Here is a 72,089-nt window from a genome sequence, read left to right as displayed (position 1 = left end):
TGTATGACCAAACAACTCAATCTTGGTTTCATCAGTCCACAGGACCTTCTTCCAAAAAGAAATTGTCTTCTCCAAATGTGCTTTTGCATACCTCAGCCGACTCTGTATGTGGCGTGCTTTCAGAAATGGCTTCTTTCGCATCACTCTCCCATACAGCTTCTCCTTGTGCAAAGTGCGTTGTATAGTTGACCGATGCACATTGACACCATCTGCAGCAAGTTGATGCTGCAGCTCTCTGGAGGTGGTCTGAGGATTGTCCTTGACTGATCTCACCATTCTTCTTCTCTGCCTTTCTGATGTTTTTCTTGGCCTGCCACTTCTGGCATTAACAAGAACTGTCCCTGTATTCTTCCATTTCCTTACTATGTTCCTCACAGTGGAAACTGACAGGTTAAATCTCTGAGACAGCTTTTTGTTGAATAATCTTTGTTTTCAGATCCTTTGACAGTTGTTTTGAGGAGCCCATGATGCCACTCTTCAGAGGAGATTCAAACAGGAGATCAACTTGCAAGTGGCCACTTTAAGTAGCTTTTCTCATGATTGGATACACCTGGCTATGAAGTTCAAACCTCAATGAGGTTACAAAACCAAAAAAAGTGCTTTAGTACATCAGTAAAAAGTGGGTAGGAGTATTTAAAACAAGAAAATGATAAGGGTGCCCATATTTATGCACCTGTCAAATTTTGTTTGAATGCAGATTGCACATTTTCTGTTAGTACAATAAACCTCATTTCAAGGCAGAAACATTACTGTGTCCAACAGTTATTACATATATCAAACTGAAATAGCTATTGCAAAAACACCAATTTTTATAAAACATTAAGCTTAAGATTAATAGGGGTGCCCAAACTTTTTCATATAACTGTATGTTCATGAATTTTATTGATTATTTTCATTTCTTGTTTATTTTCATCTTTATAGGCTGAAGAAAAATCCCAAAGTGGAGAATTGGCCTTTTTCAAACAGCTGGCCCAAAATGTCCTGCTTGTACTGGAGTATCCGGCCTACTCACTGGAGCGTCTGGTAAGGATCCATCATCTTCTACATCTCATGTCCTTGTTGTCTGATCTTCTCCAGATTACCAGTCATATAGCAGAAGGTCAGATTTATGATGGTAGAGGCCTTCCTCTCTCCGCTCCAGGCAGACACAGGATATTTTATGGCAGCCTGTCTCTGCGGCTCCATCCTCTGTGGTGACAGTCTGTACTCAGCGGTGCGGAGCTTGTATTTCTACCTCTGTCTCACTCCATCATCACAATCTTCCTCCTTGTAAATGCTGCAGTTCTGATAGAAGTTATTAGAGAACAGTTGTAGATACAAGTCGCTTAAATATTAATGTAAATTTACTTGATAGAGCGGCCGTGAATTGTCCGTCCAATACTGAACTTGTCAAGTAAATCCAGGTTTAATCCTTCCTGCTTTATATATATGGTAATCTAGTGTTTGAGAAATGTTATATTAATTGTATATCTTATATCCATCAGGAAACATCAAAAGGCGACTCCGCAGAGGGGCAAAACCTAAATGTTGCTGACCCTGATAATAGTCAGCCAGGGCCAAACTCCGATCTGATAGAAGGTAAGACGATCATCTAATATTTTACATTCAAATATTTCGTTATTGAGAACGGCAAAGAATATGTTGATTTATTCTTCATCCTCTGTATAAATAAATAAACAAATAAATAGGAGAAACCTGCATGGTCTGGGAGGGTGGGGAGTGAGCCCCTGATGCGCGTTTCATGTAGGCTTCTTACACACCCGCTGGAAGAAGCCTACGCAAAACTTCTTCAATACCCCTTGGAAGAAGCCTATGCGAAACACATGTCGGGGTCTTGCTTCCCACCCTCCCAGACTGGGCAGGTTTCTCTTTTTTATTTGTCTTATTAATTTTGAGGACTACAGATTGTTCCTATATCTTCTACATTCTAAACAGACACAAACTTGTATGAATACCATTATGAATAGGTTTTGAAGTGATTTTGATCAGTTGTTCTTGGTTTGAAAGAGAGAGCGTTCTCTGTGTCTGACATTCTCTTATTATTTTTTTTATCATGAATTGTTCTGATTAATCAATAAAATTTGTTATGTTTTTTGATATTTGACTTTTTTACTTCCTTTTCTTTTGGTTATTAAGTGCTGATATAGACATTTAATAAATAACGTTTCTTCATTATTTTAGGAATAACTGTGCCGGCAAATACTGATGGTGGAATATGTGAGACACCAGAAATCATCCAGGAATCTGCCAGTGTAAGTATCAGAGGGACGTCTGTATATCATTAGATGACGGGTGTGAATTATACATCCCATATTATATCCCATATGACAATGGGATATCACTGTTCGTCATGTAGATCAGACATATTATGTGTGATAATGGCGTTATTCTTCCTGCCCCCTCTGTGTGATGTCCCTTATCCTTCCCTGCAGTATTGATTTATGTGTATGGGGGATTTCCCTTTATAATATAATGGGGTCTGTGGTGGGTCCGGCTTGTATTACGTTCTCTACAGTGTAATCAGTGGGGACATAATATAGAAGGGAGACGTTCCTGCATCTTGAGCTTTTATTCTCCTGCATTTTCTGTCTTAATGTCATTTCTTATTCCTTTTTAGGCCTTGATCGGATCATTGAACCCAGAGAGAAATCCTTGTAAGAGCGACTATAAACAGATCAAACTGATCAGCAGTGGAGCCTTTGGGTGAGCTTTACTTTGGTATAATATTTATTTCCCAGGGCTCCTTATGATGATGCCTCGGTGTCCTGCCCATGTAATATTCCCATAGAGAAATTAGGAGACCACATCACTGTCCACATCTATCTGTCAGGTCAGTTAGGATGTGACGTGGATGTGGACCCTCCATTGATAATCATTTATGGAGTATTATTTTATGCATTTCTAGACATGGATTTATAGTGATGGCCTCACATCTAGTATTAACCATTAGTACAGGAGATCATTTGATGAGGTCTATAGATGGACTGTTAATAAGAATTTGTAATAAATCATGGATTTTCTTCCTCTCCAGGGCCGTCCACTTAGTGCGCCATAAAGACACAAACCAGATTTGTGCTATGAAGACAATGGACAAGGAGAACCTGAAAAAGCCAAAGAGACTTGAATTGGCCTTTCTGGAGAGGGACATCTCAGCATTCGCTGATTGTCCCTTTGTGGCCTCCATGTTCTGCTCTTTCCCTACTAAACTTCATCTGTGTATGGTCATGGAGTATGTACCAGGTAGGACACATCCATTGTATCTATATCCAGCCCACGTCTGTTTAGTCCTAGCACCTATATATGACCATAATGTGCCCACATGGATGGCAACATATAGTATACAGTATACGCTCTACATTACACAGTATATCTCTATATAGGCCATCTTGTCCCAATATTTCCACTTATTTCATATTCACCCTCATCATGTGTAATTTACATTGAAACAAACCCTCACCTCTCATATTTGCTTTCTCCGATAGGAGGAGACTGTGCCAGTCTTATAAAGCGCAGGGGTCCTTTACCAGTCCCCCTGGCCCGTATGTACATTGCGGAAACGGTACTTGCTGTGGAATACCTGCACAGTTATGGTGTGGTGCACAGAGACCTGAAGCCTGGCAAGTAAGTGACCCCAGTAGTATAATAAAGGGGAAAAAAAATTATAGTTTTTATACAGTCTATGGGTAATTACTTGGGTCTGACACCATTTCTTTCTTTCACAGCCTCCTGATATCATCAACAGGACATATTAAGGTCACCGATTTTGGGGTTTCAAAACTCGGCCTCATGAGACCAAGCTCAGATATCTACAAGGCTTCAACTGAGGACATCACCAGCGAGTTCCTTGATGAAGAGGTAGGCTTTACTTACAAGGTCTTGTACTTTACAGATTTCATCTCTTTCTCTTTCTCTGACAATTTCTCTATAAAACGTTTGCACTGATGTTATTTGACGCAATTATATTTATTGATTATCATCTCATTCTTCTGTTGGTTTCCAGACTTTTGGCACCCCTAGTTACATGGCCCCAGAAATTATCCAAAGGAAAGGCTATGGAAGGCCCGTTGATTGGTGGTCAGTAGGGATCACTCTACATAAATTTCTTTATGGATGTACACCATTTAAAGGGGCTTTAAAAAGAGATATTTTACGCAGTGTCCTTGAGGGTAAGTAAAATAATCTGAATGCTTGTGATGTCACTGTTATTTGGTTTCATTGGTTTTCTGGTTTAATTTCTAGCCTTATTAAGGACATTTTTTATAAAAATAAATGAAAACATTTCATTTCCTGTAATATTTGTTTCTATATAACAGATAAATTAATTTTGACATATCATAAATACTCTACTCCACCTGATGCTCGGGACATCATCACTCAGCTGCTCAGAAAAGATCCAGCAGATAGACTTGGGACAGGTAATATTATAATAGTATTATGACTTATTACACGTCTGTGACCAGACAAATGGTTGTGTCCATGAGGTTCAGTAATCTACCTACTTATCCACTCCCCATTTTTCCTGCTGTGACTTTCAGTACATTTCCTTCATGTCTGCTGTTACATCTTCAGTTCAGGTTAACATAAACTGTACCGATATGGAGCAGTTTCTCTAAAAATGACTCTATCACATTCTTTCTTGTCTTCCTTTTCCAGGAGGAGCAAATGAGATCAAAATGCATCCATTTCTGCATCACTTAGACTTTGACAACCTTCTAAGTCAGAAGCCCCTGTTCGTTCCTGAGCTAAAGTCAGATGAGGACACCCGCTACTTTATCAGTAAGTAAAATGAGACGTCATCTGCAAAAAACTGCTGTGTGTCTTGTCTTTCATTTTATGTGAAGATAAGTTCTCATCATTATTAGTGATAACAGGGTGAATGTCTGACCGGGTCTTATACTAATTATCTCTGATAACACTTGTACTTTGTAGCTCGTTGTAGCAGACACATGAATTCAGATGAGGCGGACACAAGAGAGGACAATGACTGGCCAGAAATAAAAAACTTTGTATCATCTTATCAAAGGTTTTGTAAAGTAAGTATGTGGCTAATAGTATGTCTAAAACCTATAATTACAAAAATGCTTAAAAATAAATCAATTTATTTTTCTCTGTGTGTTTTAGCTAAATATCACCAATACCGGGATGATGACCAATGTAGAGCCTATGTCACCTCCACAGTGTTCCCAAGAGAACAGTGAAAAACACTCAGACATGTGAGTAGATTATTATTATTATGAGATTTAGTTTTGATGTATGTTCAGAACCAAATACAAGACACGAGTAACACAAATCTAAATCCAGCATCCACCACCCCATGATTGCTGATCTCTGTGCGTCTGGCTTGTGATAACACTGCAATAACAGCTGATCATTGTGACCAGCCATTCATTTGCAGCTCATGACAGGCCAATATTACTAGTTGAGGCCGTGGGCAGGGTATCCCCTCTATGTTGTCCTAATTGGCCTCACAAACAGGTGTTCTTCATTTTTTCTATTGTTTTTACTTTTAATTTACTGGTCTTTCTTCTACCAAACAGGCAGAAAGAGTCTTCCTCTTCCAAAACTAATGGAGACAATCAGTGTTTCACTGCTAAAAACAACGAGTCATCCTCGTCCTCATTGTCAGGTATGTACAGGTTTATAGGCCATCCAACTATAGCCTATAATCCAAAATTATAATGTGAATCAGCACATGAAGGCTTCAAAAATTACTTAATTTATTCACGTTGCTCCCCTGAGTATTCAGTTTTTTGAGTTATGGGTCTTATTTAGTGCTAATGTTTATGGTCTTTTCCAAGAGGGCGGTGCTCACAGGATCCTCTGGGGCGTGTCTTTAGGTTGCTTTGCAATATAAAATTGTGAGCCACACCCTCATGGAAAAAACCATAGGGTGGATTTTAGGAAAACAAATATCAGAATACTCAGGGGAGCAGCAGACATAAGATAAGAGTGAATATCAGAAACTTTTGATCTGGTGATGGGTGCTCTTGAAAGTTACACTGAAGTTTAATCTAACTGATTATATGATAACACAGTGGCTTGCTGCAAGTATGTCATGATAATAAGGGGACATATTTCCTTGGGGAGTCACCACATGGCGGCACACAGAAATGCTACAGGTGCATATTAATCAATTGCATAACTCTATATAGATACAAAGAAAATATTTTAGAAGTTTATAATTAATATTTTTTTCTGACTTTTTGATTAGAATCTCCAGTTCAGAAGAAAAGAAAATATTTTCTAAAACTGAGAAGACAAGAAAAAACAGAGAAAGTAGAAGAGGGGGAAAGTAGGCGAGGTAAGTGTGACAATAATCTCCCTGTTGTATGATGTCAGTGAGAAGAAGTCATGTGGAGCAGATGTTATCTGTCAGTGGTGGGATTGTCACATGTATGATGACTGACAATGATCCCTGCCCTCTGTGTGATGAGATTCCTCTAATGTTCTCCCACAGTAACACCACAGTAGTACCCTCTAATATGGAGTCCCATTACTTACATTAGTTTTACATCTTTTCTCATAGGTTCCATCTTCCGCCGGATGATATCATTCTGCCGGCGTGGATTATCCAGGGCTGCTCGCACTGTCAGAGGAAGCTGCATTTTTGCCTGCTGTCACCAGGGCACCTTAGACATCTCGAGGACAGAAAACCCCCACATCTAGCGCCCTGAAGAAACTACAGCATGTCCACCATCAATGCTGTACCTGTATGGAAGGATTTGAACCATCAACTCGTGGCCTCCTGACCAGCAAGAAACACCTGCTAAAGTTGAAGGCTTCTCCAAGAACACGTCTTCATCCTTCCATGCCAGATTTAATTAAACTAAATAAATACAAATTTTAAATTGATTAATGTCTTTTAGAATTTAATTGATTATTACTGATATTTTTGGTATATCAATACTATACATCATATACCATATATCTGAAGGGTTGGATTCCAAAGTGGAGAACAGCGGTTCTATGTCTCCGATTAATCCTCTAAATCTCAGCCAAAAGTGGAGGAGAGGACCAAAGCTTCTGTTATTCCTAAGAGCACATACACACATAGCCTTGTAGATGCCAGCAAACCATTGTGAGTTGCTGGCAGCTGAGCTTTAGGAAAGCTCCCTCTCCGGAGATGTCCACTGCCGACAGTGGTGAAAAAAACCATTATAATGAGGACAATATGGCCAAAGGACCCCCGGTGCCTTTGGCCCTAGGCGGTAGCCCAGATTGCCTCATTGTAATCTGCTAATGATTTCACAAGGAATGAAGCCCATAGTGAAGAAGGAAGTCCATGAAAGTGATACCCATTTCAGAACAGAGAGAACTTTCCACTGGCTACAACGGCTTCTGTATTGGCCACAAGTAAATCGAGTGGTGAAAGAAGATTACCGGAAATCCCATCAGGGTGAGATGACTAAACCCCCTAAACACAGAGCATCTATATAGGTAAAGAGGTTTTCTTTCCCTTTGGAAGTGCTGATGGTGGACTATCTCAAGATCAGCCACTCCGATAATGGTTGTCTGTACTGTCTGGTGATGATGGATCATTTTAATAAGTTAGCAGTCATGACTCCCACCGGGAATCAAAAAGCCGAGTCAGCAGCCTGTGCCATCTGTCATGACTTCATCTGCGTATACGGGTGTCCAAAAAGAATTCACTCTGAGATGGGAGCCTGTTTTCATGGAAAAGTCATGGATGAATTGCACCAACTGTACAACATTGAGAATTCCAGAACTACACCCTACCACCCATAGAGAAATGGGGACTGTGAACGTTTCAACAGAACTTTATCTACATTCTGAGAATTGTGGAGGACAACAGGAAGATGACAGGATGTCACACGCTGTCTAGCGCTGTGTGTCTGCGGTCTATTCTAGATGCCGCTGTAACTTAAACTGTGAAATTCCCTCTTGTACTGCATGGGTTCATGCCAATTCTATTGCCATGTCCTGGTGGATGTGAGTTTCTGTGTGTCTCCTCCCCTTAGCCTTTAAGTAGCCTCGCCTTCCACCAGGTGGTGCAGCTGATAGAGTTTCACTCTATACCTGGAAGCCGTGCTGTGCAGTGCTGTTCGTTTGTGCTGCTGAAGTCCTTTCCTTTGAGATTGCTGTACCTTTGTTCTGCGGAGGGAGGTTTGGGGAATTAGCGCAGGGCTTGTGGAGGAGTTAGGGCTTAGGGTGGAGACCCGAACCTTCTCACCATCAGAGATACTTTTGGGGTCAGGGCTATTCAGGGTTCCCAGTCTAGGGACAGATTAGTTTTCCCTGCTCAACCAGCCCGTATCTGCTATTTCCTCACCAGCATTCCCCTACACCGTGACACAGGAAAATGAAATGGCCTGAATTTGTACCAGAACTGGTCTGGGTGTACAGTAACCGGGTTCATGCTACGACAGGGTACACGCCTTACACGTTGCTGTTTGGACGTAACAGCCGTAAGGTTACTGAGCTAGAGCTTGATCCAGAGGAAGATAGTACGTAGATAAACACCACAACTTTGGTGTGGGAACACCAACATCGGTTAGAAACACTGAGACTTAAGATTGTACAGAAGCCCCAGGGGAAAAGGCATCCTGTAGTAACTCCTGTGCAGGAGGCACCATTACAGCTGGGGAATCGAGTTTTGGTTCAAGTGAAGCACCCTTGGGGAAAATTGGACTACGCATCGGAGGCTGTTCCTCATCGAGTGACAAGGAGAGTACACCCCAAAAGGAGAAGACGTCGCACCAGAGAGAGTGCGGCACCCTTACATGCTACCGATATGTGTGTCTGATGAAGAGAGAATGACCGGGGCTAGCTTAGAGGGTAGGGTAGAGGTCAAAATCACAGGAAGAGTGTTTCAGGGCCTCAGTGTCCCAGAAGAGACAGGTCATGAGGGACCTCACAGATCTGAATGTACCAACACTGGTGTTTCACCCAGGAGGTATGCGGAAGATGATTTCATATGGCAGTATGTAATACAGCAGACACAGGAGTGTGTTTGGATATTGGTGACTCTGAGACCACCGCCAAGGAGCATCTAGAGCATAAGTAACCTTTCTCATCCAAGTACTGATGAGCTTAAAGAGAGGAGGAATGTAAGGAGAGTGAGTGATTCATATAATAGAAATGAGCTGTAAGGTATTTGTGGGCAGATTCTGCCATGTAGTGATCAGGAATATAGGTGTAGGACCCTGAAAGGGTATTGGAACCAAAGGACAGAAGGCAGGCTGAATGAGAGGAAAGCAGAGCTAGGTACACAGGGGACATGTGATCTGCAGCAGAAAAATACAAAAGCCACAGGGGTCAGGCCAGGAAGTCAGTCGTCGCCCCGACTTGTAACAAGTCACCTGTGGTAGCTAGGCCTGACGTAGGTGATGAGTGTGTCCAGAAACACAAGATCAATATTGGATGTGGATTAAGCAAGGGGTGCAGAGTTCTTATGTGACGCCCAGCTGCGCTTGGTATCACAGATCCTGGAAGAGTGCATTGATGGAATCCTCCACAAGAGGCCCCCATAAACATTCACACATCTCCACCTTCCACCTCAGACCAGCAGAGGGAGCCCGTTACGGATATAAAAAGGGAAGGTGGAGCCAGGCAGTTCAGTTCCTCTGGAGAGTTCAGCAAGTACAGACCTGAATACAGAGTTGAGCTCAGCCTAGTCAAGTCTGTTGAGAGAGTTCCTGCAGTGGAGCACAGTCCAGACTCAGTTGTAGCTCTGAATAGTGAGCTTAGGTGTGCCGGCGCCATAAGATCGGTGAAGCGCGGCAAGCTGCCGTTAGTGTGTATAGCCTAGTGAGGGCCCGAGAAGGCAGAAGGCGAGTGGAGAAGTTAGTACATAGGGGGCAGAGGAGCTTAACTAGCTCACCCCGAAGCAAACATTGTTGGTAACTGTTTGGGAAAGGTTGTGTTCTTGCTCCAACAGATAGCTGACACTGCCAGACCAGGACAGAGGAGGGCGCTGCAGAAGGAGATCCGAGTCCTGATGTACCAACAGCAACTAAGGTTAGCGGAAGGTGAAATTGGTAATGTGCGTGTAACGGACCCCACACCCATTGTCGTCCCCCCAATGAGTGAAATGCTCATCTGGTGTAGAGCTGCTATAGGTCTTAGAGGACAGAGCTACCAGGCGGTAGTAGAACCCCTTTGCTCCGAGCACAGACCCACGCTCTTAACCACCAGAGGAGTGGTAGATGTACGCAATGGGAGGGTGCCCGTCCATCTTCTCAACTGTGGGGAAGATGAGGTCAGATTGCCACGTTATGCCACTGTTGCCAAATTACATGCTGTAAATAACAATTGTATTCACAAGGCGGAGTCCTTAGCCTCACCAGATGAAGTGGAGGATAATGACCCTGCAACCCAGGTGGAGGATTGGTGTCAACAGCTCCATGTTGGGACAGACACCACTTCTGCCCATCAAAAACAGGGTGTACACCGGGTGGTTCAAGAATACTCGCAGGTGTTCAGTAAACATCCACTTGACTTCGGGAGGATTAAGGGGGTTCAACATCATATCCCCACAGGCGACCATGCCCCAATCAATGAACGTTACAGGCCTATACCACCAGCTCACTACCAGAAGGCTAAGGAAATGTGGCACGACATGAGAAAGGCGGGGGTAATAAGGGATAGTTGTAGTCCCTGGGCAGCTCCCCTAGTGCTAGTTAGGAAAAAGGATGGGAGCATGAGAATGTGTGTAGATTACCGACAAGTAAATCGCATTACACATAAAGATGCATACCCTTTACCACACATAGAGGAGTCCCTAGCTGCCTTAAAGTCTGCAAATTACTTTTCCACCCTTGACCTCACTAGTGGGTACTGGCAAGTAGCTGTGGCTGAGGAGGATCGGGAGAAGACGGCCTTTACAACCCCGATGGGACTCTGCGAGTTCAACAGTATGCCGTTTGGATTCTGCAATGCCCCTGGAACGTTCCAGAGATTGATGGAATGCTGCCTGGGACACCGCAACTTCGAGACTGTGTTACTATACCTGGATGACGTGATAGTGTACTCCAGAACGTACGAGGACTACTTGAAACACCTGGCAGAGGTATTTGATTCACTGTCCCGGTATGGGATGAAGCTGAAGCCCTCAAAGTGCCACCTGCTCAAGAGAAAGGTACAGTACCTGGGGCACATTGTCAGTCCGGAAGGGGTAGCACCAGACCCGGAGAAGTTCGCTGCCATCCAGAAGTGGCCGGAGCCGAAGAACCTCAAGGAGGTGCATCAGTTCCTGGGACTAGTAGGATACTACCAGAGGTTTGTAAAAGACTATACTAAGAAAGCAGCCCCTCTGCAAGACCTCCTGGTAGGGCAGTCCCCCAAAGGCAGAAATCCCCCATTCCACTGGGGTAAGGAGCAAGTCGAGTCATTTCAGGAGATGAAGGAGATCCTGACAGGCGATGAGATCCTAGCCTACCCTGACTACAGCCAACCGTTCCTGCTGTATACAGATGCCAGCAACGAAGGGCTGGGAGCTGTCTTAAGTCAGAAGCAGAATGGCCAGGAGAAGTTAATCGCATACGCAAGCAGGAAGCTCCGCCCGACCGAGAGGAACCCAGAGAACTATAGCAGCTTCAATTTGGAGTTCCTGGCCTTGGTCTGGGCCATCACTGAAAGATTTAAGCACTACCTGGCCTCCAGCAAGTTCACTGCCTTCACTGATAACAACCCTTTGACCCATCTTGAAACAGCCAAGCTAGGAGCACTGGAACAACGATGGATGGCTCAGCTGCCAAATTACCAATTTACAATTAAATACCGGGCGGGCCGCAAGAAATGGTGTTGGAGGCCTACCACGATTAGGCGGGACACTTTGGCTGGAAAAAGCTAGAGACCCTGCAGAAGTGTTGATTCTACTGGGTAGTAATGCGCAGCTCCATTGAGCGGTGGTGCCAAGACTGTGGACCCTGTGGCCTCAGAAGAAAAGACTACAGCAGCCAGAAGGCACCCCTGCAACCCATCAAGACGATTCGACCCCTGGAGATCGTGGCCCTGGACCAGGTCAAGTTGTCACCCAGCAGGTCAGGGTACTCCTACGCCCTGACCATGGTGGATCACTACTCTAGGTTCCTGGTGGTCGCCCCCGTCAAGGACCTGACGGCGGAGACAGCAGCAAAGACCTTCCAGGCGTGTTTCTGCGGACTCCATGGATACCCTGAGCAGGTGCTGATGGACCAAGGCCCGGCCTTTGAGGCTGAATTGTTTAAGGAGTTGTGCCATCTGTACGGGTGTAAAAAGATAAGAACTACACCGTACCACCCACAAACCAACGGTTTCTGTGAAAAGATGAACAACATCATCATCGACCTGCTGAAGATCATACCACTTGAGGAGAGAAATCAGTGGCCAGACCTACTACCTGACCTAGTGGATCTGTACAACCACATACCCGTGAGTTCCACCAATTGTACTCCGGCATATCTTATGCGTGCAAGACCTGGGAAGTTGCCTATGGATCTGGAGCTTGGTGTAGTAGAACCAGAAGCGGATGTGACCACTGAGGACTGGGACATGACCAGACAAGAGCAGTACAGAAGGGTACAAGCCTGTGTCGAGGACAGTCTCACCTGGGTGAGGGATAAGCAAGAGGCCCACTACAATAAACGTGCACCCGCAGAGCCTTTCACACCTGGTGAAATAGTATTGAAAAGGAAAAGAAGGAACCACAAACTTGATGACCAGTGAGAGAAAGAACCCTACACTGTGCTGAAGTCAAGATTTGATAATAAGAAGACCTGCATAATTAGTCGAGATGGAGGAAGGACAACTGCCACAGTATCCAGGGACCATCTAAAGTTATGTCCAAATCTACTGAAACCCCAAGAAGAAGTGCCTTTCATTATCCAGGAGGAGCCTAAAGAAGCAGTAATCCATACTGACTTAGGAGACTTCCCAGCAGATTGGCCCCAACTAGGAGGAGCAGTAATCTTTCCAATACTCCAATTCTTTCAACAACCAGAAGACCCTCCACAGCAAGTTGAACCTGTAAGTGCTGCAGAAGAGCCTAGTGCCGCAGAAGAGCCAGCTCAAGAAGAATCCCCGGACGAAGGATCCCCGGCAGGAGTAGAGCAAGAAGGCCCAGCCAATGGTAGACTTACCAGTTCCAGAGAGAGGTTAAGGCAGTTTTACAACATAGTCACACGTAGAACTGGTAGGGTAATTGATAGTACAGACATTGATACCTCACAGACCACCGCACTACGCAGATCAACACGTAGCACGCGAGGTAAACCCCCTCTCAGGTACAAGCAGTAAGATAGCTAACCTCTGACAAATGTAGATAGTTACCCCTGGGGTATTAAATTGTAATGTACTGTACTAATGTATATTATTTTGTGCTTTGCTTTATTATTGAACAGTTCAAGTGACATGGACACTTTACCTGATTAATTCCTTTATTGTTTGCATAAAGAACTTCGTGGCTGAGGACTGTGTGCAGCCCAAAAACTATTTATTGTATACAATTGCGCTCCCAGGAGTGCCCCTTTAGGTGACCACCGAAGGAAAACCTGTCTGGAGTGGCTCTATTGGAGGTCCAACTCGGGATCTCCATGCCCTGCAGCCACCCCAGGGCCTATGTTGAGGGTTTGGGACAGGTCCCTCAAACCACCAAGTACTCTACTCTGTGAGATGGACATCCTGTTTGGGAACCTCACCACAAGAGACTTGAATTCTGAGGACACTTTGTATTTGTTGATATTATTATGCAACGTTTAAGCTTGGTGCCTCCCATAAAGGGAAGATTGTTAATGTTTCTTATTGTTATAAAATGTACCGGGAGTGCTAAGCTTTGCTAGGGGGGAATGTGACGCCCAGCTGCGCTTGGTATCACAGATCCTGGAAGAGTGCATTGATGGAATCCTCCACAAGAGGCCCCCATAAACATTCACACATCTCCACCTTCCACCTCAGACCAGCAGAGGGAGCCCGTTACGGATATAAAAAGGGAAGGTGGAGCCAGGCAGTTCAGTTCCTCTGGAGAGTTCAGCAAGCACAGACCTGAATACAGAGTTGAGCTCAGCCTAGTCAAGTCTGTTGAGAGAGTTCCTGCAGTGGAGCACAGTCCAGACTCAGTTGTAGCTCTGAATAGAGAGCTTAGGTGTGCCGGCGCCATAAGATCGGTGAAGCGTGGCAAGCTGCCGTTAGTGTGTATAGCCTAGTGAGGGCCCGAGAAGGCCGAAGGCGAGTGGAGAAGTTAGTACATAGGGGGCAAAGGAGCTTAACTAGCTCACCCCGAAGCATTACCGGACACCGGATCCGAGCTTACCGGGATCTCTATGACCCAGTAAGGTATAACCGGAATCCCTGGAGAACTACAGGTCCCAGGATCGCTAAAGTGCTGATACGTAACAGAGCCAGGAGACACATAGGCCCCGTAAGCTGGGAGCGTGTATTCCAAGAAAAGGCCCTACCACAAGGTCAGCCAGCGCAGGACAGAGACAAAGTTAGGCCTAGCTCCAGGCAGGTCAGAAACTTACTACGCAGAGGCAAGAAACAGGAGGCCCTACACCCGCTCATTGGGGAGGATTCTGATATGCACCCTTCACCCTACAGTGCTCTGGGATGTGTCTGAATTTCCACCAGTAAAAGGTACTGAAGTGACTATCGTGTCCGTCCCTGTTCTTGCTCTGACCTGGATTTGTCTCGCCTGCCCTGCATCCCCCCTCCTACGCTGCCCTGAGGCCCTGCTCCACCTGTGGGAAGCGATACCATCTAAGCTGCCTTATCACCGGCCTCAGTGGACTGCCGCAGCGCTGGTGAATCTCACCAGAAACCACAGGTGGCGTCACGAACTTTAATAAAACTAATAAACAAACCAATCCCTTTTTAAAAGCTGACCCCGTGACATCCCGAAGGTCAGGCGAAAGGCCCGGGTACCGAGTCATCCCCATCACCCTGGGCGAGTCACTTACAGAGGCTAGGAGATCCTGATTGTCGAGGCTAAAGATAGCAGATAGCACAGACCCGATTGCAGAAATGGAAATTCGGTCGTGTGAGCGTAGACCCAATTGGAAGGACAGAAATTCGGTTATGTGAGCAGAAGGGAGCATGAGTTGTCTCTCTCTGGAAATTGGAGGCAAGGACAGAAGGTCTGTGGTAGAAGAAATTGACTATGGCCCACAGTGTGAGACTTTCATCCTTGCAGGAAAGTGTAGTGTGGGCTCCTGTTAGGGTCTGGGGCGGCGACTGCCATGGGAAAATAGAGCAGGTTGACGGAGGCCCATACTGATTCGACCCAGACACCATTGGCTGACAGTCCAGTCTATCTTTAACTATTATAGATTAGTGTGCATTTATACCAATATTCATACGACAGGGTCGGTCTGGGCTGGCGGGATACCGGGAAATTTCCCGGTGGGCCCCGCCCCCTGCTGCAGAGTAGAGGGGGGAGAAGAGAACAAAAAAAAATCCTGCGGTTTTAAGGGGCACGGGCCCTTTAAAAGCGCAGGCACAGTGTATGCAGGGACGCGCGCACGCAGCGTTCATTACCTGAACCACCGCGGCGCACGTCCCAGTGAAGCAGCTGAAGCTGCGTGTCTCCCTTCGCCGGTAGGTGTATGACGTCATCGTCATGCGCCTGCTGTGAAGGAGGCGCGCAACTCAGGAGAAGGAGGACACCGCACGGGAGCTCAGGAAGGTAAGAGGTGTGTGTGTGTGTGTGTGTGTGTAATGGTCTGGACCCACTGGCTGGACACACAAGGCGGGGGGCCAGCTGGACACACAAGGGGGGGCCCAGCTGGACACACAAGGGGGGGCCCAGCTGGACAGACACACAAGGGGGGGCCCAGCTGGACAGACACACAAGGGGGGGCCCAGCTGGACAGACACACAAGGGGGTAGCCTGGCTGGACACACAGGGGGGGAACCCTCCCTGGACACACAAGGGGCAACCCTGGCTGGACACACAAGGCGAGCCCAGCTGGACATACAAGGGGGTAGGCTGGCTGGACACACAAGGGGGGAGCCAACTGGACACAAAAGCGGTGGTCCAGGATGGACACACAAGGGGGGAACCCTGGCTGGACACACAAGGGGGTAGCTGACTGGACACACAAGGGGGGAACCCTGGCTGGACACACAAGGGGGAACCCTGGCGGGACACACAAGGGGGGAACCCTGGCGGGACACACAAGGGGGGAACCCTGGCGGGACACAAGAGGGGGGAACCCTGGCTGGACACACGAGGGGGGGCCTTGGCTGGACACACAAGGGGGAACCCTGGCTGGACACACGAGGGGGGCCAAGCTGGACACATGAGGGGGGGGCCAAGCTGGACACAGGAGGGGGGAGCCCTGGCTGGATACGCAACGGGGTCCCTGGCTGGACACACAAGGGGGAACCCTGGCTGGACACGCAAGGGGGGGCCCGGCTGGACACACAAGGGGGGGAGCCCTGGCTGGACTCACAAGGGGGGGAGCCCTGGCTGGCCACACAAGGGGGATCCCTGGCTGGACACACAAGGGGGAGCCCTGGCTGGACACACAAGGGGGGGCCCTGGCTGGACACACAAGGGGGAACCCTGGCTGGACCCAGGCAAAGGGGGGTGGGCAGGCTGGACACATGGAGGCCAGGATGGATATATGGGGGGCAGGATGGATATATGGGGGGGCAGGCTGGACTCATGGAGGCCAGGAAGGATATATGGGGGGGGCAGGCTGGACTCATGGAGGCCAGGATGGATATATGGGGGGGCAGGCTGAAAACATGGAGGCCAGGATGGATTCATGGGGGGGGGACAGACTGGACACATGGGGGGCTAGGATGAATACGTGGGGGGGGGGCTCAATACACATGGGCTAGCATAAATATATGGAGGGGCACGCTGGATATATGGGGGGTGTCAGGATGGATATATGCAGGGGGTAAGGGCAGTATGGATTTATGAGGGGGGGAGGCTGGACACATGGAGGCCAGGATGTGTATGTAGAGGGCAGGCTGGACACATGGAGGATATATGGGTGGGATATATGGGGGCGCAGGCTGGAAACATGGAGGCAAGGATGGATATGTGGGGAGGGCAGACTGGCCACATGGGGGGGCTAGGATGGGTATATAGGAGGGGGCAGGCTCGATACACGTGTGCTAGGATAAATATATGGAGGGGTCACACTAGACAAATGGTGGCCAGAAGGGACATATGGGGGTGCCTGGCTAGACAAGGGACTTAATTACTGTTTGGGAGCCAGATTGAGGAACATACTTTATTAGTTTATGGTGACCAGTGGGGAACATTATTACTTTAGATTCCAATTATTATTATTACATTATTACTTCTGTAATATAATTTACTTTTTAGGAAATTGTTTTCCATGGGATGGGACAAAAGAGGGGTCCTGTTACTGTGCAGGACGGCACTATGTTGCTTTTTTCTTCAACTGGTGTAGTGTAGAAGTCGGGGGGAAAAGTGGGAATATTCTCTAGAAGAGATCAGTTATTGATAACTGTGTGTTATTTTCTGCAGAGATGATTCCTGGCTGGAAGAAGTGATGGCTGTCTGTGCCAGATGAAGAAGAAAAGCGAAGATGAAGGACTTCACCTAGAGACATCACTGGTGAGTCAGTGTATTACATGTACACTTACACTACACACGTGGTCAAAATTGTTGGTACCCCTCGTTTAATGAAAGAAAAACCCACAATGGTCACAGAAATAACTTGAATCTGATAAATTACTAATTTTTGAAAATGAACAAATCAAAGTCAGACATTGCTTTTCTGCTTCCACAGAATTTAAAAAAAAATTAACCTCATGAAATAGGCCTGGACAGAAATGATGGTTCTTCTTAACTTAATATTTTGTTGAACAACCTTTTGAGGCAATCACTGCAATCAAACGATTCCTGTAACTGTCAATGAGACTTCTGTACCTCTCGACAGGTATTTTGGCCCACTCCTCATGAGCAAACTGCTCCAGTTGTCTCGTGTTTGAAGGTTGCCTTTTCCAGACGGCGTGTTTCAGCTCTTTCCAAAGATGCTCAATAGGATTTAGGTCAGGGCTCATAGAAGGCCACTTCAGAATAGTCCAATGTTTTCCTCTTAGCCATTCTTGGGTGTTTTTAGCTGTGTGTTTTGGGTCATTATCCTGTTGTAAGACCCATGACCTGCGACTGAGACCAAGCTTTCTGACACAGCAGCAAATTTCTCTCTAGAATCCCTTGATAGTCTTGAGATTTCATTGTACCCTGCACAGATTCAAGACACCCTGTGCCAAATGCAGCAAACCATCCCCAGAACATAACAGAGCCTCCTCCATGTTTCACAGTAGGGACAGTGTTCTTTTCTTGATATGCTTCATTTTTCCGTCTGTGAACATGGCTGATGTGCCTTGCCAGAAACTTCCATTTTTGTCTCATCATTCCATAGGACATTCTCCCAGAGGCTTTGTGGCTTGACAACATGTAGTTTGGGAAATTCCAGTCTGGCTTTTTTATGACTTTTTTTCAACAATGGTGTTCTCCTTGGTCGTCTCCCATGAAGTCCACTTTGGATCAAACAACGACGGATGGTGCGATCTGACACTGATGTTCCTTGAGCTTGAAGTTCACCTTTAATCTCTTTAGAAGTTATCCTGGGCTCTTTTGTTACCATTCGTATTATCCGTCTCTTTGATTTGTCATCAATTTTCCTCCTGTGGCTATGTCCAGGGAGGTTGGCTACACTCCCATGGATCTTACATTTCTGAATAATATGTGCAACTGTAGTCACAGGAACATCAAGCTGCTTGGAGATGGTCTTATAACCTTTACCCTTAACATGCTTGTCTCTAATTTTGTTTCTAATCTCCCGAGACAACTCTTTCCTTTGCTTCCTCTGGTCCATGTTGAGTGTGGTACACACCATGTCACCAAACAGCACAGTGAGTATCTGTAGCCCTATATACAGGCCCACTAACTGATTACAAGATTGTAGACACATGTGATGCTAATTAGTGGACACAACTTGATTTATCATGTCCCTTTTGTCACATTATTTTCAGGGGTACCATCATTTCTGTCCAGGTCTATTTCATGAGTTTCATTTTTTTTAAAATTCTGTGGAAGCAGGGTTAAAATGCAATGACTGACTTTCATTTTGTTCATTTTCATAGATTTTTAATTTATTATTATTTTTGTCAGATTCAAGTTATTTCTGTGACCATTGTGGGTTTTTCTTTCATTAAATGAGGAGTATCAACAATTTTGACCACGTGTGTATGTACTGAATTCTCGTGTACATTATCTGCAAACTAAAATATTAACATTGTGCAAACATAATCAGGCAGCTGCTGGCTCTGCTACATCTTAAAGGCATATAGACTACGACTTTGGGGCACTAAATACATATTTAGGAACAGCCGTACACAACTCAGTGCACATCCAATTCATTTTAACCAACAAAAGTTTACTGGACAGTTCAAGGACATCCGATTGGCACACGCAGTATCAGGCACAGCACCCTCCGTTTCTAGCTTCAGTAATACAGTAGATTTGCCACTTTATTTTCCTTTCCGCCTGGACTATCCCTACACTTACTGGCAAAGAACAGAGACCACCGGGCCTGACGCGGATTGAGTCTCTGGGCGTTTTGTAAAGAGGCCAGGTTTTTGTGATCTGTGTAGATGATCACCGGGTGCAGAGCCCCTTCCAGCAGGTAGCGCCACTCCTCCAGCGCCAATTTGATGGCAAGCAGCTCACGATCTCCTATGGAGTAGTTGCGCTCGATGAGGAGAAGAGCTTGGAGAAGAAGCCACAGGTTACCATTCTCCCGGATGGGGATTTCTGGGTGAGCACCGCTCCGGCTCCGGAGGAGGAACCATCAACCTCCAGGAAGAACTGCTTGTTGCAATCCGGACGGTGCAGCACAGGGGTGGAGGAGAAAGCTTGTTTTAGGGAGACGAAGGCCTCCTCCGCTTCGGAAGTCCATTCCTTGGGATTTGCTCCCTTACGGGTGAGCGTGGAGATGGGAGCAGTCCGAAAGGAGAAATGAGGGATGAAGAGGCGGTAATAATTTGCGAAGCCCAGGAATCGCTGAATCGCCTTCAACGCCTCCGGTCGGGGCCATTTTAAGACGGCAGAAAACTTCTCGGGGTCCATCCGAAGACCAGTCTCGGAGATAATATATCCCAGGAACGGAAGGGAAGTCTGTTCGAAGAGACATTTCTCAAGTCTTGCGTAGAGACGATTCTGCCGGAGCCTTAGCAGAACCTGACGAACATTCCTCCGGTGTGTGGGCAGATCCGGAGAGAAGACCAAGATATCATCCAGGTACACCACTACGCAAGAATACAAGAGATCACGGAAGATGTCGTTAACCAGCTCCTGGAAGACGGCTGGGGCATTACAGAGACCAAAGGGCATCACGCGGTATTCATAGTGACCGTCCCGGGTGTTGAATGCCGTCTTCCACTCGTCTTCCTGGCGGATCCGGACCAAATTGTATGCCCCACGAAGATCGAGCCTGGTGATGACCCTTGCGCCTTTAAGGCACTCGAACAGCTCCGAGATTAGAGGCAGGGGGTACATATTCTTGATGTTAATCTGGTTAAGACCCCTGTATTCAATATACGGCCGAAGCGAGCCGTCTTTCTTTTTAATGAAGAAGAATCCTGCTCCAGCCGGGGAAGTAGATTTCTGGATGAATCCCCTAGCAAGATTCTCCTCGATGTACTCAGTCATGGCCCGGGTCGCAGCCAGCGACAAGGGGTAGATACGCCCGCGGGGAGGAGAAGCAACGGGTACCAGGTCGATAGGGCAATCATACAGCCTATGAGGTGGTAGTGTCTCAGCTTCCTTCTTGTCGAAGACGTCCGCATAGGACCAGTAGTGTGCCGGCAGACCAGGTAGATTAGCCGGAGTAGACGGAGGTCGAGCCAGACGAACCGGAACCAGGCAAGTCTCATGACAATCCTGCCCCCAACGGAGCACCTCACCAGATCACCAATTCAGGATGGGTTCATGTCTCTGTAGCCAGGCAAGACCTAGCAAAAGGGAGTGAGAGAGTCCGGATAGCACATGAAAGGAGATCCTCTCCGAGTGCAGCATTCCCACCTGAAGGGTTACAGCCTGACTCTGGAAAAACGGAAATTTTGGCGGATTGTCTCGAAAATCGGTACGCCGGGCCCTGGGGCGACGCCCCGGAGGGCAGCATCTCCGCTTTTGCGGATTTTTTTTCCCCCTCGCCGTGGCGCTTCTTTGGGCCGCTGCGGCCGTTCCGTCGCCCCGGCGGTCGCGAGACCGGTGCGTGCCCCACCGCCGAGACCGGCCGAACGATATGCCGCCTCTCCCGCGCCTCTGCGACTACGCCCTATTTGCACGAAAAAGATCACCCCAAAATCACAAAGTGCACAAATTAACCGGATTAGGGCCATGCGATCTGCCGACCCCAGGCAGGTGGTGCAGCAGACCACGGAACCCTCAAACACCATTATCTGGGTTAGGAGATGCAATGCGGTGAACGAGCAGCAGGTGGCGGGCTGTCCATGGACAGTTTCGCCTTTAGCTAGCCCAATAGGGTGGAAAAAAAAGTGCGCCCAAAAAAAGAGAAAGTTTACATTTTTTTTCCGTAATTCATGCGATGAGCGTGATAACGGACGCTGCGCTGAACGGAGGCGCGTCCGCACGTACGCTTATTGTTATTTTGCGAATTTCATGTGAAAAACGGGGTCAGTGACTTTTTTGCTGCAGATTGAATTTTAAGTGCGTGTGGTATCATCAGCCCCTCCCCCGGATGATGGCCGCCGCAAAAAAAATACTTCAAAAGACCCTCAAATCGCGTAAAACGGGGATGTTGCACGGCGGGGGCGGAGTCAGGGTGTTTGACTCGGAGCCGGCTGGCTTGTCACTCATTGTGCAATGTACAATGTTAACGGCCGGTAGGGGACGCGCACGGGCTGCGGGCTCAATGTGGGGGGCAGTGTACAGTGTGGCATCAGAGGCAGGGACAGGGTGATCTGCTTGTGGCCCCGTCCGGAGCACAATGTAGAATGGCCGTGGGGGGAGGGGGAGAGGGAGGCGCGGGCTCAATGTTCCAGCCTGCTCTGTTTCCTCCTTTCCCCGTCCCTGTGTGAATGGCTGGGGGGCGGGGGGACGTGACGCTGCTGGGAAGCCAGCTGTCTGTCTGAGGCCGAAGCCGCACAGCATGCTGGGAGATGTAGTCCACGCCCAGGCCAGAAGAGGCAGTGACAGCGCCTGGAGAACTACAACTCCCAAGAGCCTCCGCGGGAGAACAGAACTCTCCCTTCCCGGAGAGGCGGAGGCTGTCTCTAGTGCCGTGTCTGCCATTTTCTTCAAAGAGCAGAGGATGCCCGCCGGCTGCTGTCATCCTTAACTGAGGTACACTCAACGATCCTATGTCCCAACAGGACTGGGGCAAAGGACCAGAACAGGGGGACACAGGGCCACACAGGACAGGAGCAGAGGACAGGGGGTGGTGCCTGCAGCAGAGCCACAGGGGGACACACAGGGGGACAGCCAGAGACAGGGGGACATCGGAGACAGCCAGAGACAGGGGGACATGGGGGACAGCCAGAGACACAGGGGGACATGGGGGACAGCCAGAGACACAGGGGGACATGGGGGACAGCCAGAGACACAGGGGGACATGGGGGACAGCCAGACACAGGGGGACATGGGGGACAGCCAGAGACACAGGGACATGGGAGACAGCCAGAGACAGGGGGACATGGGGGACAGCCAGAGACACGGGGGACATGGGGGACAGCCAGAGACACAGGGGGACATGGGGGACAGCCAGAGACACAGGGGGACATGGGGGACAGCCAGAGACACAGGGGGACATGGGGGACAGCCAGAGACACAGGGGGACATGGGGGACAGCCAGAGACACAGGGGGAAATGGGAGACAGCCAGAGACACAGGGGGACATGGGGGACAGCCAGAGACAGGGGGACATGGGGGACAGCCAGAGACAGGGGGACATGGGGGACAGCCAGAGACAGGGGGACAGCCAGAGACAGGGGGACATGGGGGACAGCCAGAGACACAGGGGGACATGGAGGACAGCCAGAGACACAGGGGGACATGGGAGACAGCCAGAGACACAGGGGGACATGGGGGACAGCCAGAGACACAGGGGGACATGGGAGACAGCCAGAGACACAGGGGGACATGGGGGACAGAAAGAGACAGGGGGACATGGGGGACAGCCAGACACAGGGGGACATGGAGGACAGCCAGACACAGGGGGACATGGGGGACAGCCAGAGACAGGGGGACAGCCAGAGACAGGGGGATATGGGGGACAGCCAGACACTGGGGGATATGGGGGACAGCCAGAGACAGGGGGACATGGGGGACAGCCAGAGACACAGGGGGACATGGGGGACAGCCAGAGACACGGGGGGACATGGGGGACAGCCAGAGACAGAGGGACATGGGGGACAGCCAGAGACAGGGGGACATGGGGGACAGCCAGAGACAGGGGGACATGGGGGACAGCCAGAGACAGGGGGACATGGGGGACAGCCAGAGACAGGGGGACATGGGGGACAGCCAGAGACAGGGGGACATGGGGGACAGCCAGACACTGGGGGACATGGGGGACAGCCAGAGACAGGGGGACATGGGGGACAGCCAGAGACAGGGGGACAGCCAGATACAGGGGGACAGCCAGATACACAGGGGGACATGGGGGACAGCCAGAGACAAGGGGACATGGGGGACAGCCAGAGACAGGGGGACAGCCAGAGACAGGGGGACAGGCACAGACAGAGAGCGCACACGGGGGAGACAGCCAGAGACAGAAGGACATAGCTACAGGAGTACAAAGCCACAAGGTGACACAGCCACAGGGTGACACAGCCATCGGGGCACACAGCCACCGCTCATACACACCACTGCACACCTACACTGCCGCACGCCCGCCCGCATGTATTGCATTATTCCTAAATCTTCATAAATAAAATCTAATATATATAATTGTCTTTCCAGGAAATCCCGCGTCGCTGATTGGTCCGGCTGCAGCCAATAAGCGACGCGGGATTTCAGAAAAAAGATGGCGGCCGTTAGCGGCTCATCTGCCGCACGGAGGTCAGCGGCTATGCAGCCGGGAGATGACCGGCTGATCGCAGCAGAACTACCCCGACCGGCGGCGCCGCTGACCTCCATGCGGCTACCGTTGGGAGATCAGCGGCTAGGACCGCTGATCTCCCGACTGTAAGAGTGAAGGGAGGACCGGGCAGCGGCGCCACCATTCGGGATGCTTCTGCTGCGAGCAGCCGGTCATCTCCCAGCTGCTCGCAGCGGAAGTACCCGCACAAGCAGCGCCGCGGCCGTCGGCAGCGACCAGTCAGCTATATTGGCGCCAAATTTAAAAACCTCTGTGCTGATTGGTCGCGGCCGGGAGCAATCAGCGATATTGGCGCCAAATGTAAAAACTGCTGTGCTGATTGCGCCCGGTGTACCGCATACATATTCTAGAATACCCGATGCGTTAGAATCGGTCAACCATCTAGTGTGTATATATATATATATATATTATACTAGTTGGAAGCCCGATGCTATCGCATCGGGAGGGGGGTGACGTTCCGATAGGAGCTCTTCCCCCTTGTGTGCTGTCTTCCTCCTGTGTGCCTTACTCCCTGTGTATGTGTGTTTCTTTATGTGTATGTCCCAACTGGCCAGCTGGGACGCGGCTGCTGGTGGTGGTGTCCCCCCTGGCCAGCTGGGACGCGGCTGCTGGTGGTCTTATATATATATTATATATTGTATCATAATATATTATATATTTATTTATATTATTGCAAATTAATTTCCCTTTTTTTTTTTTCTTCAGTTAGATAATGAAGCATTGTGGAGACGCGGCTCTCCAGCCTCCATGATAACGCAACCCGGCTATCCTCTTCTTCCTTGGTTTGAGTATATATGTATATGTGTGTATGGCGTGAGCCAGCAAAGGCCGTCTCCCCCCTGGCCAGCTGGGACGCGGCTGCTGGTGGTGGTGTCCCTCCCTTGCCAGCTGGGACGCGGCTGCTGGTGGTGGTTTCCCCCCCCTGGCCAGCTGGGATGCGGCTGCTGGTGGTGGTTTCCCCCCCTGGCCAGCTGGGATGCGGCTGCTGGTGGTGGTGTCCCCCCCTGGCCAGCTGGGACGCGGCTGCTGGTGGTGGTTTCCCCCCCTGGCCAGCTGGGACGCGGCTGCTGGTGGTGGTTTCCCCCCCTGGCCAGCTGGGATGCGGCTGCTGGTGGTGGTTTCCCCCCCACTGGCCAGCTGGGACTCGGCTGCTGGTGGTGGTGTTCCCCCCCCCCCCCCCCTGGCCAGCTGGGACGCGGCTGCTGGTGGTGGTGTCCCCCCATGGCCAACTGGGACGCGGCTGCTGGTGGTGGTGTCCCCCCATGGCCAACTGGGACGCGGCTGCTGGTGGTGGTGTCCCCCCCGGCCAGCTGGGACGCGGCTGCTGGTGGTGGTGTCCCCCCTGGCCAGCTGGGACGCGGCTGCTGGTGGTGGTATCTCCCCTGGCCAGCTGGGACGCGGCTGCTGGTGGTGGTGTCTCCCCCCTGGCCAGCTGGGACGCGGCTGCTGGTGGTGGTATCTCCCCTGGCCAGCTGGGACGGGCATCAGACACCTGAATGCCCGCACCTCTGACAGTGGGAGTGACCCTGGGTCTAAAAAACGACAAAGTCCCTTCATTTTGAGTAATTCCAGTTAAGTAGTAGCATATGGTGCAGTGGTTCACCGGATAACTGAATGCTGGGTGTATCCTAATGAAAAGACTAAGCAATAAACTCACTGTACAGGCGATCTCTGGTAGTCTTCTTCTCTTGAAGGAGATTCTTGAGTTGACTGAGCAGAGGGATGCACGGCACTGGCACTGCGAGGAAAGAAAGCATTATGTGTGAGTTAGACAGACAGACTGACTGACGCAGACTGACTGACACAGACTGGCTGACTGGTAGACACTTACACACTCTCGGACATCTCGCTCTCCTGGACCACTTCATATTCCACCGCAGGGGCAGTGCTGCTGGCACCTGCAGTCTGCTCCTCACATTGGACAGTACTGTAAATTTATAAAAAGCCACCTGATTAACGGACATGCATATCAAATGGTGATGAGCCATCCTGGGTTAGATGGGGTCAAAAGCATCGACCCAATCTGACCGACAATCGGTGATTGGCCCTAACCTTAAACCCAGTCAGCCAAAAAAGCGCCTGATCCATCCTGAAGTTGGGCCGATCAGATCATTCAACACTAATATATTAAACATACAAAGTCATGTGATATAGCCAAAAGATTGATAGGAAAAAGTGGAGCCTACCTGGCCGCAGTTGGCTTCCGGACTATGAGGAACCCTCTATCCTCAAGGAAAGGGATTACGTTGGCCAATGTTTGAAGAGACATAATGTCCTCCTCGTCTATGCTTGTCCCTTTGGATGTGATTTTCTAACTCTGGCCCTTGCATCAGCAGTAGCGGCTTTCCTCTCCTCGGCAGAATTCTGGGTCATGCACACTCCGTGTAGATGTTTGTCCAGTCGCTCTAATACTTTAGAGCAAACTGGGCAGGTCAGGTATGTCCTCGTGGTATATGTTCTAAAAAAAGCAGTATAAGACTGGTGATGCACCGTGCAACTACTGTCAAAGGGAATACGGCCTTACACATTCATAAAGCGCTCAAAAAGCTGCAGACATGACAAAATGGTAGACTTCACACCGTTCCATGTGGTATCACTGTCACAGTGTGACTGCGTATTGCATCAAGTAAGGTAATTTACCCATAGACACCCAGAAGTGAATAAAAAATGTTATACATATTGGCAGATGTAAGACACTGGTAGGTAAGGTACATACTTACGCCCAGCAGCCGGCGGATCCACAACACCATGGGATCTGTATTAAAAAACACCATGTAAAAATAAAACCTAGCCTGTAAAAAAAAAAAAAAGTCTCACAGCCTATTTCCTAAAACAACAAATACACGCTGGTTGTTTTCTTCAATCTTTCTTGGGGCAGCAGTGACTCTGTACATTGGGTGGATTTCATTCTCTAGTGGATAGTGGTTTATCAGATTGCCTTGCTGTGCACTATGCTAGCAGTTACCTGGATTTACCGGAACCTTCTGACAATGCTCTGTGTTCAGGCCACTGAATTTATAGTTCATCAGTTACAGGGGGTGTGCTATAAATTTTTAACATTGCAAGCCCCCCTCTAAAGACCAAAAGGGGAGAAGCATCACATTTTTTTTTCTTTCAAACTAGAAACATTGTAAGCCCTCCCTCTAGGGACCAAAGGTGGGAAATGCTTCATATTTCTTTTTTCAAACTGGCATTCACAGTCCATGTGATGTTTTTTTTCTTTTTTCACTGCTCCTATACTCGCCCCCCCTGCAGGTTCTGCTCCTGCCTGGAGGGAGGCCATAAATGGTGCTCACTGTGCCATCCATCCCCAGGAAGGGTGAGAGTGTCGCCTTATCTCATTTTTTTGTTTGTTTTTTTAACACAGCTGTAATGTCCACAGGGACATGTTAAGGCCCCGTCACACTAAGCGATGCAGCAGCGATCCCGACAACGATACGACCTGTCAGGGATCGTTGCTGCATCGCTAATACATCGCTGGTGAGCTGTCAAACAGGCAGGCTCACCAGCGATGAGGGGAGCAGCGATATCGTGGAAAGAATCGTTCCACGATGTCCTGCTCCCGTTCCCAGCCTGCTGCTTAAGCAGGAGCAGGCTGGTAACTATGGTAAACCTCGGGTTACTAAGTGCGCGTGTGCCCCTAGTAACCCGCTGTTTACCATGGATACCACTCTGCTACGGTGCGCTGGAGCCTCCGCTCACTGTAGCAGAGTGGTATCTATGGTAAACAGCGGGTTACTAAGTGCGCGCGTGCCCCTAGTAACCCGATATTTACCATGGTTACCAGCCAGATCGTTGGTCCCGCTGGTCACACACAGCGATGTGTGCTGGCCAGCAGGAGGCCAACGACCAAAAAATGGTCCAGGACACTTTGCAACGATCAGCGACCTCACAGCAGGGGCCTGATCGCTGCAAAGTGTCACACATAGCGACATCGCTGGTGAGTCACCAAAACCGTGACACAGCAGCGATCTCGCTAGCGATATCGCTTAGTGTGACGGGGCCTTTAGTGTCTAATCATACAATAAGGTAATATATTATGTCTCCTATGGGCTATGGTGAAGGCAGCAGAAATCTGTAAAACCAGGGTTCCCTGTGGTGTATAATGCAGATAAGGGATACAGTCCTTCATCACCCTGACTGGAGAGAGAAATCTTTTTAAAATGCATCCTAGCTGAATATAACACCTTATCTCAGACGGAGCCACCCAAGGACAGGCTGTGTGGGAACAATAAGGTCTCAGAGTTGGGTAGTTCTGTCACTGTATGTGAAATGTGTGTTCACTATATAATTGCCTTGTGGTTCCACTTCCGTAACCGAAATCCCGCGTCGCTGAACCAATCCCGGCCGGCCAGAACCAATCAGGGACAGGCGCAGTCCAGCCGCGAGTTGCCGCGAGAATTGAACCACGCTCACCGGAAGTGGAACCCACCCGCCGCCTGGACCTGCCGTCGCTGGGACCCTTCCCCCATTCCCCTTCGCCCGACATCGTCACTGCGCTGCCTGCAGCCACCTCCGTGCACAGGCCGCAAGCCGCGGTCTTTCCTAGAGGCTGTGGCTACACGGAGGTGGGTGCAGGCAGCGCTGCGGCGATGTCGGGTGAGGGAACACATATACACACACCGCATGTGTATATACACACACACACACCCCTTCTCTGCTCTACTGACCTTCTCTGTTCCTACTGTGCTCCACTGACCCTTCTCTGCTTCGCTATCCCCCACTGTGCTGCGCTGTCCCCAGCTATGCTCCGCTGACCCCTTTTCTGCTCCGCTGTCCCCCTCTGTGGTCTGCTAACCCCTCCTCTGGTGTCCCCCGCTGTGCTCCACTGACCCTTCTCTGCTCCGCTTTTTCCCCGCTGTGCTCCACTGACCCCTTCTCTACTCTGCTGTCCCCCACTGTGCTCTGCTGTCTCCCATTATGCTCTGCTTACCCCTTCTCTGCTCTGCAGTCCCCCGCTGTGCTCCACTGACCCTTCTCTGCTAACCCCCGCTGAGCTCTGCTGAACCCTTCTCTGTTTTGCTGTCCCCCACTCTGCTCCGCTGACCCCTTCTCTGCTCTAATGTCCCCTGCTGTACTCCGCTGTACCCTGCTTTGCTTGCTATGCTCCACTGACCCCTTCTCTGCTCTCCGCCGCTGTGTTCCACTGACCCCATTGTGCTCTACTGTCTCCCTTTGTGTTCTCCTGTCTCCCACTGTCCCCCCGCTGTCCCGCTCTCTGCTACTACCCTCACTCTGCTCTACCCACTCACGCCTACTCTGCCCGCTCTCACCCGCTGCATAAGAGCCAGCACGTGGGATGGAGGGTAGAAAGCGAACACTGCGGGGGCAGATCCAGCACGGGGGGGCAGTGACCCAGGGTCTAAAAAACGACAAAGTCCCTTCATTTTGAGTAAAAACGGTTAAGTAGTATCATATACTGCAGTTGTTCACCAGATTAGGGAAAAATGGACTTCGGTTACCCACTGTGCTATATGCTACAAATTAACTGGATTTACCCATATTAGGGAAAATGGACTTTGGGTAAATCCGGTTAACTATGGTCTGTGATTGGCTGAGGCAGTCACATTTTCTGGTCAGTACACCCCAGCAGCAGCAGCCTCTATATACAGCCCAGCAGCCGCTATATACACCCCAGCAGCCTCTATATACAGCCCAGCAGCAGCAGCCTCTATATATACTCCAGCAGCCTCTATATACACCCCAGCAGCCTACATATATATTCTAGAATACCCGATGCGTTAGAAGCGGGCCACCATCTAATATATATATATATATTATATTATTTATTTTTTTCTATTTAGGTAACCAAGCGTTGGAGACTTGAATAACTCCTTTAGATGTTTCTTGGCAAAAAAAGGGGATTGAGATTTCCAAATGTGGATGTCATGTCTGGATGGCATTGGTGCAAGATTGACAGAGTTATGAATAAATGACAAGGCTCATTAATGCAGAATTTCTTTCCTTTGTTTTTAAAAGAGTACATATATGAATTTATTTTTTTTTGTATTAAATGTTTTTGCCCTCTGCCTCATTACTTTTTCCAGTAAATAAAATGTTTTAAATAAAAGTTTGAGATGGTTTTGTTTGCTTCTCTAGTATAGTGGTGGGGTAGTGTTAATTGAAAATATTTGTCCATATTCAGCATCTGAATATATCTATTCCTACTGATAATGCATCTTGGAGGCTGCTGCAACATGCATTATTAGGTAGATGCACGATCCTGGATACAGATGCTGCAATTTGGCATCTAGGATACTGCGCGAAATTCTGGGAAAGGCACACACAACTGCAGCAGCGACACTTGCCTGGCTGTCTCCAGGGCTGTGGAGTCGGTAAGCCAAACCACTGACTCCTCAATTTCCATGACTCTGACTCCTTCGTACATTGCTGATGTTTAGGTGATACATTTATTGTAGCATCATGTGAACATAAGCCTTTTAATCATTGCTATAATAATCAAGATATGTAGAACATAATAATTTGCAAATATTGCATTGCACTACCGTACCCAATTTATTATATATTTTTGGAGTCTGAGTCAGTCCTTTTTATACCGACTCCACCAAAATTGGCACCGACTCAGGCTCCACGACTCCGACTTTGACTCCACAGCTCTGGTCTCCGATGCACCATCACTGGCAAAGATGATGACATAACCCAGCGAGCATTCGCACTTGCGCTGCTGCCTTGTTTTTACACTACGGAGGAGAGTGTGCCCACAAAGACAGTCAAGAACACTAAGCAATGGGAGGCTATGTACTTACATAATTGGCAGTTTGCGAAGTGAACGAATCCCATAAGGCACCGCGGCCGTGCCCGGCAGGAAGCACATGAGTGTCCCAAGATGGCACAGGACACCCTGGCTGCACCCGCCACTGCAAACGCTGCTCCAAGCACAGCCGGACACACCGCCAGAGACGCCGCCATTGTCAGAGCCGCTCCTGGGGTCGCCGCTGGATCCACCAAACACGCTGCCACCACCAAATAACCCCATGCCACTGCCAGACCCGCCAGAACACACACACTCATCGGTGCTCTGTGGCTCCACGCTGGATTCCGCCCGACCGCCGGTCTCTCTCCGCTGCTGTACCCTACATGTAGCGTCCCGTACATTACTGTAAGCTCCGCCCAATCACAGGAAGCAGCCGCCAGCCAATCTCAGACCAGCAGCTAACGTTGGCACGTGATGTTACAGCTGTCCCTCTGATTGGGTGCCGGATACTTCCTCTGATTGAGAGCCGGATGCTTCCTCTCATTGGTCCGAGCTTACCGTAACGTACACGTATGATACGGTATGTACATGTGCGCTATGCCAGCAGGGGGCAGAGACGCCGATGCTATAGATACATGGTGGGAGGGGGTTAGCAAGAGGCTTTAAAACAGGGCCCAGGCACTTTGCATTACTGACAGCAGGTGAAATGGAGCAGTAAGAGGAGATACCGGAATTCTGCTGCTTAGGCTTGAAGGGGAATAAAGCCTGTGATAACACAGCAGGGCAGGAGGTGGGTAGTGTTTATTAGAAGCTTAGACCCGGCTTCTGCATGCAGTGACACTTTCCCTAAACCGTGTGGGGTCATCTAATATTTTTATCATTAATATTACTATTATAAAGAGGCCTGACGGAGCATTATTATTTTTAATTTAATAAAAAAGAACAGGTAGTCACCATTATTATCATTATTATAAGGAGGCCCATAAGGGGCACTATTATTATAAGGAGGTCCGAGCCACACTATTAAAGGGAAACTGTCAGTAAGATCAACCCTCATAAGCCGTCTACATAAAGATGCAGGTCAGAGAAAGTTGAATAGAGTGATGCCTTGATAGCCACTATTTGATGAATGTCTTAATCCAGAGAAATTTACTTTTTTTCTTAATATGTAAATGAGCTGTTAAGATCTATGGGCCGGACATAGATCTCCCTGAGAATCTGCATCCAGGGCTTATTATAAATGAAAAGAGTCATTTCCAGTGTGACACATGTAATGACTGACCGTCTACTCTCCTGATGTACATGTCTCCCACTGATAACTACCTGTTCCATTGAAAATAATCTCTGGATGCAGATTCTCAGGGAGATCTATGTCCGGCCCATAGATCTTAACAGCTCATTTACATATAAAAGAAAATGTGGATTTCTGTGGAATAAGACATCAGATGGCAGATATCAAGGTATCGGTTTCTTCAACGTTCTATGACCTAAATGCCCATATAGATGGCTTATGAGGGTTGATGCCACTGTCAGATTCCCTTTAATATTATCAGGAGAACCAGATGGGCGCTATTATTATTATAAGGAGGGTCAAGAGGTTACTATTAATATTATAAAGAGACCTATTTTGCCAACTTTAACCCCTTAAGCCCCGCGGGTGGTTTGCACGTTAATGACCGGGCCAATTTTTACAATTCTGACCACTGTCACTTTATGAGGTAATTACTCTCGAACGCTTCAACGGATCCCCCTGATTCTGAGATTGTTTTTTCGTGACATATTGTACTTCATGATTGTGGAAAAATTTCTTCGATATCACTTGCGTTTATTTGTGAAAAAAACGGAAATTTGGCGAAAATTTTGAAAATTTTGCAATTTTCAAAATTTGAATTTTTAAGCCCTGAAATCAGAGCGATATGTCACACAAAAGAGTTAATAAATAACATTTCCCACATGTCTACTTTACATCAGCACAATTTTGGAACCAAAATTTTTTTTTGTTAGGGAGCTATAAGGGTTAAAAGTTGACCAGCGATTTCTCATTTTTCCAACAAAATTTACAAAACCATTTTTTTAGGGACCACATCACATTTGAAGTCACTTTGAGAGGTCTTTATGACAGAAAATACCCAAAAGTGACACCATTCTAAAAACTGCACCCCTCAAGGTGCTCAAAACCACATTCAAGAACTTTATTAACCCTTCAGGTGCTTCACAGGAATTTTTTGAATGTGGAAGAAAAAAATTAACATTTAACTTTTTTCACAAAAATGTTAATTTAGACCCAATTTTTTTTATTTTCACAGGGGTAACAAGAAAAAATGGACCCCAAAATTTGTTGTGCAATTTCCCCTGGGCACGCAGATACCCAATATTTGGGGAAAAAATACTGTTTGGGCGCACGGCAGGGCTCGGAAGGGAAGGAGCGCTATTTGACTTTTTGATTGTAAAATTTGCTTGAATAATTAGCGGACGCCATGTTGTGTTTGGAGAGCCCATGTGTGCCCAAACTTTGGAGCTCCCCCACAAGTGACCCCATTTTGGAAACTAGACCCCCCAAGGCACCTTTCTAGATGCATAGTGAGCACTTGGAACCCCCAGGTGCTTCACAAATTGATTCGTAACAATGAAAAAGTGAAAAAAAAAAACACTTTTTCATTTTTATGAATCAATTTGTGAAGCACCTGAGTGTTCCAAGTGCTCACAATGCATCTAGATAGGTGCCTTGGGGGGTCTAGTTTCCAAAATGGGGTCACTTGTGGGGGAGCTCCAATGTTTGGGCACACAGCGGCTCTCCAAACGCAACATGGTGTCGCTAACAATTTGAGCCGATTTTCCGTTAAATTTGTTAGAGGACACCATGTTGCATTTAGAGAGTCCCTGTGTGCCCAAACATTGGAGCTCCCCCACAAGTGACCCCATTTTGGAAACTAGACCCCCCAAGGCACCTATCTAGATGCATAGTGAGCACTTGGAACCCCCAGGTGCTTCACAAATTGATTCGTAACAATGAAAAAGTGAAAAAAAAAACACTTTTTCATTTGTATGAATCAATTTGTGAAGCACCTGAGGGTTCCAAGTGCTCACTATGCATCTAGATAGGTGCCTTGGGTGGTCTAGTTTCCAAAATGGGGTCACTTGTGGGGGAGCTCCAATATTTGGGCACACAGCGGCTCTCTAAATGCAACATGGTGTCCGCTAACAAATTTAACGCAAAATTGGCTCAAATTGTTAGCGACACCATGTTGCGTTTGGAGAGCTGCTGTGTGCCCAAACATTGGAGCTCCCCCACAAGTGACCCCATTTTGGAAACTAGACCCCCCAAGGCACCTATCTAGATGCATAGTGAGCACTTGGAACCCCCAGGTGCTTCACAAATTGATTCGTAACAATGAAAAAGTGAAAAAAAAAAACACTTTTTCATTTTTATGAATCAATTTGTGAAGCACCTGAGTGTTCCAAGTGCTCACAATGCATCTAGATAGGTGCCTTGGGGGGTCTAGTTTCCAAAATGGGGTCACTTGTGGGGGAGCTCCAATGTTTGGGCACACAGCGGCTCTCCAAACGCAACATGGTGTCGCTAACAATTTGAGCCGATTTTCCGTTAAATTTGTTAGAGGACACCATGTTGCATTTAGAGAGTCCCTGTGTGCCCAAACATTGGAGCTCCCCCACAAGTGACCCCATTTTGGAAACTAGACCCCCCAAGGCACCTATCTAGATGCATAGTGAGCACTTGGAACCCCCAGGTGCTTCACAAATTGATTCGTAACAATGAAAAAGTGAAAAAAAAAACACTTTTTCATTTGTATGAATCAATTTGTGAAGCACCTGAGGGTTCCAAGTGCTCACTATGCATCTAGATAGGTGCCTTGGGTGGTCTAGTTTCCAAAATGGGGTCACTTGTGGGGGAGCTCCAATATTTGGGCACACAGCGGCTCTCTAAATGCAACATGGTGTCCGCTAACAAATTTAACGCAAAATTGGCTCAAATTGTTAGCGACACCATGTTGCGTTTGGAGAGCTGCTGTGTGCCCAAACATTGGAGCTCCCCCACAAGTGACCCCATTTTGGAAACTAGACCCCCCAAGGCACCTATCTAGATGCATAGTGAGCACTTGGAACCCCCAGGTGCTTCACAAATTGATTCGTAACAATGAAAAAGTGAAAAAAAAAACACTTTTTCATTTTTATGAATCAATTTGTGAAGCACCTGGGGGTTCCAACTGCTCACTATGCATCTAGATAGGTGCCTTGGGGGGTCTAGTTTCCAAAATGGGGTCACTTGTGGGAGAGCTCCAATGTTTGGGCACACAGGGACTCTCTAAATGCAACATGGTATCCGCTAACAAATTGAATGGAAAATCGGCTCAAATTGTTAGCGGACACCACATTGCGTTTGGAGAGCTTCTCTGTGCCCAAACTTTGGAGCTCCCCCACAAGTGACCCCATTTTGGAAACTAGACCCCCCAAGGCACCTTTCTAGATGCATAGTGAGCACTTGGAACCCCCAGGTGCTTCACAAATTGATTCGTAATAATGAAAAAGTGAAAAAAAAAACACTTTTTCATTTTTACGAATTAATTTGTGAAGCACCTAGGGGTTCCAAGTGCTCACTATGCATCTAGATAGGTGCCTTGGGGGGTCTAGTTTCCAAAATGGGGTCACTTGTGGAGGAGCTCCAATGTTTGGGCACACAGGGACTCTCCAAATGCAACATGATATCCGCTAACAATTTGAGCCGACAATTTGTTAGCGGATATCATGTTGCATTTGGAGAGTCCCTGTGTGCTCAAACATTGGAGCTCCCCCCACAAGTGACCCCATTTTGGAAACTAGACCCCCCAAGGCACCTATCTAGATTCATAGTGAGCACTTGGAACCCCAGGTGCTTCACAAATTGATTCATAAAAATGAAAAAGTGTTTTTTTTTTCACTTTTTCATTTTTACGAATCAATTTGTGAAGCACCTGGGGGTTCCAAGTGCTCACTATGCATCTAGAAAGGTGCCTTGGGGGGTCTAGTTTCCAAAATGGGGTCACTTGTGGGGGAGCTCCAAAGTTTGGGCACAGAGGGGCTCTCCAAACGCAATGTGGTGTCCGCTAACAATTTGAGCCGATTTTTCCATTCAATTTGTTAGCGGATACCATGTTGCATTTAGAGAGTCCCTGTGTGCCCAAACATTGGAGCTCCCCCACAAGTGACCCCATTTTGGAAACTAGACCCCCCAAGGCACCTATCTAGATTCATAGTGAGCACTTGGAACCCCAGGTGCTTCACAAATTGATTCATAAAAATGAAAAAGTGTTTTATTTTCACTTTTTCATTTTTACGAATCAATTTGTGAAGCACCTGGGGGTTCTAAGTGCTCACTATGCATCTAGATAGGTGCCTTGGGGGGTCTAGTTTCCAAAATGGGGTCACTTGTGGGGGAGCTCCAATGTTTGGACACACAGGGGCTCTCCAAACGCAACATGGCGTCCGCTAACAATTTGAGCCGATTTTCCATTCAATTTGTTAGCGGACACCATGTCGCGTTTGGAGAGCCCGTGATGTGCCTAAACAGTGGAGCTCCCCCACAAGTGTCCCCATTTTGGAAACTATACCCCTCAAAGATTTTATTAAGGTGTATAGTGAACATTTTGAACCCAGAGGTACGGCACATTATTTGTTTACATTAGGTCATCATATTGAATAAGTTTTCATTATTCTTGAGCGCAAGTGCTCGCTACTTGAGTTTGCATCGGGTACTCAGGTATGCACCATGTACAGCGTGTGCTCGAGTGACATGCTCGAGTCCCTGCTCCGCATGTTTCACGGTTATTAGACATCCAAAAAAAAACATGCGGGGATCGCTCGTGCATGGCAGGCAATCCCCGTAAAGTTTTTTGGCCGCGAAGCATATGGGGCAGAGACTCGAGCATGTCACTCAAATACCCACGATACTAAATGCATACCAGAGCACCCGATGCAAACTCAAGTAGCGAGCACTTGCTCTCAACACTAGTCGCCATATCGTCATCTTTTTTTCTTACTTTTGAAAAAAATCCCAACCCCAGCCCTAACCCTAGCACAACCCTAGCCCCAGCACAACCCTAGCCCCAGCACAACCCTAGCCCCAGCACAACCCTAGCCCCAGCACAACCCTAGCCCCAAACCCAGCCCTAACCCTAGCCCAATCCTAACTCAAGAGTTTATTTTTGACGCCGTTCCTTGTGCGGTATAAGTGATTAGACGACTTTATTCTTCGGGTCGGTGTGATTACAGCAATGCCAGAATCATATGGGGTTTTTATGACTGACAGCTGTCACACACTAAAAGACGCATTTTTTGTAAAATCTAGTTTTTGCATCGCCATATTTTGAGAGCTATAATTTTTCCAAATTTTGGCAGACAGTCATGTGACGGCTCGTTTTTTGCGGGATGACTTGACGTTGTTATTGGTGCCATTTTCAGGCACGTGACATTTTTTGATCGCTTTCTATTCCGATTTTTGGGAGGCAGAATAAACAAAAACCAACAATTCAGGAATTGTTTTTTTTTTTTTTTTTTATTCTGTTCCGCGTGTGGTAAAATTGATGAGGCAGCTTTACTCTTCGGGTCAGTACGTTTACAGCGGTACCACATTTGTATAATTTTTCTATGTTTTGGCGCTTATACACAATAAAAGCTATTTTATAGAAAAAAATATTTTTTAGTATCGCTTTATTCTGAGAGCTATAACTTTTTTATTTTTCGGCTGATGGAGCTATATGGCGGCTTGTTTTTTGCGGGACGAGATGACGTTTTCAGCGGTATCATTTTTATTTATATGCGTCTTTTTGATCGCGTGTTATTCCACTTTTTGTTTGGCGGTATGGTGATAAAGCATTGTTTTTTGCTTGGTTTTTTTTTTTTTTTTTTTACCGTGTTCACTGAAGGGGTTAACTAGTGGGACAGTTTTATAGGTCAGGTTGTTCCGGACGCGGCGATACCAAATATGTGTACTTTTATTGTTTTTTTTTTATTTTTTTTATAATAATATTTATTGATGGGTACATTATATTTTTATTTTTGGTGTATTATTTTTTTTATTTTTTTATAATATTTTTGCACATTTTTTTTTTTTTTTTTTTTTCCACTTTCACACAGTTTATACACTTTATTACTTTGTCCCACTCTGGGACTTTCACTTTTTTTTTTCTGATCGCCTGCATGGCACAGGAATGGAGCACCATCCCTATGCCATGAAGGCTGTCAGAAGTGCACAGTGTGAAGATTGCTTGGAGATGCACTGCGCATGTCCAAGCAATCTTCCTGCTCTCTGGTGACCCGGATGTTGTCATGACGACATCGGGTCGTCATGGCAACACCCGGGAAGCCTTTGCAGACTGCGCTGGAAGCCGGAAGAGGAGGTGAGTATCGGCGATCACCTCCCCTTGCCCCCGCAATGCCGCGATCGACTTCGATCGACTTCGATCGCAGCATCGCGGGGGTTAATGTGCTGGGAGCGGTGCGTGACCGCTCCCTGCACATAGTACCGGGTGTCAGCTGTGACAATCAGCTGACACCCGGCGGCGATCGCGCCCGCACAGCCTGTGTGCGCGCGCGATCGCCATGACGTACTAATACGGGTCTGGCTCTTAAGTCCCAGGGCACAGACGCGTATTAGTACGTCAGATGTTATTAAGGGGTTAAAAACTGGAATTATTGGGAGTAGTAAATGTTGATTTTCTCCATTGGTAGGCAGGGTCATATTTGTAATAAAGACCCCCATCTTTGGAAGTGGTTGTGGCAGAGCAACATGGGCCAGCGTGCTTCATATGCCAGGGTTGGATGCAGCCCCAGCCCCACATGCCCTGTTCCCACAGAAAGATATTTCTGTTAGCGCTGGAATCGGAATTTCTTATTGATACAAAACGCTATAATTTTTATTGTGTATAACAGATACTGATGCTGAGCCTATATTTTTCCCTACTTAGGGGTTGCAAGGCAACTTCCTTATAAGGTAAGATGCCCCTTTAAGATTAGAACACAAGATTCCATTATGACATCACAATTAACCATCACTACTTCTACAAGTGTTTACACTCCTGTTGTCACTTTGACATTCCGGTGTCATTGCTGTTGGTGTGATAAGCCATATAGCTAGTCATATACTAACCGCGCTTGGATTACTTGAAATGTCTGGAATTCCTCCAGACAGACTTCAGGTGTTAGCACTACTCCAGGGGATTCTTACCACCTATGACCCTGACTTTGTGCTACCACTACCCGATGGCGTCCTCAGCTTCACTTACCGGCTGGTTATGGAGCTTGTGAGAGATTGCCTGACCAAATACCACCAAGGTTGTATAAGCTCAGAATATCTTGAGCATTTACAGCAGAACATCTGGACATTAGTACACCAGGTAAGTAGCAGACAATCTGCACAAATTATATATAATAATAATGGAAAATAATAATGGAATACAAGTTTAAGTTTAACCTGTGCCAAATACCCAGATAAGAATAGCCTGGAGTCAAAACAGGGCAATCAGGCTACATGACAAAGGAGAGGGTGGGATCTAAAGGGTTAGTTGAATTAGGGGTGGGAAGGTCCTGGATGCGGGGGGAGGAGGGAATAGGATTGGTTAACCCTTTATGGACCACAGAATTTTTCATTTTTCTGCTCTCATTTTTTCCTCACTTTCTTTCAAGAGCCATAACTTTGTTATTTCTCCATTGGCATAGACATGTGAGGGCTTGTTTTTTTTAGATGAATTGCAGCTTTCAATGGCTCCATCCTATTTACCATACATTGTATTGAAACAAGGTGAAAAAAATTCCAATTGAGATGAAATGGTTCTTTGTGTCACTATATTCAGAGACCCATAACATTGTAATTTTTCTGTTGATATAACTAAGTAAAGCCTTTTTTTGCGCAGTGAACTCAGGTTTTTATTGATATCATTTTTGTGTACATACGGTGCTTTAATTACTTATTATTACATTTTTTTAGTGAAGTGAGGTGAGCAAAAAAACCTGTAAATCTAGCGTTTTGATTTTTTTTCTCGATGTTAGGGAATTAATTAACACAATTAATAAACACCTATCTTAACAGATCAGACTTTAACAAACGTGGCAATACCATATATGTTTATGAATTTTATTGATTATTTTCATTTCTTGTTTATTTTCATCTTTATAGGCTGAAGAAAAATCCCAAAGTGGAGAATTGGCCTTTTTCAAACAGCTGGCCCAAAATGTCCTGCTTGTACTGGAGTATCCGGCCTACTCACTGGAGCGTCTGGTAAGGATCCATCATCTTCTACATCTCATGTCCTTGTTGTCTGATCTTCTCCAGATTACCAGTCATATAGCAGAAGGTCAGATTTATGATGGTAGAGGCCTTCCTCTCTCCGCTCCAGGCAGACACAGGATATTTTATGGCAGCCTGTCTCTGCGGCTCCATCCTCTGTGGTGACAGTCTGTACTCAGCGGTGCGGAGCTTGTATTTCTACCTCTGTCTCACTCGATCATCACAATCTTCCTCCTTGTAAATGCTGCAGTTCTGATAGAAGTTATTAGAGAACAGTTGTAGATACAAGTCGCTTAAATATTAATGTAAATTTACTTGATAGAGCGGCCGTGAATTGTCCGTCCAATACTGAACTTGTCAAGTAAGTCCAGGTTTAATCCTTCCTGCTTTATATATATGATAATCTAGTGTTTGAGAAATGTTATATTAATTGTATATCTTATATCCATCAGGAAACATCAAAAGGCGACTCCGCAGAGGGGCAAAACCTAAATGTTGCTGACCCTGATAATAGTCAGCCAGGGCCAAACTCCAATCTGATAGAAGGTAAAACGATCATCTAATATTTTACATTCAAATATTTCGTTATTGAGAACGGCAAAGAATATGTTGATTTATTCTTCATCCTCTGTATAAATAAATAAATAAACAAATAAATAGGAGAAACCTGCATGGTCTGGGAGGGTGGGGAGTGAGCCCCTGATGCGCGTTTCATGTAGGCTTCTTACACACCCGCTGGAAGAAGCCTACGCAAAACTTCTTCAATACCCCTTGGAAGAAGCCTATGCGAAACACTTGTCGGGGTCTTGCTTCCCACCCTCCCAGACTGTGCAGGTTTCTCTTTTTTATTTGTCTTATTAATTTTGAGGACTACAGATTGTTCCTATATCTTCTACATTCTAAACAGACACAAACTTGTATGAATACCATTATGAATAGGTTTTGAAGTGATTTTGATCAGTTGTTCTTGGTTTGAAAGAGAGAGCGTTCTCTGTGTCTCACATTCTCTTATTATTTTTTTTATCATGAATTGTTCTGATTAATCAATAAAATTTGTTATGTTTTTTGATATTTGACTTTTTTACTTCCTTTTCTTTTGGTTATTAAGTGCTGATATAGACATTTAATAAATAACGTTTCTTCATTATTTTAGGAATAACTGTGCCGGCAAATACTGATGGTGGAATATGTGAGACACCAGAAATCATCCAGGAATCTGCCAGTGTAAGTATCAGAGGGACGTCTGTATATCATCAGATGACGGGTGTGAATTATACATCCCATATTATATCCCATATGACAATGGGATATCACTGTTCGTCATGTAGATCAGACATATTATGTGTGATAATGGCGTTATTCTTCCTGCCCCCTCTGTGTGATGTCCCTTATCCTTCCCTGCAGTATTGATTTATGTGTATGGGGGATTTCCCTTTATAATATAATGGGGTCTGTGGTGGGTCCGGCTTGTATTACGTTCTCTACAGTGTAATCAGTGGGGACATAATATAGAAGGGAGACGTTCCTGCATCTTGAGCTTTTATTCTCCTGCATTTTCTGTCTTAATGTCATTTCTTATTCCTTTTTAGGCCTTGATCGGATCATTGAACCCAGAGAGAAATCCTTGTAAGAGCGACTATAAACAGATCAAACTGATCAGCAGTGGAGCCTTTGGGTGAGCTTTACTTTGGTATAATATTTATTTCCCAGGGCTCCTTATGATGATGCCTCGGTGTCCTGCCCATGTAATATTCCCATAGAGAAATTAGGAGACCACATCACTGTCCACATCTATCTGTCAGGTCAGTTAGGATGTGACGTGGATGTGGACCCTCCATTGATAATCATTTATGGAGTATTATTTTATGCATTTCTAGACATGGATTTATAGTGATGGCCTCACATCTAGTATTAACCATTAGTACAGGAGATCATTTGATGAGGTCTATAGATGGACTGTTAATAAGAATTTGTAATAAATCATGGATTTTCTTCCTCTCCAGGGCCGTCCACTTAGTGCGCCATAAAGACACAAACCAGATTTGTGCTATGAAGACAATGGACAAGGAGAACCTGAAAAAGCCAAAGAGACTTGAATTGGCCTTTCTGGAGAGGGACATCTCAGCATTCGCTGATTGTCCCTTTGTGGCCTCCATGTTCTGCTCTTTCCCTACTAAACTTCATCTGTGTATGGTCATGGAGTATGTACCAGGTAGGACACATCCATTTTATCTATATCCAGCCCACGTCTGTTTTGTCCTAGCACCTATATATGACCATAATGTGCCCACATGGATGGCAACATATAGTATACAGTATACGCTCTACATTACACAGTATATCTCTATATAGGCCATCTTGTCCCAATATTTCCACTTATTTCATATTCACCCTCATCATGTGTAATTTACATTGAAACAAACCCTCACCTCTCATATTTGCTTTCTCCGATAGGAGGAGACTGTGCCAGTCTTATAAAGCGCAGGGGTCCTTTACCAGTCCCCCTGGCCCGTATGTACATTGCGGAAACGGTACTTGCTGTGGAATACCTGCACAGTTATGGTGTGGTGCACAGAGACCTGAAGCCTGGCAAGTAAGTGACCCCAGTAGTATAATAAAGGGGAAAAAAAATTATAGTTTTTATACAGTCTATGGGTAATTACTTGGGTCTGACACCATTTCTTTCTTTCACAGCCTCCTGATATCATCAACAGGACATATTAAGGTCACCGATTTTGGGGTTTCAAAACTCGGCCTCATGAGACCAAGCTCAGATATCTACAAGGCTTCAACTGAGGACATCACCAGCGAGTTCCTTGATGAAGAGGTAGGCTTTACTTACAAGGTCTTGTACTTTACAGATTTCATCTCTTTCTCTTTCTCTGACAATTTCTCTATAAAACGTTTGCACTGATGTTATTTGACGCAATTATATTTATTGATTATCATCTCATTCTTCTGTTGGTTTCCAGACTTTTGGCACCCCTAGTTACATGGCCCCAGAAATTATCCAAAGGAAAGGCTATGGAAGGCCCGTTGATTGGTGGTCAGTAGGGATCACTCTACATAAATTTCTTTATGGATGTACACCATTTAAAGGGGCTTTAAAAAGAGATATTTTACGCAGTGTCCTTGAGGGTAAGTAAAATAATCTGAATGCTTGTGATGTCACTGTTATTTGGTTTCAATGGTTTTCTGGTTTAATTTCTAGCCTTATTAAGGACATTTTTTATAAAAATAAATGAAAATGTTTCATTTCCTGTAATATTTTTTCTATATAACAGATAAATTAATTTTGACATATCATAAATACTCTACTCCACCTGATGCTCGGGACATCATCACTCAGCTGCTCAGAAAAGATCCAGCAGATAGACTTGGGACAGGTAATATTATAATAGTATTATGACTTATTACACGTCTGTGACCAGACAAATGGTTGTGTCCATGAGGTTCAGTAATCTACCTACTTATTCATTCCCCATTTTTCATGCTGTGACTTTCAGTACATTTCCTTCATGTCTGCTGTTACATCTTCAGTTCAGGTTAACATAAACTGTACCGATATGGAGCAGTTTCTCTAAAAATGACTCTATCACATTCTTTCTTGTCTTCCTTTTCCAGGAGGAGCAAATGAGATCAAAATGCATCCATTTCTGCATCACTTAGACTTTGACAACCTTCTAAGTCAGAAGCCCCTGTTCGTTCCTGAGCTAAAGTCAGATGAGGACACCCGCTACTTTATCAGTAAGTAAAATGAGACGTCATCTGCAGAAAACTGCTGTGTGTCTTGTCTTTCATTTTATGTGAAGATAAGTTCTCATCATTATTAGTGATAACAGGGTGAATGTCTGACCGGGTCTTATACTAATTATCTCTGATAACACTTGTACTTTGTAGCTCGTTGTAGCAGACACATGAATTCAGATGAGGCGGACACAAGAGAGGACAATGACTGGCCAGAAATAAAAAACTTTGTATCATCTTATCAAAGGTTTTGTAAAGTAAGTATGTGGCTAATAGTATGTCTAAAACCTATAATTACAAAAATGCTTAAAAATAAATCAATTTATTTTTCTCTGTGTGTTTTAGCTAAATATCACCAATACCGGGATGATGACCAATGTAGAGCCTATGTCACCTCCACAGTGTTCCCAAGAGAACAGTGAAAAACACTCAGACATGTGAGTAGATTATTATTATTATTATGAGATTTAGTTTTGATGTATGTTCAGAACCAAATACAAGACACGAGTAACACAAATCTAAATCCAGCATCCACCACCCCATGATTGCTGATCTCTGTGCGTCTGGCTTGTGATAACACTGCAATAACAGCTGATCATTGTGACCAGCCATTCATTTCCAGCTCATGACAGGCCAATATTACTAGTTGAGGCCGTGGGCAGGGTATCCCCTCTATGTTGTCCTAATTGGCCTCACAAACAGGTGTTCTTCATTTTTTCTATTGTTTTTACTTTTAATTTACTGGTCTTTCTTCTACCAAACAGGCAGAAAGAGTCTTCCTCTTCCAAAACTAATGGAGACAATCAGTGTTTCACTGCTAAAAACAACGAGTCATCCTCGTCCTCATTGTCAGGTATGTACAGGTTTATAGGCCATCCAACTATAGCCTATAATCCAAAATTATAATGTGAATCAGCACATGAAGGCTTCAAAAATTACTTACTTTATTCCCGTTGCGCCCCTGAGTATTCAGTTTTTTGAGTTATGGGTCTTATTTAGTGCTAATGTTTATGGTCTTTTCCAAGAGGGCGGTGCTCACAGGATCCTCTGGGGCGTGTCTTTAGGTTGCTCTGCAATATAAAATTGTGAGCCACACCCTCATGGAAAAAACCATAGGGTGGATTTTAGCAAAACAAATATCAGAATACTCAGGGGAGCAGCAGACATAAGATAAGAGTGAATCTCAGAAACTTTTGATCTGGTGATGGTGCTCTTGAAAGTTACACTGAAGTTTAATCTAACTGATTATATGATAACACAGTGGCTTGCTGCAAGTTTGTCATGATAATAAGGGGACATATTTCCTTGGGGAGTCACCACATGGCGGCACACAGAAATGCTACAGGTGCATATTAATCAATTGCATAACTCTATATAGATAGAAAGAAAATATTTTAGAAGTTTATAATTAATATTTTTTTCTGACTTTTTGATTAGAATCTCCAGTTCAGAAGAAAAGAAAATATTTTCTAAAACTGAGAAGACAAGAAAAAACAGAGAAAGTAGAAGAGGGGGAAAGTAGGCGAGGTAAGTGTGACAATAATCTCCCTATTGTATGATGTCAGTGAGAAGAAGTCATGTGGAGCAGATGTTATCTGTCAGTGGTGGGATTGTCACATGTATGATGACTGACAATGATCCCTGCCCTCTGTGTGATGAGATTCCTCTAATGTTCTCCCACAGTGACACCACAGTAGTACCCTCTAATATGGAGTCCCATTACTTACATTAGTTTTACATCTTTTCTCATAGGTTCCATCTTCCGCCGGATGATATCATTCTGCCGGCATGGATTATCCAGGGCTGCTCGCACTGTCAGAGGAAGCTGCATTTTTGCCTGCTGTCACCAGGGCACCTTAGACATCTCGAGGACAGAAAACCCCCACATCTAGCGCCCTGAAGAAACTACAGCATGTCCACCATCAATGCTGTACCCGTATGGAAGGATTTGAACCATCTACTCGTGGCCTCCTGACCAGCAAGAAACACCTGCTAAAGTTGAAGGCTTCTCCAAGAACACGTCTTCATCCTTCCATGCCAGATTTAATTAAACTAAATAAATACAAATTTTAAATTGATTAATGTCTTTTAGAATTTAATTGATTATTACTGATATTTTTGGTATATCAATACTATACATCATATACCATATATCTGAAGGGTTGGATTCCAAAGTGGAGAACAGCGGTTCTATGTCTCCGATTAATCCTCTAAATCTCAGCCAAAAGTGGAGGAGAGGACCAAAGCTTCTGTTATTCCTAAGATCACATACACACATAGCCTTGTAGATGCCAGCAAACCATTGTGAGTTGCTGGCAGCTGAGCTTTAGGAAAGCTCCCTCTCCGGAGATGTCCACTGCCGACAGTGGTGAAAAAAACCATTATAATGAGGACAATATGGCCAAAGGACCCCCGGTGCCTTTGGCCCTAGGCGGTAGCCCAGATTGCCTCATTGTAATCTGCTAATGATTTCACAAGGAATTAAGCCCATAGTGAAGAAGGAAGTCCATGAGAGTGATACCCATTTCAGAACAGAGAGAACTTTCCACTGGCTACAACGGCTTCTGTATTGGCCACAAGTAAATCGAGTGGTGAAAGAAGATTACCGGAAATCCCATCAGGGTGAGATGACTAAACCCCCTAAACACAGAGCATCTATATAGGTGAAGAGGTTTTCTTTCCCTTTGGAAGTGCTGATGGTGGACTATCTCAAGATCAGCCACTCCGATAATGGTTGTCTGTACTGTCTGGTGATGATGGATCATTTTAATAAGTTAGCAGTCATGACTCCCACCGGGAATCAAAAAGCCGAGTCAGCAGCCTGTGCCATCTGTCATGACTTCATCTGCGTATACGGGTGTCCAAAAAGAATTCACTCTGAGATGGGAGCCTGTTTTCATGGAAAAGTCATGGATGAATTGCACCAACTGTACAACATTGAGAATTCCAGAACTACACCCTACCACCCATAGAGAAATGGGGACTGTGAACGTTTCAACAGAACTTTATCTACATTCTGAGAATTGTGGAGGACAACAGGAAGATGACAGGATGTCACACGCTGTCTAGCGCTGTGTGTCTGCGGTCTATTCTAGATGCCGCTGTAACTTAAACTGTGAAATTCCCTCTTGTACTGCATGGGTTCATGCCAATTCTATTGCCATGTCCTGGTGGATGTGAGTTTCTGTGTGTCTCCTCCCCTTAGCCTTTAAGTAGCCTCGCCTTCCACCAGGTGGTGCAGCTGATAGAGTTTCACTCTATACCTGGAAGCCGTGCTGTGCAGTGCTGTTCGTTTGTGCTGCTGAAGTCCTTTCCTTTGAGATTGCTGTACCTTTGTTCTGCGGAGGGAGGTTTGGGGAATTAGCGCAGGGCTTGTGGAGGAGTTAGGGCTTAGGGTGGAGACCCGAACCTTCTCACCATCAGAGATACTTTTGGGGTCAGGGCTATTCAGGGTTCCCAGTCTAGGGACAGATTAGTTTTCCCTGCTCACCCAGCCCGTATCTGCTATTTCCTCACCAGCATTCCCCTACACCGTGACACAGGAAAATGAAATGGCCTGAATTTGTACCAGAACTGGTCTGGGTGTACAGTAACCGGGTTCATGCTACGACAGGGTACACGCCTTACACGTTGCTGTTTGGACGTAACAGCCGTAAGGTTACTGAGCTAGAGCTTGATCCAGAGGAAGATAGTACGTAGATAAACACCACAACTTTGGTGTGGGAACACCAACATCGGTTAGAAACACTGAGACTTAAGATTGTACAGAAGCCCCAGGGGAAAAGGCATCCTGTAGTAACTCCTGTGCAGGAGGCACCATTACAGCTGGGGAATCGAGTTTTGGTTCAAGTGAAGCACCCTTGGGGAAAATTGGACTACGCATCGGAGGCTGTTCCTCATCGAGTGACAAGGAGAGTACACCCCGAAAGGAGAAGACGTCGCACCAGAGAGAGTGCGGCACCCTTACATGCTACCGATATGTGTGTCTGATGAAGAGAGAATGACCGGGGCTAGCTTAGAGGGTAGGGTAGAGGTCAAAATCACAGGAAGAGTGTTTCAGGGCCTCAGTGTCCCAGAAGAGACAGGTCAGGAGGGACCTCACAGATCTGAATGTACCAACACTGGTGTTTCACCCAGGAGGTATGCGGAAGATGATTTCATATGGCAGTATGTAATACAGCAGACACAGGAGTGTGTTTGGATATTGGTGACTCTGAGACCACCGCCAAGGAGCATCTAGAGCATAAGTAACCTTTCTCATCCAAGTACTGATGAGCTTAAAAGAGGAGGAATGTAAGGAGAGTGAGTGATTCATATAATAGAAATGAGCTGTAAGGTATTTGTGGGCAGATGCTGCCATGTAGTGATCAGGAATATAGGTGTAGGACCCTGAAAGGGTATTGGAACCAAAGGACAGAAGGCAGGCTGAATGAGAGGAAAGCAGAGCTAGGTACACAGGGGACATGTGATCTGCAGCAGAAAAATACAAAAGCCACAGGGGTCAGGCCAGGAAGTCAGTCGTCGCCCCGACTTGTAACAAGTCACCTGTGGTAGCTAGGCCTGACGTAGGTGATGAGTGTGTCCAGAAACACAAGATCAATATTGGATGTGGATTAAGCAAGGGGTGCAGAGTCCTTATGTGACGCCCAGCTGCGCTTGGTATCACAGATCCTGGAAGAGTGCATTGATGGAATCCTCCACAAGAGGCCCCCATAAACATTCACACATCTCCACCTTCCACCTCAGACCAGCAGAGGGAGCCCATTAGGGATATAAAAAGGGAAGGTGGAGCCAGGCAGTTCAGTTCCTCTGGAGAGTTCAGCAAGTACAGACCTGAATACAGAGTTGAGCTCAGCCTAGTCAAGTCTGTTGAGAGAGTTCCTGCAGTGGAGCACAGTCCAGACTCAGTTGTAGCTCTGAATAGTGAGCTTAGGTGTGCCGGCGCCATAAGATCGGTGAAGCGCGGCAAGCTGCCGTTAGTGTGTATAGCCTAGTGAGGGCCCGAGAAGGCAGAAGGCGAGTGGAGAAGTTAGTACATAGGGGGCAGAGGAGCTTAACTAGCTCACCCCGAAGCAAACATTGTTGGTAACTGTTTGGGAGAGGTTGTGTTCTTGCTCCAACAGATAGCTGACACTGCCAGACCAGGACAGAGGAGGGCGCTGCAGAAGGAGATCCGAGTCCTGATGTACCAACAGCAAGTAAGGTTAGCGGAAGGTGAAATTGGTAATGTGCGTGTAACGGACCCCACACCCATTGTCGTCCCCCCAATGAGTGAAATGCTCATCTGGTGTAGAGCTGCTATAGGTCTTAGAGGACAGAGCTACCAGGCGGTAGTAGAACCCCTTTGCTCCGAGCACAGACCCACGCTCTTAACCACCAGAGGAGTGGTAGATGTACGCAATGGGAGGGTGCCCGTCCGTCTTCTCAACTGTGGGGAAGATGAGGTCAGATTGCCACGTTATGCCACTGTTGCCAAATTACATGCTGTAAATAACAATTGTATTCACAAGGCGGAGTCCTTAGCCTCACCAGATGAAGTGGAGGATAATGACCCTGCAACCCAGGTGGAGGATTGGTGTCAACAGCTCCATGTTGGGACAGACACCACTTCTGCCCATCAAAAACAGGGTGTACACCGGGTGGTTCAAGAATACTCGCAGGTGTTCAGTAAACATCCACTTGACTTCGGGAGGATTAAGGGGGTTCAACATCATATCCCCACAGGCGACCATGTCCCAATCAATGAACGTTACAGGCCTATACCACCAGCTCACTACCAGAAGGCTAAGGAAATGTGGCACGACATGAGAAAGGCGGGGGTAATAAGGGATAGTTGTAGTCCCTGGGCAGCTCCCCTAGTGCTAGTTAGGAAAAAGGATGGGAGCATGAGAATGTGTGTAGATTACCGACAAGTAAATCGCATTACACATAAAGATGCATACCCTTTACCACACATAGAGGAGTCCCTAGCTGCCTTAAAGTCTGCAAATTACTTTTCCACCCTTGACCTCACTAGTGGGTACTGGCAAGTAGCTGTGGCTGAGGAGGATCGGGAGAAGACGGCCTTTACAACCCCGATGGGACTCTGCGAGTTCAACAGTATGCCGTTTGGATTCTGCAATGCCCCTGGAACGTTCCAGAGATTGATGGAGTGCTGCCTGGGACACCGCAACTTCGAGACTGTGTTACTATACCTGGATAACGTGATAGTGTACTCCAGAACGTACGAGGACCACTTGAAACACCTGGCAGAGGTATTTGATTCACTGTCCCGGTATGGGATGAAGCTGAAGCCCTCAAAGTGCCACCTGCTCAAGAGAAAGGTACAGTACCTGGGGCACATTGTCAGTCCGGAAGGGGTAGCACCAGACCTGGAGAAGATCGCTGCCATCCAGAAGTGGCCGGAGCCGAAGAACCTCAAGGAGGTGCATCAGTTCCTGGGACTAGTAGGATACTACCAGAGGTTTGTAAAAGACTATACTAAGAAAGCAGCCCCTCTGCAAGACCTCCTGGTAGGGCAGTCCCCCAAAGGCAGAAATCCCCCATTCCACTGGGGTAAGGAGCAAGTCGAGTCATTTCAGGAGATGAAGGAGATCCTGACAGGCGATGAGATCCTAGCCTACCCTGACTACAGCCAACCGTTCCTGCTGTATACAGATGCCAGCAACGAAGGGCTGGGAGCTGTCTTAAGTCAGAAGCAGAATGGCCAGGAGAAGTTAATCGCATACGCAAGCAAGAAGCTCCGCCCGACGGAGAGGAACCCAGAGAACTATAGCAGCTTCAATTTGTAGTTCCTGGCCTTGGTCTGGGCCATCACTGAAAGATTTAAGCACTACCTGGCCTCCAGCAAGTTCACTGCCTTCACTGATAACAACCCTTTGACCCATCTTGAAACAGCCAAGCTAGGAGCACTGGAACAACGATGGATGGCTCAGCTGCCAAATTACCAATTTACAATTAAATACTGGGCGGGCCGCAAGAAATGGTGTTGGAGGCCTACCACGATTAGGCGGGACACTTTGGCTGAAAAAAGCTAGAGACCCTGCTGAAGTGTCGATTCTACTGGGTAGTAATGCGCAGCTCCATTGAGCGGTGGTGCCAAGACTGTGGACCCTGTGGCCTCAGAAGAAAAGACTACAGCAGCCAGAAGGCACCCCTGCAACCCATCAAGACGATTCGACCCCTGGAGATCGTGGCCCTGGACCATGTCAAGTTGTCACCCAGCAGGTCAGGGTACTCCTACGCCCTGACCATGGTGCATCACTACTCTAGGTTCCTGGTGGTCGCCCCCGTCAAGGACCTGACGGCGGAGACAGCAGCAAAGACCTTCCAGGCGTGTTTCTGCGGACTCCATGGATACCCTGAGCAGGTGCTGATGGACCAAGGCCCGGCCTTTGAGGCTGAATTGTTTAAGGAGTTGTGCCATCTGTACGGGTGTAAAAAGATAAGAACTACACCGTACCACCCACAAACCAACGGTTTCTGTGAAAAGATGAACAACATCATCATCGACCTGCTGAAGATCATACCACTTGAGGAGAGAAATCAGTGGCCAGACCTACTACCTGACCTAGTGGATCTGTACAACCACATACCCGTGAGTTCCACCAATTGTACTCCGGCATATCTTATGCGTGCAAGACCTGGGAAGTTGCCTATGGATCTGGAGCTTGGTGTAGTAGAACCAGAAGCGGATGTGACCACTGAGGACTGGGACATGACCAGACAAGAGCAGTACAGAAGGGTACAAGCCTGTGTCGAGGACAGTCTCACCTGGGTGAGGGATAAGCAAGAGGCCCACTACAATAAACGTGCACCCGCAGAGCCTTTCACACCTGGTGAAATAGTATTGAAAAGGAAAAGAAGGAACCACAAACTTGATGACCAGTGAGAGAAAGAACCCTACACTGTGCTGAAGTCAAGATTTGATAATAAGAAGACCTGCATAATTAGTCGAGATGGAGGAAGGACAACTGCCACAGTATCCAGGGACCATCTAAAGTTATGTCCAAATCTACTGAAACCCCAAGAAGAAGTGCCTTTCATTATCCAGGAGGAGCCTAAAGAAGCAGTAATCCATACTGACTTAGGAGACTTCCCAGCAGATTGGCCCCAACTAGGAGGAGCAGTAATCTTTCCAATACTCTAATTCTTTCAACAATCAGAAGACCCTCCACAGCAAGTTGAACCTGTAAGTGCTGCAGAAGAGCCTAGTGCCGCAGAAGAGCCAGCTCAAGAAGAATCCCCGGACGAAGGATCCCCGGCAGGAGTAGAGCAAGAAGGCCCAGCCAATGGTAGACTTACCAGTTCCAGAGAGAGGTTAAGGCAGTTTTACAACATAGTCACACGTAGAACTGGTAGGGTAATTGATAGTACAGATATTGATACCTCACAGACCACCGCACTACGCAGATCAACACGTAGCACGCGAGGTAAACCCCCTCTCAGGTACAAGCAGTAAGATAGCTAACCTCTGACAAATGTAGATAGTTACCCCTGGGGTATTAAATTGTAATGTACTGTACTAATGTATATTATTTTGTGCTTTGCTTTATTATTGAACAGTTCAAGTGACATGGACACTTTACCTGATTAATTCCTTTATTGTTTGCATAAAGAACTTCGTGGCTGAGGACTGTGTGCAGCCCAAAAACTATTTATTGTATATAATTGCGCTCCCAGGAGTGCCCCTTTAGGTGACCACCGAAGGAAAACCTGTCTGGAGTGGCTCTATTGGAGGTCCAACGCGGGATCTCCATGCCCTGCAGCCACCCCAGGGCCTACGTTGAGGGTTTGGGACAGGTCCCTCAAACCACCAAGTACTCTACTCTGTGAGATGGACATCCTGTTTGGGAACCTCACCACAAGAGACTTGAATTCTGAGGACACTTTGTATTTGTTGATATTATTATGCAACGTTTAAGCTTGGTGCCTCCCATAAAGGGAAGATTGTTAATGTTTCTTATTGTTATAAAATGTACCGGGAGTGCTAAGCTTTGCTAGGGGGGAATGTGACGCCCAGCTGCGCTTGGTATCACAGATCCTGGAAGAGTGCATTGATGGAATCCTCCACAAGAGGCCCCCATAAACATTCACACATCTCCACCTTCCACCTCAGACCAGCAGAGGGAGCCCGTTACGGATATAAAAAGGGAAGGTGGAGCCAGGCAGTTCAGTTCCTCTGGAGAGTTCAGCAAGCACAGACCTGAATACAGAGTTGAGCTCAGCCTAGTCAAGTCTGTTGAGAGAGTTCCTGCAGTGGAGCACAGTCCAGACTCAGTTGTAGCTCTGAATAGTGAGCTTAGGTGTGCCGGCGCCATAAGATCGGTGAAGCGTGGCAAGCTGCCGTTAGTGTGTATAGCCTAGTGAGGGCCCGAGAAGGCCGAAGGCAAGTGGAGAAGTTAGTACATAGGGGGCAAAGGAGCTTAACTAGCTCACCCCGAAGCATTACCGGACACCGGATCCGAGCTTACCGGGATCTCTATGACCCAGTAAGGTATAACCGGAATCCCTGGAGAACTACAGGTCCCAGGATCGCTAAAGTGCTGATACGTAACAGAGCCAGGAGACACATAGGCCCCGTAAGCTGGGAGCGTGTATTCCAAGAAAAGGCCCTACCACAAGGTCAGCCAGCGCAGGACAGAGACAAAGTTAGGCCTAGCTCCAGGCAGGTCAGAAACTTACTACGCAGAGGCAAGAAACAGGAGGCCCTACACCCGCTCATTGGGGAGGATTCTGATATGCACCCTTCACCCTACAGTGCTCTGGGATGTGTCTGAATTTCCACCAGTAAAAGGTACTGAAGTAACTATCGTGTCCGTCCCTGTTCTTGCTCTGACCTGGATTTGTCTCGCCTGCCCTGCATCCCCCCTCCTACGCTGCCCTGAGGCCCTGCTCCACCTGTGGGAAGCGATACCATCTAAGCTGCCTTATCACCGGCCTCAGTGGACTGCCGCAGCGCTGGTGAATCTCACCAGAAACCACAGGTGGCGTCACGAACTTTAATAAAACTAATAAACAAACCAATCCCTTTTTAAAAGCTGACCCCAGAGTACGGGCCCGGGAGCCGACCACCGTGACATCCCGAAGGTCAGGCGAAAGGCCCGGGTACCGAGTCATCCCCATCACCCTGGGCGAGTCACTTACAGAGGCTAGGAGATCCTGATTGTCGAGGCTAAAGATAGCAGAAAGCACAGACCCGATTGCAGAAATGGAAATTCGGTCGTGTGAGCGTAGACCCAATTGGAAGGACAGAAATTCGGTTATGTGAGCAGAAGGGAGCAGGAGTTGTCTCTCTCTGGAAATTGGAGGCAAGGACAGAAGGTCTGTGGTAGAAGAAATTGACTATGGCCCACAGTGTGAGACTTTCATCCTTGCAGGAAAGTGTAGTGTGGGCTCCTGTTAGGGTCTGGGGCGGCGACTGCCATGGGAAAATAGAGCAGGTTGACGGAGGCCCATACTGATTCGACCCAGACACCATTGGCTGACAGTCCAGTCTATCTTTAACTATTATAGATTAGTGTGCATTTATACCAATATTCATACAACGACAGGGTCGGCCTGGGCTGGCGGGATACCGGGAAATTTCCCAGTGGGCCCCGCCCCCTGCTGCAGAGTAGAGGGGGGAGAAGAGAACAAAAAAAAATCCTGCGGTTTTAAGGGGCACGGGCCCTTTAAAAGCGCAGGCACAGTGTATGCAGGGACGCGCGCACGCAGCGTTCATTACCTGAACCACCGCGGCGCACGTCCCAGTAAAGCAGCTGAAGCTGCGTGTCTCCCTTCGCTGGTAGGTGTATGACGTCATCGTCATGCGCCTGCTGTGAAGGAGGCGCGCAACTCAGGAGAAGGAGGACACCGCACGGGAGCTCAGGAAGGTAAGAGGTGTGTGTGTGTGTGTGTGTGTGTAATGGTCTGGACCCACTGGCTGGACACACAAGGCGGGGGCCAGCTGGACACACAAGGGGGGGCCCAGCTGGACACACAAGGGGGGGCCCAGCTGGACAGACACACAAGGGGGGGCCCAGCTGGACAGACACACAAGGGGGGGCCCAGCTGGACAGACACACAAGGGGGTAGCCTGGCTGGACACACAGGGGGGGAACCCTCTCTGGACACACAAGGGGCAACCCTGGCTGGACACACAAGGCGAGCCCAGCTGGACATACAAGGGGGTAGGCTGGCTGGACACACAAGGGGGGAGCCAACTGGACACAAAAGCGGTGGTCCTGGATGGACACACAAGGGGGGAACCCTGGCTGGACACACAAGGGGGTAGCCTGGCTGGACACACAAGGGGGCAGCTGACTGGACACACAAGGGGGGAACCCTGGCTGGACACACAAGGGGGAACCCTGGCGGGACACACAAGGGGGGAACCCTGGCGGGACACACAAGGGGGGAACCCTGGCGGGACACAAGAGGGGGGAACCCTGGCTGGACACACGAGGGGGGGCCTTGGCTGGACACACAAGGGGGAACCCTGGCTGGACACACGAGGGGGGGCCAAGCTGGACACATGAGGGGGGGCCAAGCTGGACACAGGAGGGGGGAGCCCTGGCTGGATACGCAACGGGGTCCCTGGCTGGACACACAAGGGGGAACCCTGGCTGGACACGCAAGGGGGGGCCCGGATGGACACACAAGGGGGGGAGCCCTGGCTGGACTCACAAGGGGGGGAGCCCTGGCTGGACACACAAGGGGGAGCCCTTGCTGGACACACAAGGGGGAGCCCTGGCTGGACACACAAGGGGGGGCCCTGGCTGGACACACAAGGGGGAACCCTGGCTGGACCCAGGCAAAGGGGGGTGGGCAGGTTGGACACATGCAGGCCAGGATGGATATATGGGGGGCAGGATGGATATATGGGGGGGCAGGCTGGACTCATGGAGGCCAGGAAGGATATATGGGGGGGGCAGGCTGGACTCATGGAGGCCAGGATGGATATATGGGGGGGCAGGCTGAAAACATGGAGGCCAGGATGGATATATGGGGGGGGACAGACTGGACACATGGGGGGCTAGGATGAATACGTGGGGGGGGTGGGCTCGATACACATGGGCTAGCATAAATTTATGGAGGGGCACGCTGGATATATGGGGGGTGTCAGGATGGATATATGCAGGGGGTAAGGGCAGTATGGATTTATGAGGGGGGGAGGCTGGACACATGGAGGCCAGGATGTGTATGTAGAGGGCAGGCTGGACACATGGAGGATATATGGGTGGGATATATGGGGGCGCAGGCTGGAAACATGGAGGCAAGGATGGATATGTGGGGAGGGCAGACTGGCCACATGGGGGGGCTAGGATGGGTATATAGGAGGGGGCAGGCTCAATACACGTGTGCTAGGATAAATATATGGAGGGGTCACACTAGACAAATGGTGGCCAGAAGGGACATATGGGGGTGCCTGGCTAGACAAGGGACTTAATTACTGTTTGGGAGCCAGATTGAGGAACATACTTTATTAGTTTATGGTGACCAGTGGGGAACATTATTACTTTAGATTCCAATTATTATTATTACATTATTACTTCTGTAATATAATTTACTTTTTAGGAAATTGTTTTCCATGGGATGGGACAAAAGAGGGGTCCTGTTACTGTGCAGGACGGCACTATGTTGCTTTTTTTCTTCAACTGGTGTAGTGTAGAAGTCGGGGGGAAAAGTGGGAATATTCTCTAGAAGAGATCAGTTATTGATAACTGTGTGTTATTTTCTGCAGAGATGATTCCTGGCTGGAAGAAGTGATGGTTGTCTGTGCCAGATGAAGAAGAAAAGCGAAGATGAAGGACTTCACCTAGAGACATCACTGGTGAGTCAGTGTATTACATGTACACTTACACTACACACGTGGTCAAAATTGTTGGTACCCCTCGTTTAATGAAAGAAAAACCCACAATGGTCACAGAAATAACTTGAATCTGATAAATTACTAATTTTTGAAAATGAACAAATCAAAGTCAGACATTGCTTTTCTGCTTCCACAGAATTTTAAAAAAAATTAACCTCATGAAATAGGCCTGGACAGAAATGATGGTTCTTCTTAACTTAATATTTTGTTGAACAACCTTTTGAGGCAATCACTGCAATCAAACCATTCCTGTAACTGTCAATGAGACTTCTGCACCTCTCGACAGCTATTTTGGCCCACTCCTCATGAGCAAACTGCTCCAGTTGTCTTGTGTGTGAAGGTTGCCTTCTCCAGACGGCATGTTTCAGCTCTTTCCAAAGATGCTCCATAGGATTTAGGTCAGGGCTCATAGAAGGCCACTTCAGAATAGTCCAATGTTTTCCTCTTAGCCATTCTTGGGTGTTTTTAGCTGTGTGTTTTGGGTCATTATCCTGTTGCAAGACCCATGACCTGCGACTGAGACCAAGCTTTCTGACACTGGGCAGCACATTTCTCTCTAGAATCCCTTTGATAGTGCCAGATGCAGCAAAGCAGCCCCAGAACATAACAGCCTCCCCCATGTTTCACAGTAGGGACAGTGTTCTTTTCTTGATATGCTTCATTTTTCCATCTGTGAACATAGAGCTGATGTGCCTTGCCAAAAACTTCCATTTTTGTCTCATCTGTCCATAGTACATTCTCCCAGAAGCTTTGTGGCTTGTCAACATGTAGTTTGGCAAATTCCAGTCTGGCTTTTTTATTATTTTTTTTTTCAACAATGGTGTTCTCCTTGGTCGTCTTACATGAAGTTCACTTTGGATCAAACAACGGTGGATAGTACGATCTGACACTGATGTTCCTTGAGCTTGAAGTTCACCTTTAATCTCTTTAGAAGTTTTCCTGGACTCTTTTGTTACCATTCATATTATCCGTCTCTTTGATTTGTCATCAATTTTCCTCCTGCGGCCACGTCCAGGGAGGTTGGCTACAGTCCCATGGATCTTAAATTTCTGAATAATATGTGCACCTGTAGTCACAGGAACATCAAGCTGCTTGGAGATGGTCTTATAACCTTTACCTTTTAACGTGCTTTTCTATAATTTTCTTTCTAATCTCCTGAAACAACTCTTTCCTTTGCTTCCTCTGGTCCATGTTGAGTGTGGTACACACCATGTCACCAAACAACACAGTGAGTATCTGTAGCCCTATATACAAGCCCACTGACTGATTACAAGATTGTAGACACCTGTGATGCTAATTAGTGGACACAACTTGATTTAACATGTCCCTTTTGTCACATTATTTTCAGGGGTACCATCATTTCTGTCCAGGCCTATTTCATGAGTTTAATTTTTTTTAAAATTCAGTGGAAGCAGAAAAGCAATGTCTGACTTTCATTTGTTCATTTTCATAGATTTTTAATTTATTATTACTTTTGTCAGATTCAAGTTATTTCTGTGACCATTGTGGGTTTTTCTTTCATTAAATGAGGGGTACCAACAATTCTGACCACGTGTGTGTATAGTATATACAGAACTCCTGTGTATGTCACTGGTGATCACTGTATTATGTATACACAATATACAGAGCTTCTGTGTATGTCACTGGTGACCACTGTATTACCTGTACACTGACACTATATACAGAGCTCCTGTGTATAATGTCACTGGTGATCCCTATATTACCTGTACACTATACACTATATACAGAGCTCCTGTGTATAATGTCACTGGTGACCACTGTATTACCTGTACACTATATACAGAGCTCCTGTGTATATGTCACGGGTGTGTCGCCACGAAGATCGTCACGATTACACAGCCTGACTTCTCGCAGCTGACTTTTTGGTGCTTTGTGTTTTCGGCAGTGAGGGAGTTAATTCTCTCTCTCTCTGTGCTAGACGAGGTCCAGCCTCGCCCAGCTGCAATCAATGCTGCTGTAGTGAGACTCCTTCAAATGCCTGCTGGTCTGTTTGGGAAGTGTCGGTGAAAGCATTTCATACAGACTAACAGAGCGGATCGTGGTATTTGGAGTTTCTGAGATAAGTGTATTTGGAGTGTTTTTTCCCTTCCTCCCTTTATCATTTATCTCCTTTCCCGTTGGTGTTCCCTCTGTTGTAGTTGTGTAGTTTTTGTATGCAAGGTGGTTTTGGTTTTTCCCTTGTACTGTCTCGTTCGTCTAAGTACTGTGTGTGGGCATATTATTACTTGTCCTCTTTTGTTGTGATCGGGGTCCTTCTCAGGACTAGATTACTTAGGTGCAGGGATCCTCAGGAGGTAGGGGTTACGCTGGCGGCCTGGACCTCTGTACCTTTAACAGTACCTCCAGGTTGAGGGATTAGTCAGGGCCCCAGCTTAGGGTCAGCTTAGGCCCCCTACCTCCAGTATACAGAGACAGCGTGACATTTTCACCGACCCACTTAGTTTTTCTCCAGCTACCATGGATCCAGTAGCCGGTCTAGCTCGGTAGTTGCAGAGTTTGTCCATGGAGCTGGCGGACGTTAGGTCCAAGGTTTTGCATCCTCAGTAGCAAGCCGGACCAGAACCTAAAGTAGCTCTCCCTGACAGGTTCACTGGGGGGCGGGACAAGTTTTTTGTTTTCCGGGAGGCATGCAAATTGTACTTTCGGCTGCGGCCTCGGTCATCGGGGAGTGAAGAACAAAGGGTGGGAATTGTCATCTCGCTCCTACAAGGGGACCCACAATCTTGGGCGTTCTCTCTTCCCCCGGGCTCCCCGGCTCTCCAGTCAGTGGATAGGTTTTTCGCTGCTCTGGGACTCGTATATGATGACCCAGATCGGATCTCCCTTGCTGAGTCTAAGTTACGTAGGATCCAGCAGGGAGATCGTCCGGCGGAGGAATTCTGTTCGGAGTTCCGTAGGTGGGCCACGGACACCCAGTGGAATGACCCGGCTCTTAGGAGCCAGTTTTGTCAAGGTTTATCCGACAAATTACAGGATGTGTTGGCACAGTATGACTCTCCCGCGTCACTGGAAGCCGCTATGGCCCTGGCTATTCGCGTTGACAGACGGCTTCAGGAGAGGTGCGGGATAACTCGACCCCCTGTGATGACTCCACCTCCTACAAGGTCCCCTCATATGGTGGTTCCCCTGGTCAGTCCAGAGGAGCCTATGCAATTAGGAGGGACATCATTTCGGGGGAGGGGACCGGTGGTGCGCCATAAGGCAGGAAGGTGTTTCTTCTGCGGGAGAAAGGGACATTTTATTGGGGGGTGTCCATCCCGTCCCTTGCAGAGTGAAGAGTCGTCGGAAAACTGTTGATCCCAGGTTGTGTGGTGGATGGCAATCTGGGAGTAGGTATTTCGTCCCTAGGTTCGTCTCAGTTTCTCGTACCGGCGGAGGTGGTGGTGGGTACGAGAACTGAGAGGATATCTGTTCTTCTGGATAGTGGGGCCGGGGCTAATCTGGTTGATGCTCGGTTTGCCCGGGTTCAAGGTATGCGATTGAGTGAGTTGGCTAAACCCATCCCCATATTCTCGATCGATGCCAGGCCTCTCGGTCAGGGAAGTTTTTTGCAAGCTGTGCATGACGTAAAACTTCAAGTGGGGGCGATACATAAAGAACTGTTGTCTTGCTACGTGTTGGAGGGTCTTCCCACTCCTATAGTGTTGGGCCTTCCTTGGTTAACTAAGCATAACCCGGTTATTAATTGGCAAACCAGAGAGATAAGCCAATGGAGTAAATTCTGTAATAAAAACTGCATGAACACGGTCATCGGTGCGGTTACTCCTTGGGTCTTACCTCCATTTCTGGCGGACTTTGAGGATGTATTCTCGGAGAAAGGGTGTCAGGAACTACCTCCTCATCGCGAGTATGACTGTTCTGTAAAACTGCTCCCTGAGGCCAAGTTACCTAAAGCTAGGTTGTATAACCTTTCTGGTCCTGAGAGGCAGGCCATGAAGGATTATATTTCAGAAAGTCTGGCTAAGGGGCATATTAGACCTTCATCTTCACCGGTGGCTGCGGGGTTCTTCTTTGTTAAGAAGAAAGATGGAGGCCTACGCCCTTGCCTGGATTTCCGTGAACTTAATCGGATTACGGTCCGAGATCCGTATCCACTCCCACTTATTCCCGATCTCTTTAATCAGAGAACTTTCCACTGGCTACAACGGCTTCTGTATTGGCCACAAGTAAATCGAGTGGTGAAAGAAGATTACCGGAAATCCCATCAGGGTGAGATGACTAAACCCCCTAAACACAGAGCATCTATATAGGTGAAGAGGTTTTCTTTCCCTTTGGAAGTGCTGATGGTGGACTATCTCAAGATCAGCCACTCCGATAATGGTTGTCTGTACTGTCTGGTGATGATGGATCATTTTAATAAGTTAGCAGTCATGACTCCCACCGGGAATCAAAAAGCCGAGTCAGCAGCCTGTGCCATCTGTCATGACTTCATCTGCGTATACGGATGTCCAAAAAGAATTCACTCTGAGATGGGAGCCTGTTTTCATGGAAAAGTCATGGATGAATTGCACCAACTGTACAACATTGAGAATTCCAGAACTACACCCTACCACCCATAGAGAAATGGGGACTGTGAACGTTTCAACAGAACTTTATCTACATTCTGAGAATTGTGGAGGACAACAGGAAGATGACAGGATGTCACACGCTGTCTAGCGCTGTGTGTCTGCGGTCTATTCTAGATGCCGCTGTAACTTAAACTGTGAAATTCCCTCTTGTACTGCATGGGTTCATGCCAATTCTATTGCCATGTCCTGGTGGATGTGAGTTTCTGTGTGTCTCCTCCCCTTAGCCTTTAAGTAGCCTCGCCTTCCACCAGGTGGTGCAGCTGATAGAGTTTCACTCTATACCTGGAAGCCGTGCTGTGCAGTGCTGTTCGTTTGTGCTGCTGAAGTCCTTTCCTTTGAGATTGCTGTACCTTTGTTCTGCGGAGGGAGGTTTGGGGAATTAGCGCAGGGCTTGTGGAGGAGTTAGGGCTTAGGGTGGAGACCCGAACCTTCTCACCATCAGAGATACTTTTGGGGTCAGGGCTATTCAGGGTTCCCAGTCTAGGGACAGATTAGTTTTCCCTGCTCACCCAGCCCGTATCTGCTATTTCCTCACCAGCATTCCCCTACACCGTGACACAGGAAAATGAAATGGCCTGAATTTGTACCAGAACTGGTCTGGGTGTACAGTAACCGGGTTCATGCTACGACAGGGTACACGCCTTACACGTTGCTGTTTGGACGTAACAGCCGTAAGGTTACTGAGCTAGAGCTTGATCCAGAGGAAGATAGTACGTAGATAAACACCACAACTTTGGTGTGGGAACACCAACATCGGTTAGAAACACTGAGACTTAAGATTGTACAGAAGCCCCAGGGGAAAAGGCATCCTGTAGTAACTCCTGTGCAGGAGGCACCATTACAGCTGGGGAATCGAGTTTTGGTTCAAGTGAAGCACCCTTGGGGAAAATTGGACTACGCATCGGAGGCTGTTCCTCATCGAGTGACAAGGAGAGTACACCCCGAAAGGAGAAGACGTCGCACCAGAGAGAGTGCGGCACCCTTACATGCTACCGATATGTGTGTCTGATGAAGAGAGAATGACCGGGGCTAGCTTAGAGGGTAGGGTAGAGGTCAAAATCACAGGAAGAGTGTTTCAGGGCCTCAGTGTCCCAGAAGAGACAGGTCAGGAGGGACCTCACAGATCTGAATGTACCAACACTGGTGTTTCACCCAGGAGGTATGCGGAAGATGATTTCATATGGCAGTATGTAATACAGCAGACACAGGAGTGTGTTTGGATATTGGTGACTCTGAGACCACCGCCAAGGAGCATCTAGAGCATAAGTAACCTTTCTCATCCAAGTACTGATGAGCTTAAAGAGAGGAGGAATGTAAGGAGAGTGAGTGATTCATATAATAGAAATGAGCTGTAAGGTATTTGTGGGCAGATGCTGCCATGTAGTGATCAGGAATATAGGTGTAGGACCCTGAAAGGGTATTGGAACCAAAGGACAGAAGGCAGGCTGAATGAGAGGAAAGCAGAGCTAGGTACACAGGGGACATGTGATCTGCAGCAGAAAAATACAAAAGCCACAGGGGTCAGGCCAGGAAGTCAGTCGTCGCCCCGACTTGTAACAAGTCACCTGTGGTAGCTAGGCCTGACGTAGGTGATGAGTGTGTCCAGAAACACAAGATCAATATTGGATGTGGATTAAGCAAGGGGTGCAGAGTCCTTATGTGACGCCCAGCTGCGCTTGGTATCACAGATCCTGGAAGAGTGCATTGATGGAATCCTCCACAAGAGGCCCCCATAAACATTCACACATCTCCACCTTCCACCTCAGACCAGCAGAGGGAGCCCGTTAGGGATATAAAAAGGGAAGGTGGAGCCAGGCAGTTCAGTTCCTCTGGAGAGTTCAGCAAGTACAGACCTGAATACAGAGTTGAGCTCAGCCTAGTCAAGTCTGTTGAGAGAGTTCCTGCAGTGGAGCACAGTCCAGACTCAGTTGTAGCTCTGAATAGTGAGCTTAGGTGTGCCGGCGCCATAAGATCGGTGAAGCGCGGCAAGCTGCCGTTAGTGTGTATAGCCTAGTGAGGGCCCGAGAAGGCAGAAGGCGAGTGGAGAAGTTAGTACATAGGGGGCAGAGGAGCTTAACTAGCTCACCCCGAAGCAAACATTGTTGGTAACTGTTTGGGAGAGGTTGTGTTCTTGCTCCAACAGATAGCTGACACTGCCAGACCGGGACAGAGGAGGGCGCTGCAGAAGGAGATCCGAGTCCTGATGTACCAACAGCAAGTAAGGTTAGCGGAAGGTGAAATTGGTAATGTGCGTGTAACGGACCCCACACCCATTGTCGTCCCCCCAATGAGTGAAATGCTCATCTGGTGTAGAGCTGCTATAGGTCTTAGAGGACAAAGCTACCAGGCGGTAGTAGAACCCCTTTGCTCCGAGCACAGACCCACGCTCTTAACCACCAGAGGAGTGGTAGATGTACGCAATGGGAGGGTGCCCGTCCGTCTTCTCAACTGTGGGGAAGATGAGGTCAGATTGCCACGTTATGCCACTGTTGCCAAATTACATGCTGTAAATAACAATTGTATTCACAAGGCGGAGTCCTTAGCCTCACCAGATGAAGTGGAGGATAATGACCCTGCAACCCAGGTGGAGGATTGGTGTCAACAGCTCCATGTTGGGACAGACACCACTTCTGCCCATCAAAAACAGGGTGTACACCGGGTGGTTCAAGAATACTCGCAGGTGTTCAGTAAACATCCACTTGACTTCGGGAGGATTAAGGGGGTTCAACATCATATCCCCACAGGCGACCATGCCCCAATCAATGAACGTTACAGGCCTATATCACCAGCTCACTACCAGAAGGCTAAGGAAATGTGGCACGACATGAGAAAGGCGGGGGTAATAAGGGATAGTTGTAGTCCCTGGGCAGCTCCCCTAGTGCTAGTTAGGAAAAAGTGTAGCACCCCGAGGGCTCGGCTGCTACAGGGGTATTGCACCTCGAACCAGAGGTGTGGTATTCCACTCCCGGGTAAGGATGGAGTGTGGACTGGAACTCTGTCAGCTGCATGCACCACATACATCCCATTTCCGGGGGACAGATCAATGGTACTCCCACTAGGTGAATGTGCAGGTACGACAGCGTTTGTCCCTGGCTGGAGTGGGAGGGGGGGGAGGAATAGCCCAGTGGTGCAGGAGCAGAGAGGGGAGGGACTCTGGGCATAGGAAGGAGCCCATTGGTGGCTAGTCACCTGGGCTCGGGTGTCAGAGGGAGTATAAAAAGGTGGGCACCATCTTAGGGGGAGAGGAGTTAGACAGAAGAAGAGGAGAAGAGTAGTGACAGGGAGCAGCAGCCCTGTCTGGGTGCTGCTCCTGAAGGGAGCAAGAGAGAGAAAGACAAGAGGAAAGGAACAAGGAACAAGGAAGGAATGGAACCTGGAGAAAGGCCTAGAGACATGAAGGAAGAGGGAACCCTGAGATCCCACGAGTGAGCTAAAATGGGTGAAGGGTTGGCAGATCAGGGTACCGGATCCCGAACTGGTGGAGGCCACTTATCCTCAGCCAGGAACCGGAGGTCGTGGCCACGTCTTGGCGCGACCACTCACTACACTCACCACGAAGGCACGCCACATAGGGTCAGGGAAACCGGAGATAGGTTTCGCCACCAGAAGGCCCGAGGAAGCTGGACATGGGTGGGTCCCTAGTGGGGATGGCCAGAGAAAGGAACGGAGAAAGGAGTTCAAGGTCACACTCTGGAACTGCCTGGGGGTTGGTCGAGCCCCGTACCTGGTGGACGCAGCACGGCTCGGGTCGTCATCACCTGCAGGACTGACACTGATAACATCTGTGAGTAAAGCATTGAAAACTGCCATCAGTCTCTGTGTTCCATCGTACTACTAGCACTAAAGGTACCGGGACGCCCTTTCTATCACTTCCTTCACCCGCACCAGCTGCCCTGAGGCCATACCTCTCCCGTTGGGGGTTATACCACCATTGCTGCAATCTTATCACCGGCCTCAGCGGTCTGCCCTGCAGCGGCGGCCTCATAGCCGCAAATCAACGGGTGGCGTAGTCGACACTTAAACAACATCTACTGCCACACACTTAGTTTGACCACCCTGGGCACGGACCGGGTCCCCGCCACTCGGAGACTACTACCCCCATCGGATCCGGCTCCGGGTATTCCCCCCCCGCGCACACGTGCGCCGCACTACAGCACTGGCCCAGGGGGCGCGTCACTTTGGCGTAGTCGGCAGGATTACGTGCCCGCAACCACCGGGTACTGCGTGCCTGAAAAAAGAGACTTTTATACTTACCTGTGGTGAAGTTTCCCGCCGTCCGAAGTCGTTTCCCGCCATCTGGAGCCGATTCCCGCCATCCGACGCCATCTTCTGCCTTCTTCCCGCCATCCGTGGAGCTTTCCCGCCATTGGAAACCATCTTGAGGACGCCGCGCGGGAAGAAGAGGGGCGTGGACTCCGAAAGCCCGCGAGAATTGAAGCCCCGCCTCACGTCCGGACGTTGCGTCAGGTCCTGGAGGGAGCCCAGCGACGCCGACGTCACAGGAGCGCGACGGAAGGTCCTCAACCCTGACGATCCACTGCGGAGCCGCGGCCTACGGAAGAGGATCATCGCAAGGTAGGCCACGGTCCACTAGGGGGGAGGAGGATGTCGGATACGGAGGAGAGCTTCACTGCCGCAGCCACCATCCAGCACCGCGTACATCCCGAGAGGCAGCAGAAGCGGATCGGAGGCCAAGGACGACGCCGCGGGGGAGGCCGCAACGACAAGTAAGGGGAACGCCGTTACTCCGGGCCCTGAGGCCGCGGACCTGCCCCTACCTCCCGCCGCGGAACCCGAAGCTCTGGGTGCCGCGCCGCCCGCCGTGCCTCCATCACCAGCAGTCAGCCCTCCAGCAGCAAGCTCTGCAGCGGAGCCTCGCCCTGAACCGGGCTCCCCAACACCAGGCACGATCAGAAAGTCACCGGCCTGGTTAAAAGGCCGAGTGCCCGCGGGCGCTGCACCCCAGCCGGGGCCCCCAGTCGTGCCGCCATTGGGGAAAGACCTGTATGAGCAGCACACCTGCCCGGATGGGACACCATTCGTCTGGCCGCCTGGGTACACCAACCCCCGCTCCAGGAAGAGTCACCCCGTAGGAGTGGCTCCACATTAAAAACGTGGAGCAAAAGACAAGGGCCCGCCAGGACCCCCCCCCGTACAGCTCACGGTCCCCGAGTCACCGGGACTGTTGTTAAGTTTCACATGGCATGTGGCTGGGGCATCCTTCAAGACCCGAAGACCATAGGCCAGGTGTTTGTAAACAGGAGCGACGTAGAGTCCCACCTACCGGAGGTGCACAGTGGAGGGGTCTGAACCTGAGGAAGAGAAAGGAGCGTGTGGAGCACACCGTTAATCGTAAACGGTAAAAGAGGAGATGTAAATAGTTACCCGATCGGGTATAAGGACTGTTGTGGGACTGTTTCCACTAAGAGTGTGGTCCCCGTTGGGACAGAAAGAGAACTGTTGCCTATTTATGCCCTAATCCCTAACCTGACCGAGGACTGAGAGCGGCCAGATCCCAAGATCCCAAGAACCCGAGAATTCAAGAATGTTTTATTTGAGAATGCCTTAATGTGAAATTTGATATGATGCCAAAGTTTTACATAGTGTTTTTGTAAAAGAGTTCCGGGGGCATTAGCCAGCTGTTGAGAAAACCTCCCATAAAGGGATGGATGAAAGTTGATGTGTTTTATGTGTACGTACACTTTAAAAATTGTTTTACTCTATTTCAGCCCGAGGACGTGCTGTGGTTTACCGGGGGGGAATGTAGCACCCCGAGGGCTCGGCTGCTACAGGGGTATTGCACCTCGAACCAGAGGTGTGGTATTCCACTCCCGGGTAAGGATGGAGTGTGGACTGGAACTCTGTCAGCTGCATGCACCACATACATCCCATTTCCGGGGGACAGATCAATGGTACTCCCACTAGGTGAATGTGCAGGTACGACAGCTGTCCCTGGCTGGAGTGGGAGGGGGGGAGGAATAGCCCAGTGGTGCAGGAGCAGAGAGGGGAGGGACTCTGGGCATAGGAAGGAGCCCATTGGTGGCTAGTCACCTGGGCTCGGGTGTCAGAGGGAGTATAAAAAGGTGGGCACCATCTTAGGGGTAGAGGAGTTAGACAGAAGAAGAGGAGAAGAGTAGTGACAGGGAGCAGCAGCCTTGTCTGGGTGCTGCTCCTGAAGGGAGCAAGAGAGAGAAAGACAAGAGGAAAGGAACAAGGAACAAGGAAGGAATGGAACCTGGAGAAAGGCCCAGAGACATGAAGGAAGAGGGAACCCTGAGATCCCACGAGTGAGCTAAAACGGGTGAAGGGTTGGCAGATCAGGGTACCGGATCCCGAACTGGTGGAGGCCACTTATCCTCAGCCAGGAACCGGAGGTCGTGGCCACGTCTTGGCGCGACCACTCACTACACTCACCACGAAGGCACGCCACATAGGGTCAGGGAAACCGGAGATAGGTTTCGCCACCAGAAGGCCCGAGGAAGCTGGACATGGGTGGGTCCCTAGTGGGGATGGCCAGAGAAAGGAACGGAGAAAGGAGTTCAAGGTCACACTCTGGAACTGCCTGGGGGTTGGTCTAGCCCCGTACCTGGTGGACGCAGCACGGCTCGGGTCGTCATCACCTGCAGGACTGACACTGATAACATCTGTGAGTAAAGCATTGAAAACTGCCATCAGTCTCTGTGTTCCATCGTACTACCAGCACTAAAGGTACCGGGACGCCCTTTCTATCACTTCCTTCACCCGCACCAGCTGCCCTGAGGCCATACCTCTCCCGTTGGGGGTTATACCACCATTGCTGCAATCCTATCACCGGCCTCAGCGGTCTGCCCTGCAGCGGCGGCCTCATAGCCGCAAATCAACGGGTGGCGTAGTCGACACTTAAACAACATCTACAAAGACTGCCACACACTTAGTTTGACCACCCTGGGCACGGACCGGGTCCCCGCCACTCGGAGACTACTACCCCCATCGGATCCGGCTCCGGGTATTCCCCCCCCGCGCACACGTGCGCCGCACTACAGCACTGGCCCAGGGGGCGCGTCAAAAGGATGGGAGCATGAGAATGTGTGTAGATTACCGACAAGTAAATCGCATTACACATAAAGATGCATACCCTTTACCACACATAGAGGAGTCCCTAGCTGCCTTAAAGTCTGCAAATTACTTTTCCACCCTTGACCTCACTAGTGGGTACTGGCAAGTAGCTGTGGCTGAGGAGGATCGGGAGAAGACGGCCTTTACAACCCCGATGGGACTCTGCGAGTTCAACAGTATGCCGTTTGGATTCTGCAATGCCCCTGGAACGTTCCAGAGATTGATGGAGTGCTGCCTGGGACACTGCAACTTCGAGACTGTGTTACTATACCTGGATGACGTGATAGTGTACTCCAGAACGTACGAGGACCACTTGAAACACCTGGCAGAGGTATTTGATTCACTGTCCCGGTATGGGATGAAGCTGAAGCCCTCAAAGTGCCACCTGCTCAAGAGAAAGGTACAGTACCTGGGGCACATTGTCAGTCCGGAAGGGGTAGCACCAGACCCGGAGAAGATCGCTGCCATCCAGAAGTGGCCGGAGCCGAAGAACCTCAAGGAGGTGCATCAGTTCCTGGGACTAGTAGGATACTACCAGAGGTTTGTAAAAGACTATACTAAGAAAGCAGCCCCTCTGCAAGACCTCCTGGTAGGGCAGTCCCCCAAAGGCAGAAATCCCCCATTCCACTGGGGTAAGGAGCAAGTCGAGTCATTTCAGGAGATGAAGGAGATCCTGACAGGCGATGAGATCCTAGCCTACCCTGACTACAGCCAACCGTTCCTGCTGTATACAGATGCCAGCAACGAAGGGCTGGGAGCTGTCTTAAGTCAGAAGCAGAATGGCCAGGAGAAGTTAATCGCATACGCAAGCAGGAAGCTCCGCCCGACCGAGAGGAACCCAGAGAACTATAGCAGCTTCAATTTGGAGTTCCTGGCCTTGGTCTGGGCCATCACTGAAAGATTTAAGCACTACCTGGCCTCCAGCAAGTTCACTGCCTTCACTGATAACAACCCTTTGACCCATCTTGAAACAGCCAAGCTAGGAGCACTGGAACAACGATGGATGGCTCAGCTGCCAAATTACCAATTTACAATTAAATACCGGGCGGGCCGCAAGAAATGGTGTTGGAGGCCTACCACGATTAGGCGGGACACTTTGGCTGGAAAAAGCTAGAGACCCTGCTGAAGTGTCGATTCTACTGGGTAGTAATGCGCAGCTCCATTGAGCGGTGGTGCCAAGACTGTGGACCCTGTGGCCTCAGAAGAAAAGACTACAGCAGCCAGAAGGCACCCCTGCAACCCATCAAGACGATTCGACCCCTGGAGATCGTGGCCCTGGACCATGTCAAGTTGTCACCCAGCAGGTCAGGGTACTCCTACGCCCTGACCATGGTGGATCACTACTCTAGGTTCCTGGTGGTCGCCCCCGTCAAGGACCTGACGGCGGAGACAGCAGCAAAGACCTTCCAGGCGTGTTTCTGCGGACTCCATGGATACCCTGAGCCGGTGCTGATGGACCAAGGCCCGGCCTTTGAGGCTGAATTGTTTAAGGAGTTGTGCCATCTGTACGGGTGTAAAAAGATAAGAACTACACCGTACCACCCACAAACCAACGGTTTCTGTGAAAAGATGAACAACATCATCATCGACCTGCTGAAGATCATACCACTTGAGGAGAGAAATCAGTGGCCAGACCTACTACCTGACCTAGTGGATCTGTACAACCACATACCCGTGAGTTCCACCAATTGTACTCCGGCATATCTTATGCGTGCAAGACCTGGGAAGTTGCCTATGGATCTGGAGCTTGGTGTAGTAGAACCAGAAGCGGATGTGACCACTGAGGACTGGGACATGACCAGACAAGAGCAGTACAGAAGGGTACAAGCCTGTGTCGAGGACAGTCTCACCTGGGTGAGGGATAAGCAAGAGGCCCACTACAATAAACGTGCACCCGCAGAGCCTTTCACACCTGGTGAAATAGTATTGAAAAGGAAAAGAAGGAACCACAAACTTGATGACCAGTGAGAGAAAGAACCCTACACTGTGCTGAAGTCAAGATTTGATAATAAGAAGACCTGCATAATTAGTCGAGATGGAGGAAGGACAACTGCCACAGTATCCAGGGACCATCTAAAGTTATGTCCAAATCTACTGAAACCCCAAGAAGAAGTGCCTTTCATTATCCAGGAGGAGCCTAAAGAAGCAGTAATCCATACTGACTTAGGAGACTTCCCAGCAGATTGGCCCCAACTAGGAGGAGCAGTAATCTTTCCAATACTCCAATTCTTTCAACAACCAGAAGACCCTCCACAGCAAGTTGAACCTGTAAGTGCTGCAGAAGAGCCTAGTGCCGCAGAAGAGCCAGCTCAAGAAGAATCCCCGGACGAAGGATCCCCGGCAGGAGTAGAGCAAGAAGGCCCAGCCAATGGTAGACTTACCAGTTCCAGAGAGAGGTTAAGGCAGTTTTACAACATAGTCACACGTAGAACTGGTAGGGTAATTGATAGTACAGACATTGATACCTCACAGACCACCGCACTACGCAGATCAACACGTAGCACGCGAGGTAAACCCCCTCTCAGGTACAAGCAGTAAGATAGCTAACCTCTGACAAATGTAGATAGTTACCCCTGGGGTATTAAATTGTAATGTACTGTACTAATGTATATTATTTTGTGCTTTGCTTTATTATTGAACAGTTCAAGTGACATGGACACTTTACCTGATTAATTCCTTTATTGTTTGCATAAAGAACTTCGTGGCTGAGGACTGTGTGCAGCCCAAAAACTATTTATTGTATATAATTGCGCTCCCAGGAGTGCCCCTTTAGGTGACCACCGAAGGAAAACCTGTCTGGAGTGGCTCTATTGGAGGTCCAACTCGGGATCTCCATGCCCTGCAGCCACCCCAGGGCCTACGTTGAGGGTTTGGGACAGGTCCCTCAAACCACCAAGTACTCTACTCTGTGAGATGGACATCCTGTTTGGGAACCTCACCACAAGAGACTTGAATTCTGAGGACACTTTGTATTTGTTGATATTATTATGCAACGTTTAAGCTTGGTGCCTCCCATAAAGGGAAGATTGTTAATGTTTCTTATTGTTATAAAATGTACTGGGAGTGCTAAGCTTTGCTAGGGGGGAATGTGACGCCCAGCTGCGCTTGGTATCACAGATCCTGGAAGAGTGCATTGATGGAATCCTCCACAAGAGGCCCCCATAAACATTCACACATCTCCACCTTCCACCTCAGACCAGCAGAGGGAGCCCGTTACGGATATAAAAAGGGAAGGTGGAGCCAGGCAGTTCAGTTCCTCTGGAGAGTTCAGCAAGCACAGACCTGAATACAGAGTTGAGCTCAGCCTAGTCAAGTCTGTTGAGAGAGTTCCTGCAGTGGAGCACAGTCCAGACTCAGTTGTAGCTCTGAATAGTGAGCTTAGGTGTGCCGGCGCCATAAGATCGGTGAAGCGTGGCAAGCTGCCGTTAGTGTGTATAGCCTAGTGAGGGCCCGAGAAGGCCGAAGGCGAGTGGAGAAGTTAGTACATAGGGGGCAAAGGAGCTTAACTAGCTCACCCCGAAGCATTACCGGACACCGGATCCGAGCTTACCGGGATCTCTATGACCCAGTAAGGTATAACCGGAATCCCTGGAGAACTACAGGTCCCAGGATCGCTAAAGTGCTGATACGTAACAGAGCCAGGAGACACATAGGCCCCGTAAGCTGGGAGCGTGTATTCCAAGAAAAGGCCCTACCACAAGGTCAGCCAGCGCAGGACAGAGACAAAGTTAGGCCTAGCTCCAGGCAGGTCAGAAACTTACTA

The sequence above is a fragment of the Phyllobates terribilis genome, unplaced genomic scaffold, assembly GCF_046119375.1.
Source record: "Phyllobates terribilis strain yellow unplaced genomic scaffold, ASM4611937v1 Scaffold_3__8_contigs__length_932513732, whole genome shotgun sequence".
Lineage (NCBI taxonomy): Eukaryota > Metazoa > Chordata > Amphibia > Anura > Dendrobatidae > Phyllobates > Phyllobates terribilis.
This window is presented reverse-complemented; position numbering follows the sequence as displayed.